Source organism: Schistocerca cancellata, chromosome 1 (genome assembly GCF_023864275.1).
Source record: "Schistocerca cancellata isolate TAMUIC-IGC-003103 chromosome 1, iqSchCanc2.1, whole genome shotgun sequence".
NCBI lineage: Eukaryota > Metazoa > Arthropoda > Insecta > Orthoptera > Acrididae > Schistocerca > Schistocerca cancellata.
In genome coordinates this window covers 403,871,329-403,943,417 of record NC_064626.1, presented here as the reverse complement: position 1 = coordinate 403,943,417, position 72,089 = coordinate 403,871,329, and the positions used below count along the sequence as shown (strand labels likewise).

At 44.3% G+C, this 72,089-nt stretch overlaps 1 protein-coding gene across 1 annotated transcript; it reads right to left on the bottom strand.

Annotated features, from left to right (window-relative positions):
* Positions 1-13,108: 13,108 nt before the first annotated feature.
* On the bottom strand, positions 13,109-47,523 carry LOC126179364 (uncharacterized). Its single transcript, XM_049924606.1, has 2 exons — positions 47,267-47,523; positions 13,109-13,280 (listed from the first exon to the last, which is right to left on the bottom strand). Exons 1-2 carry the CDS (start codon positions 47,521-47,523, stop codon positions 13,109-13,111), a joined length of 429 nt encoding a protein of 142 aa, XP_049780563.1.
* Between the last annotated feature and the right edge of the window lie 24,566 nt (positions 47,524-72,089).

Here is a 72,089-nt window from a genome sequence, read left to right as displayed (position 1 = left end):
AGAAATGCGGATGATAAACGGGTATTCATTGGACAAGTATATTATACTAGAACTGACATGTGATTACATTTTCACGCAATTTGGGTGCACAGATAATGAGAAATCAGTACCCAGAACAACCACCTCTGGCCTGATACGTCTATGGATTGAGTCAAACACAGCTTGAATGGCGTGTACAGGTACAGCTGCCCATGGAGCTTCAACACAATACCACAGTTCATCAAGAGTAGTGACTGGCGTATTGTGACGAGCCAGTTCCTCGGCCACCATTGACCAGACGTTTTCAGTTGGTGAGAGATCTGGAGAATGTGCTGGCCAGGGCAGCAGTCGAACATTTTCTGTATCCAGAAAGGCCCGTACAGGACCTGCAACATGCGGTTGTGCATTATCCTGCTGAAATGTAGGGTTTCGCAGGGATCGAATGAAAGGTAGACTCACGGATCATAACACAACTGAAATGTAACGTCCACTGTTCAAAGTGTAGTCAATGCGAACAAGAGGTGACCGAGACATGTAACCAATGGCACCCCATACCATCACGCCGGGTGATACAAGAGTATGGCGATGACGAATACAGGCTTCCAATGTGCGTTCACCGTGATGTCGCCAAACACGGATGCGACCATCATGATGCTGTAAACAGAACCTGGATTCATCCGAAAAAATGACGTTTTGCCATTCGTGCACCCAGGTTCGTCGTTGAGGCGCTCCTGTCTGTGATGCAGCGTCATGGGTAGCCGCAACCATAGGCTCCGAGCTCATAGTCCATGCTGCTGCAAACGTCGTCGATCTGTTCGTGCAGATGGTTGTTGTCTTGCAAACGTCCCTATTTGTTGACTCAGGGATCAAGACGTGGCTGCACGATCGGTTACCGCCATGCGGATGAGATGCCTGTCATCTCGACTGCTAGTGATACGAGGCCGTTGGGATCCAGCACGGCGTTCCGTATTACCCGCCTGAACCCTCCGATTCTATATTCTGCTAAGTCATTTGATCTCGACCAACGCGAGCAGCAATGTCGCGATACGATAAACCGCAATCGCGATAGGCTACAAACCGACATCAAAGTCGGAAACGTGAAGTTACGTATTTCTCCTCCTTACACGAGGCATCAGAACAACGTTTCACCAGACAACGCCGGTCAACTGCTGTTTGTGTATGAGAAATCGGTTAGAAAGTTTCCTCATGTCAGGACGTTGTAGGTGTCGCCACCGGTGCCGACCTTGTGTGAATGCTCTGAAAAGCTAATCATTTGCATATCACAGCATCTTCTTCCTGTTGGTTAAATTTCGCGTCTGTAGCACTTCATCGTCGTGTCGTAGCAATTTTAATGGCGAGTAGTGTATATGGGAACAGCGTAACCTGTGGGTAGATATCTAAAGCCCCACTCATCCGGAAACCTACCGAGGATTTTTTTCTCGAATCCAGCTACGGAAAATCACTGTTGATTGGCTCACCAAATGTGAAACAACACGCTATTAAGCAGATGGTTAAAACGTTTTGGCCCATCAGCGTGTATGTTCATTTTTCACTGCCAAGCTGCGGAGACATCCCCTGCCCCTTCCCCCATCCCCCCCCCCCCCCCCCACCCAGCCAGCGTCGGTGTTTGGCGTCCGCTGTGGCGGAAGGGAGGCGAGCCCAGCCCCCCGGCTGGCCGTGGCCAGCCGTCTCGTATGACGGCGCGTCGCGTGACCGGAGGCCACGTGCCCACTCGGCACCCGTGGCTCCCCCCGGCTGGGCTCAGCTCAGACACCGGCCTAAGTGATTGCCCTGTCCGGCCAAGTGCTTCCGGGAAACGCGCGCTCCGTGGCAAAGGCGATCAAGAAAATTTCCACGACGTACGTATTACGACGGTGCTCACAGGTGACAACAATCCTTCCAAAAGTTACCTCTGTTATCACCTTCCACGTTGAAAACCGGACTCACAGTGAGATTCATTGACTTGCTGTATCGCACGGCATCACAGTGCATAAGTGTGGAAATAGAAATCCAGCATATAATGCCCGTCCGATTACTAGTTTCTTTCTAACATCTGCTTCGAAATCGTCATTTTCAGTCCTCCCAGATTACATAGGAAAATGTAAGATTTCCACTTGGTTCTAATCAGTAAGCTCCCCTAAATATTGCTTACGAGACGGTTGAGGGGCAGTCGTTCTTCCCGCGATCCATACCCGACTGGAACAGGAAATGGAGGTAATGACAGTGGCAAGTAAAGTGCCCTCCTCCACACACCGCTGGGTGGCTTGCGGAGTATAAATGTAGATGTAGATGTAGAATGTGACCACCGACTATGTTCGAGGCCATAGTGCAATCATCACAAGCAGATGGCAAGTGGCACCACTAACTATGGAGGGTACATACAGCGTGTATGGGAGTCTTGGAAAACAGTGCAGTCGTTGTTGAAATGCAGAAACAGAGAAATTTATCTGATGTCCATAAGGGCACTATCATAAGCTCTCAGGCCACGCGAGGAAGCATTTTCGAAGCAAAAAGTTTTGTAAACTGTTCACTTGTCGCCATGGTTAGAGTATATCGTACACAGCAAAACGGTACTATCCAAAACCGGAGTCGAGGCAGTTTCTGGTACACCGGGGCCATAGATGACAGGGGTGAACGACGGCTGCGGAGCTGTGTGCGGGCGAGTAGAAGTGCGACTGTTGAGCAACTGACCTCCCAGATGGAGCAAAAGGCTACCATCGTGTCTCCTTAACTACCGTTCAGCCTCCGTAGCTGGCACATCGTTCATCCACCCATACTGGCTCCTGTTGATCAACGACGAAGACTGCAGTCTGCACGACAACACCACAACTGGACATTTAGTGAGTGGCGATAGGTGGCCGTTTCACAAGAATAACGTTTGATGCTCCATCGGACAAATGGCCGTTGGCGTGTAAAGCGTCAAACGTCTGAAAGCAGAAACGATACAACTATTTCGCATGGGTTCAGGCCGGAGGGAAGAGCATTTTGGTCTGGGGAATGTTGCCGTAGCATTGCCTGGTTTGTCTCGTCATTCTGGAAGCTACAATGGATCAACACTAGTATGTACCTACCTTTGGGAACCATATACACCCGTAAATGCAATTTATTTTTCCTCGGTACGATACCTTCTACAAGCTGGACAATGTAATGTGTCATATAGCTAGCACTGTACTTGTATGGTTCGAAGTGCACCAAGATGGGCTTACCGTACTCCTCTGGCCACCAAACTCCTAGGATTTAAACCTAATCGAGGACTTTGGTATCGCTTCGAGCGCGTTGCTTGCGCCATGGATGCTCAACCGAGAAACCTGGAGTTGCCATGGCTGTACATCCCAGTCGGTACCTTCCAGAACACTGACTCTCTTCCTGTACGTCTCACAGCAGTCCGCGCTGCAAAATGTGGTTATTCAGGCTTTTGGAATGTGATCACATTAATGAGACTGGACGGTATACAATACGAGGCGCAGAATCGATTTCTCAGTCTGCGTCATCTTCTGGCAATGTTGACATTTTCAATACTAGGATGAAAATCTCTCGGTTATCCATTGTCATCCACTTGACAATAGCAGCGGAGATCTCTGCCAAAAGCTCGTGGGCAGTGAACCACTTGACGCGGCTTGAAACCCGAGAATGTTTTATTAACGGATTTCCCCGCGAAAGCATGCATTCGTACAGCTCTCGGCTAACATGCAACGTCAAATTCCGGCACAATCACAAGATTTCTATGACAGCTTCAACCACCTATGTCAATGATTAATTTTGAATATACACTCCTGGAAATTGAAATAAGAACACCGTGAATTCATTGTCCCAGGAAGGGGAAACTTTATTGACACATTCCTGGGGTCAGATACATCACATGATCACACTGACAGAACCACAGGCACATAGACACAGGCAACAGAGCATGCACAATGTCGGCACTAGTACAGTGTATATCCACCTTTCGCAGCAATGCAGGCTGCTATTCTCCCATGGAGACGATCGTAGAGATGCTGCATGTAGTCCTGTGGAACGGCTTGCCATGCCATTTCCACCTGGCGCCTCAGTTGGACCAGCGTTCGTGCTGGACGTGCTAGACCGCGTGAGACGACGCTTCATCCAGTCCCAAACTTGCTCAATGGGGGACAGATCCGGAGATCTTGCTGGCCAGGGTAGTTGACTTACACCTTCTAGAGCACGTTGGGTGGCACGGGATACATGCGGACGTGCATTGTCCTGTTGGAACAGCAAGTTCCCTTGCCGGTCTAGGAATGGTAGAACGATGGGTTCGATGACGGTTTGGATGTACCGTGCACTATTCAGTGTCCCCTCGACGATCACCAGTGGTGTACGGCCAGTGTAGGAGATCGCTCCCCACACCATGATGCCGGGTGTTGGCCCTGTGTGCCTCGGTCGTATGCAGTCCTGATTGTGGCGCTCACCTGCACGGCGCCAAACACGCATACGACCATCATTGGCACCAAGGCAGAAGCGACTCTCATCGCTGAAGACGACACGTCTCCATTCGTCCCTCCATTCACGCCTGTCGCGACACCACTGGAGGCGGGCTGCACGATGTTGGGGCGTGAGCGGAAGACGGCCTAACGGTGTGCGGGACCGTAGCCCAGCTTCATGGAGACGGTTGCGAATGGTCCTCGCCGATACCCCAGGAGCAACAGTGTCCCTAATTTGCTGGGAAGTGGCGGTGCGGTCCCCTACGGCACTGCGTAGGATCCTACGGTCTTGGCGTGCATCCGTGCGTCACTGCGGTCCGGTCCCAGGTCGACGGGCACGTGCACCTTCCGCCGACCACTGGCGACAACATCGATGTACTGTGGAGACCTCACGCCCCACGTGTTGAGCAATTCGGCGGTACGTCCACCCGGCCTCCCGCATGCCCACTATACGCCCTCGCTCAAAGTCCGTCAACTGCACATACGGTTCACGTCCACGCTGTCGCGGCATGCTACCAGTGTTAAAGACTGCGATGGAGCTCCGTATGCCACGGCAAACTGGCTGACACTGACGGCGGCGGTGCACAAATGCTGCGCAGCTAGCGCCATTCGACGGCCAACACCGCGGTTCCTGGTCTGTCTCGAGAAACATGCCGCGACGCCGTTCAACCAAGCAAGGTGCGCCTTCTGTTCTAGAGAGTCACTAGCTTTGTTGACGCATCAGCAAGCATAAAGCGACAACCTAAAATAGAAAATGTGACGACAATTTAAAAGAGACATGTGCTCTGCACTTAGCAGCGAAAGGATACAGAAGGTCACAGAGGAAAACTGGACCTAGTCATATGAGTGGTGGCGCTGCGTGCGGTTCAAATGGTTCAAATGGCTCTGAGCACTATGGGACTTAACTACTGTGGTCATCAGTCCCCTAGAACTTAGAACTACTTAAACCTAACTAACCTAAGGACATCACACACATCCATGCCTGAGGCAGGATTCGAACCTGCGACCGTAGCAGTCCCGCGGTTCCGAACAGAGCGCCTTAACCGCGAGACCACCGCGGCCGGCGCTGCGTGCGGTGCTGAACTAGAGAGCGTATACAGATATACGAGGAACATTTTTTTTTCTCACCCGGTTTCGGTTGAAAAATTCCGCTATTTGTTGTAGGACGTCGCGGAATATTCCCAGTCAGACCCTAGAGTTACAAGAAGTTTCGGCAGGTGGCGGTGATTTTCGTAGCCTTCAAAATGGCGTCCGTAACAGAGGTGTTTTACAAGCAGATGGATGTCATTGAGTGCATTTTGGCGGAAAACCAGAGCGACGCAGATATCCATAGGCGCTTCCAGAATGTCTACGGAAATCTTGGAGCGAACAAAAGCATGGCGAGTTGTTGGGCGAAACATCTGTTATCACCGCAAGGAGGGAAGCAAACCTGTCCCATCTCCCATGTTCCAGCAGGCCGCACACAGTTCCGACTCCTGCAGTGCTGGAAGGTGCGGACTCTCTCATTGGAGTTGATCGACGGATAACGATAAAAACACCTTACTGCACAACTGAATGTCTCTGTTGGTAGTGCTGACACACTCGTCTACAAATTGGGATACTCAACTGTGTGTGTCCGGTAGATTCCTCGACGATGAACAGAAGACGATAAGGACCAACACAACCATCTTTGCAGAATTGATTGCGCGTTACGAGCTTGACCGTGTCAATTTTTTGTCGAACAGGCGATGAAGCATGGGTTCATCACTTCGAACCGGAAATAAAACGGCAACTTACGGAGTGGCACCACGTCACCTCTCTTCCAAAGAGACAATTCAAAACCACATCCTCTTCCGGTAAAGTCGTAGTGACAGTCTTCTGCGATCATGTGTGAGGCAGTTCGGGGTTGCGGGGGAGGTTATTGACACAGCAACACGTTTGCTCCAACGTCGACCAGTGATATTGTATTGTATTGTATTGTATGTTAATCAGGTACTTGGAAACGACGGAGAGGCTCCGCCCTGCCGCAGCCGCAGTGGTCCACAACCCCACGACGACTACTGCAGTCCACTTCACCCCTCCACCGCCCCACACCGAACCCAGGGTTATTGTGCGGTTCGGCCCCCGGTGGACCCCCTCAGGGAACTTCTCACACGAGACGAGTGTAACACCTATGTTTGCGTGGTAGAGTAATGGTGGTGTACACTTACGTGGAGAACTTGTTTGCGCAACAATCGCCGACATAGTGTAACTGAGGCGGAATAAAGGGAACCAGCCCGCATTCGCCGAGGCAGATGGAAAACGGCCTAAAAACCATCCACAGACTGGCCGGTTCACCGGACCTCGACACAAATCAGCCGGGCGGATTCGTGCCAGGGACCAGGCGCTCCTTCCCGTCCGGAAAGCCGTGCGTTAGACCGCACGGCCAACCGCGCGGGCTTCAACCAGTGATACTACGAGGACACACGAGCCCTCCTAGTAAGCTGGTGCAACGCCGTCGCATAGAACGGCGATTGCGTTGAAAAATACAGTTTCGTAGCCGAAAGAGTGAGGAATAATAGTGTGTATTGGAATCCTGAATAAAACCAATCTGTTTTCAGAAAAAAAATGTGTTGCTTTGTTTCGTCCGAACTGCGTTGCAACGCACGTACGGACGATAGCGGAGTGCGAAGTCCGTTGAAATACCTCTGTCACTGACATGAAACACACTAAAATTGTCAAAAATACGCTACTGAACGTTTTTTGAATTATTCGCTGCATACTAGAGTACATATTTCCACTGCTCTTTACGCTAGCAGTAGATGTATTTCATACACTGATAGTAAAAACTGTTTAGGAATTGGCATATTTCTGCTTTGAATGTTGTTAAATACTAACAATAACATATAGTACTACTTTAGGTTTGGCAAAACTTGTCTTACCTGAAGTGCAAAAAGTTAAAAATGAAACATATATTACCCTACAATAAATATTATCGTTCTTAATTCAAACAGTAAATCTGCGTGTATGGTACGTCATTATACGTTAAAGTATTTTCAAGGCGATTTGATCAGCAAAATATCTCCAAGTTGACACTTATGAACAGTGCAAAATCAACCAACTAAAATTACAAAAGCGAGAAAAAATTAGTCCAGTTTATCCGTACCAGCAGTCAGTGATAACTGAAACAATTCTTGGTGTTCCAGATCGTAAAAAAGTGAGAGTGAAAATTTTATGCTTTCTGTAATGATGGCAGGTAAATGCTTCACAAAGCCGCATGCACGAAATATCGTAGAAATCTAATACGTTAAAAAATCAGTACATTACAACACTTGGTGGAGCGAACCATGTTTAAAGGAACTAACTAAAATAAACCAGCAGTCAAAAGATCTGCTCTTCAACTGCAAATGCATTATTTTGCTGTATGTTGTACATCTCCTCTATGTATCGCAAATACACTCTAATTTCTTCTTTCCTTGTTCCGTTCATTTAACAACAAGTCACTTTGCCTATATGCATCATTTTTAAATTACTTCCAGTGATCAGTAATTAAAAATTTAAAAAACATAATTTTTACCAGAAAACTATGATTCAGTGATTACTTGTTATCATTTACAGTTGACAATTATTACAGAATTTAAATAAAAATAGAAAATTAGAGTACTAGTAACAAGATTCAAGCAAGAAACTTCTATCACCAGGTTGATGCTATGCACTCAGCTACCGTCGTCCAAATGAACCGGCAAGAAATGTTTTGTGGTTGACAGAGCTCTGAAATCTTTTATACTTCAAAGGCAATTTTTTATTTAGAGCTGCATTGTGCTGTTAAGGGAATCGATTTCAGAATACTGACTTTCAGATGCTGCAAATATAAAGAAAATCGAAGAAGTTTAGTCAGCAAGGTCATCTCGTCGAATGAAAGCTCACATTTACCCTCACGGGCGTAAAATTTATACAAACCACTGTCTGACCAAAGTGCAAACACATACAGAGTTCACTGTAAGTCCGAAAATACCTAAGATTCGTTTTACTGATTTTCAAAACTGTTGAAAACAATGTTCCAATACTAGGAAGCAGTGCAAACATATGATTCGGATGAAACCCGGGGACGAAAGATGGCATCGCAATTGATCAACCAGTCACATACCACTTTACCAAAGGCCACACGCACTCTCTCTTTGTATATACACTCTCTATCCAATCAACGAGCGCAAACATGATCTCTGGACACAATCACACCATGGACTATCTCCATGAAGTCATCACGAGGTTACGCAGCCGCCAATCAGATACTGCCGTCTGGGCACTGAAGTAGGGGCCACGTGATTTTAATGGCAGACTTAGCCCCTGCAGACGATGATACGAGAAATTATTAGATGCTTGAGATTTTGTTTGAATTTGACACGGAAACGGAAGATCTTCTACCAAAAGGCTACACCGTGATAGACTTCATAGCCTTATTTCCCAACGGTAACCCAACCGGATACTTGCCTTTCATGAAAAGCATTAAAAATGGTTCAATTTTACTGGTTCCACGACTCGATTCAAAGTTTGTCCCCAGCATCACGTTTGTTGCTCTACAGGACTTCATATATGTATATTTATGAAAGTTAAAACTGATCCAAATTTCGCGAATACAGCTTTGTTTCTTTCGGTAAAATTCTGTGAGTGTATGACCGCATAGCAACGAAAATGAAAACACTCTTCCCCTAGTGTTACAGGCAACCTCCATTAGGTAGACGCCCCCATTACAATGACGCGGACCGAAACGGTGGCCACAACGTTGCTTGTTTCTATAAAACGTGACGTGCTCACACACCCATAATATTTTCACAACGAGAGAGGTAAGGCTTTGAGGACTGCGACGACTTATTTTTTCATTATAATCAGTTCCGTCACAATCATCAGTGTTCTTTAGTTGATTACCAGTTTCAGTGTGACACGAAGAACATTTCTCAAATTTTTCAGATGCTGTATGTCAAAAGTTCTACGGAATGATATGCATCTAATGTACTGGTTCTGCAGTATTTGGCCGGCCGGGGTGGCCGAGCGGTTCTAGGCGCTACAGTCTGGAACCGCGGGACCGCTACGGTCGCAGGTTCGAATCCTACCTAGGGCATGGATGTGTGTGATGTCCTTAGGTTAGTTAGGTTTAAGTAGTTCTAAGTTCTAGGGGACTGATGACCTCAGAAGTTAAGGGCCATAGTCCTCAGAGCCATTTGAACCATTTTTTGCAGTATTTGACCAGAAGAAGACACGTGTGGGGTAAACATGACTGAGTTAATTAGAATAAAAGGATTTTTATTGAAATAGCTTTTGGTGAGAAGCGCCTATTATTGTATACAATCTGTCGCATTTCTGGAAGAGTTTTCCATGCACGATTCCTGTACACCTCCGTAACAGGAACATAGTGAGTAATCTGGTCGGAACGAGCGATGTCGCTCAGTGGTTTATATACTGCAATTTGGAAATTTGTGGTACAATCCTGTGGGACCGAACAGCAAAGGCCACCGGTCCCCAAAACTTACACACTATTTAATCTAAGTAAACTAACTTACGCTAAGGACAACACATACATCCATGCCCGAGGGGGAGGACTCTAACCTTCGACGGGGTTCGGGGGAGGGGGAGGGGGAGGGGGAGCCGCGCGAACCGTGACAAGGCGCCTAGTCAGCGCGGCTTCATATACTGTCTGACAAAAAAAGTGAGTTACTAAGAAGATGAGGAGGTATGTGTCGTTATTTAAGTGATAACAAAATGTAGTCCAATTTAAAGAAATTGGCAGTAGCCGCCTACTTATCAGTATGGCGTTGCACCCTCTCTGGTCTGGATTGATGCAACGATTCGGAGTAGAAGGTTGTCATAAATCCGATCCATTCCCTCCTGAAGCAAAGTGGCCCACAACCATTTTAACTGAACCTTGATGCACTGGCTGCTGAAACTGGTTGGTTGGTTGATTTGAGGGCGGCGCTCAAACAGCGAGGTCGTCGATCGCATCGGATTAGGGGAGGATGGGGAAGGAAATCGGCTGTGCCCTTTCAAAAGGAACCATCCCGGTAATTGCCTGAAGCGATTTAGGGAAATCACGGGAAACCTAAATCAGGATGGCTGGACTCGGGTTTGAACCGTCGTCCTCCAGAATGTGAGTCCAGTGTGCTAACAACTGCACCACTTCGCTCGGTACTGGCACTGCGATGGAGTTGACATCAGAGCTGGTTCCACGTATATTCTACTGGGAGTCTTGGTGACAGTGGATGTATCTGAACATGGCTCAGACAGTTCCTAGAGGGGGAAACCATAAGGCACCCAGCATTGTCCTGCTCAGAAACACATCCACGTTACTGTTGCACGAGAGGTAACAGGCGAGGACGCAGGATGTCCGTCACGTACCAATGTGCCGTTAGGATTCCCTCAATCATTACTGGCCTGAATTCATACCCGATGACTCCCACAACATGCGCTAGAAGTAACACCACAATGGCCTCTCCGAAACAGAGGAATAATGGGATTTCTCCCACTGTCATACTCGCCGACGATCGTCATATTCATCAGGAGTCTACGCTTCCCAGGTACGGCGCTACTCCAAACGCAGTCGTTTGTGTCAGTGACAGCGTACACCTGCGACGGTAATCCCGCATTCCGGATGCTGCTAATCGACAGCCAAAGGTCTAAGATGACAGAGAATGTTGCAGGGAATCAATTAGTCCGTCTCGGATGGCAGGTGCTGATAAGGGTCTACAATGCATTTGGTACACAATTCGATTCTCCCTTTTGGTGATCTGACGTGGTCATCTGGAATTTTCACGACCAGTAAACCTACCGTCAAGCTCCCACGCAGTTCAACATTCAGATACTGTCACATCCGAATGCCCCAAGAATCTGGTTATTGCTCGGTTTAGCTAGATAGCGAAATGGAGACACGCAAAGAGGCCTCTCTCAATCTCTGTCACGTGCTGATAACGCTGTCTCAGGAGAGTACGCGTGTTCTTCGCGTCCTTCACAGTGTTCACTCAACGTCTGACGAGTCGCAAGCCGCATTTTCTCTAGAGATTCGGTAGATGTTTGCAGTTTAGGTTTTGCTCTGCGTAGCTTCAGTCATCCCTAGCATCCCAGCCCGTCACGTCTTTCATGCGACGCCCATCGTCATCAGAAATAATCCGTGAGTATCCCATAAGAGACTAAACTGTTTTTAAATCGGAATTATACGTTCCCATTCGACAGAGTACTCCCATATTAGTCCTATGCGACATTCGTTATATCGATATGTATTAACAGAGGCAGTAAGACAGGAAGAATAAACAGCAAACAAGCAGCGACTTAGTAACGCTCCACTTTGGCGGTAACTGTCAGCTCGGGCTAGGGCAGTGCTTTCGCTGCTGGAATACTGGTTATCCTCGAGTTTTACTCTCCGAATTAAAACATATCGATTAAACATATATCGCACTAGACTAATCCGGCACGATTCTACCGAAAAATTCTGCTTTAAAAATCGTTTTGTTTGTAAAGAGAAAGAAACCGACGCTTTCCATCGACAATGTGCTTCGGATGAAAAAGTGATGAGCACTATTTCTTTAGGCTGACGGCAGCTACCTAGTGTTAAAATGAAATTGTAACTATCTGCTGAAAAAAAATCAGAGAAAATGCACTTGACTAGTCTTAAGGGAGACCTCCTGTATACGCAACGAGCGTTGGTAACAACTCTAACCACGAAGAACGATATGCACTGTGGTGACCGATCTACCTTTCATATAATACCGCAAATCACTCACACGCCCGCCGACGATGTTTACATGCACGGCATTCGACCAGGACTTCTAGATGCATAATTTTTTTTTGTTTTTTTTTTTTTTGTTTTTTTGAGCCAGTGTATCAGCAAACCGGAAGTTGTGTAGACTGGAACATAAATTTCTCTCTGGGAAATCGGATTTCGGTTGCCACTGGTTTCCCTAAATCATCTAACTGCTTCCTTGAACAGCACAATAGTCGATTTCTTACCCTTCCTTCCTAAAACAGGATACCCTTCACGATCTTGATGTTGCCGAGAATTTTAAAAATGGTTCAAATGGTTCTGAGCACTATGGGACTTAACATCTGTGGTCATCAGTCCCCTAGATCTTAGAACTACTTAAACCTAACTAACCTAAGGACATCACACACAACCATGCCCGAGGCAGGATTCGAACCTGCGACCGTAGCGGCCCAGCGGTTCCAGTCTGAAGCGCGTAGAACCTCACGGCCATACCGGCCGGCGAGAATTTAAAAGGTAATATTCCTTGAACAGGCAGGTTCGTATTCTAGCAACACACCTCTTTATGTCTTCGATATCTTTGTTCTATACGAACTAGCGAAGAACAGTATTGAAAGATCTTGTACGTCCGTCTTGCTCACAGGTTCACTGTAGCTTCTCAGAATTTTCACTATCAACACGAAAAACCCCTAATTGAGAAATTATCTGCTTCTGCTAATAAAAACTTAAAGTATATTTTTCTAAGGTAAACTGTTGCCCAGTCACTTACATTTGGATCCAAATGTCGACTAGTTACGGCAAGGCTGCAAGCACTGTTCGGGTTGCTTAGTGAACCAAACTGACTCTCCAAACTGGATATTCTGAAAAATTCGCGGTGTTGCGGTAACATCGCACGTTATTAAACCAGTGGCCGACGAACACACGACGAAGTGGCGAGTGTGCCGAGCCGTGAGGAGCACTGGAGGAGACGCGCAGGCCGCCGCCTACCTTACTTGCTGGCCGTGTGCGGGGGCGAAGGGCGGGGGCGGAGGGCCACTACTGACCCAGTTCTTAAGGCGGCCGCCGGGGCAGGGGAGCAGATGCGCTCCCACGGTCGCCGGACACGTGTTGCCTTCCAGAGCCGGCGCGGAGGTGGCGAGTCTGGACCTGTACTCAGAGGGCTATTACAGAGAGCAAAAAGCACAAGTGTGCTTTGCTGGATAGTAGCGCCCTGTGGAACCGGGCGCAATTCAAGAACATGATGCGGTTCGCTAGTTCCCACAAAGTAAACACCTGGTCGGCGTTTGATTACAAGCGATCTTTGCATGCATGCTGCGAGGGCAGATTTTTAGTATTAAATATAAATCTCGTCACAGGCTTCTTGACTTTCAACTTTCCAGTGAGATTCAGGAAGGCGACGCCAGGTGTCACATGAAATAGGAATATACATAGGGACGACCATCGTGAAAATCCAACAGGTTAGTCATCCTCAAGAAGAGTGTTGCAAAGACTCTCGAAATGATGCTAGTGGGTTTAGCCTAAAAGGTATTAAAAAAATGACGCTTCATAAATTCCGCAAAAACTATACTTTGATTTTCCTGGATTTACAGTAACAAACTGTCTTTAAAAATTATTTCACTTCATGGTTTGCATCTCACTGGAGGAACTACCCAACTGGCCATTAAAACTTCTACACGAAGAAGAAATGCAGATGATAAACGGGTATTCATTGAACAAATATATTATACTAGAACTGACATGTGATTACATTTTCACGCAATTTGGGTGCATAGATACTGAGAAATCAGTACCCAGAACAACCACCTCTGGCCGTAATAACGGCCTTTATACTCCTGGGCATTGAGTCAAATACAGCTTGGATGGAGTGTACAGGTACAGCTGCCCATGCAGCTTCAACACGATACCCCAGTTCATCAAGAGTAGTGACTGGCGTATTGTGACGAGTCAGTTACTCGGCCACCATTGACCAGACGTTTTCAGTTGGTGAGAGATCTGGAGAATGTGCTATCCAGGGCAGCAGTCGAACATTTTCTGTATCCAGAGAGGCCCGTACAAGACCTGCAACTTGCGGTCGTGCATTACCCTGCTGAAATGTAGGGTTTCCCAGGGATCGAATGAAGCGTCGAACGAGAGGTGACCGAGGCGTGTAACCAATGGCACCTCATACCATCACGCCGGGTGATACGCCAATATTTCGATGACGAATACACGCTTCCAATGTGCGTTCACCCGATGTCGCCAAACACGGATGCGACCATCGTGTTCCTGTAAACAGAACCTGGATTCTTCCGAAAAAATGACATTTGCCATTCGTGCACACAGGTTCGTCGTTGAGTACACCATCGCAGGCGATCCTGTCTGTGGTGCAGCGTCAGGGGTAACCGCAGCCATGGTCTCCGAGCTGATAGTCCATGCTGCTGCAAACGTCGTCGAACTGTTCGTGCAAATGGTTCTTGTCTTGCAGACGTCCTCATCTGTTGACTCAGGGATCGAGACGTGGCTGCACGATCCGTTACAGCCATGCGGATAAGATGCCTGTCATCTCGGCTGCTAGTGATACGAGGCCGTCGGGTTCCGGCATGGCGTTCCGTATTACCCTCCTGAACCCACCGATTCCATATTCTGCTAACAGTCATTGTATCTCGACCAACGTGAGCAGCAATATCGCGATACGATAAACCGCAGTCGCGATAAGCTACAATCCGACCTTCATCAAATTCGCAAATGTTATCGTACGCATTTCTCCTCCTTACCCGAGGCATCACAACAACGTTTCGCCAGCCAACGCCGGTCAACTGCTGTTTGTGTATGAGAAATCGATTGGAAACTTCCCTCATGTCAGCACGTTGTAGGTGTCACCACCGGCGCCAACCTTGTGTGAATGCCCTGAAAAGCTAATCATTTGCACATCACAGCATTTTCTTCCTGTCGTTTAAATTTCGCGTCTGTTGCACGTCATCTTCGTGGGGTAGCAGCGTTAATTGCCAGTAGTGTATCTTTCGTTCAATAGTAAAGATTTCGGCTCACATCGGCAGTCGTAATCGTAGCATTCGCTTTCTGCTGCATGTTCGGCTTTCCACTTGGCGTTGATCTTGGTTTTCACACGCTACGTGGATTGTGAAAGTGACCTGCCTAGTTAAGGGATAGACTGCAACGGTAATGATCTTGCTGTTGATGATAAATTCAAGCCTAACCTTTAATCGTTCCTTTCTACCACTTATCCATCATGTTCTTTCAGCATTCGCAAATTATTTTCGTTTTCCCGCCGTCTTACTTCTTGCGACATTTCTTCGATTGGAGCAGAAGTGAGAATAGCGAGAAACTTAACGTCAGAATTTATGGACACGAAGTTTATGAAGTTAAAGAATTCTGCTCCCTAGGGAGCAAAATAACCTATGATAATTAATTGAAACCCTCAGCTGCCGACAGGTGTTGTTGATATAACTCGATTTATTCTAAAGAAGTTGCACGGTCATCAATACTATCTGTTCTTTCGACAACAGTTACTATCTTCATATACAAAATAACCTACGACGGACGGAGCAAGAACGGCATCAAAAGCAGACTAGCACCGGCAAAAAGGGCGTTCCTGGCCAACAGAAGGCTACTGGTATCAAACATAGGCCTTAATTTGAGGAATTAATTTCTGAGGATGTACGTCTGGAGTACAGCATTGTATGGTAGTGAAACATGGACTGTGGGAAAACTGGAACAGAAGAGAATGGAAGCATTTGAGATGTGGTGCCACAGAGGAATGTTGAAAATTAGGTGGACTGATTAGGTAAGGAATGAGGGGGAGAAGTTCTGCACAGATTAGGAGGGGAAAGGAATATGTGGAAAACCCTGACAAGGAGAAGGGACAGGATGATAGGACATCTCTAAAGACATCAGGAACTGGCTTCCATGGTAATAGAGGGAGCTGTAGAGGTAAAAACTATAGAGGATGACAGAGGTTGGAAAACATCCAACAAACTATTGAGGACGTAGGTTGCAAGTGCTGCTCTGAGATGAAGAGGTTGGCACAGGAGAGGAATTCGTGGTGGGCCGCATCAAACCAGTCAGAAGACTCATGACTCAATAAAAGAAAAAATTTGACGTTCTCTTTTTCTTGCAATAAACCTTCATCCATTTTTTACATTATTGCTTCAAAAGACATATGAAACTGCAGAGGTGAAAATTTCATATTTATCACACAATTTTGTCATAAGCAATCCATCTTCTCGACTTCTTCATTTTAATTACTGTCATTTGTTCTTCATTCATTTACACTACTGGCCATTAACATTGCTTGCTACACCACGAAGATGACGTGCTACATACGCTAAATTTAACCGACAGAAAGAAGATGCTGTGATATGCAAATCATTAGCTCTTCAGAGCATTCGCATAAGGTTCGCGCCGGTGGCGACACCTACAACGTGCCGACATGAGTAAAGTCTCCAACCGATTTCTCATACTCAAACAGCAGTGGACCTTCGTTGCCTGATGAAACGTTGTTGTGATGCCCCATGTAAGGAGGAGCAATGCGTACCATCACGTTTCCGACTTTGATAAAGGTCGGATTGTAGCCTATCGCGACTGCGGTTTATCGTATCGCAACACTGCTGCACGCGTTGGTCGAGATCCAATGACTGTTAGCAGAATATGTAATCGGTGGGTTCAGGAGGGTAATACGGAACGCCGTGCTGGATCCCAACGGCCTCGTATCACTGGCAGTCGAAATGACAGGCATGTTATCCGCCTGGCTGTAACGGATCGTACAGCCACGTCTCGATCCCTGAGTCAACAAATGGGGACGTTTGCTAGTCAACAACCATCTGCAGGAACAGTTCGACGACGTATACAGCAGTATGGACTATCAGCTCGGAGACCATGGCTACGGTTACCCCTGACGCTGCACCACAGACAGGATCGCCTGCGATGGTGTACTCAACGACGAACCTGGGTGCACGAATGGCAAAACGTCATTTTTTCGGATGAATCCAGGTTCTGTTTACAGCATCATGATGGTCGCATCAGTGTTTGGTGACATCGCGGTGAACGCACATTGGAAGCGTGTATTCGTCATCGCCGTACGGGCGTATCACCGGGCGTGATGGTATTGTGTGTCATTGGTTACACGTGTCGGTCACCTCTTGTTCGCATTGACGGCACTTTGAACAGTGGACGTTACATTTCAGATGTGTTACGACCTGTGGCTCTACCCTTCATTCGATCCCTGCGAAACCGTACATTTCAGCAGGATAATGCACGACCGCATGTTGCAGGTCCTGTACGGGCCTTTCTGGATACAGGAAATGGTCGACTGCTGCCCTGGCCAGCTGATTCTCCAGATCTCTCACCAATTGAAAACGTCTGGTCAGTGGCGGCCGAGCAACTGGCTTGTCAGAATACGCCAGCCACTACTCTTGATGAACTGTGGTATCGTGTTGAAGCTGCATGGGCAGCTGTTCCTCTACACGCCATCCAAGCTCGGTTTGACTCAATGCCTAGGCGTATCAAGGCCGCTATTACGACCAGAGGTGGTTGTTCTGGGTACTGATTTCTAAGGATCTATGCACCCAAATTGCGTGACAATGTAATCACATGTCAGTTCTAGTATATGTTTGTCCAATGAATACCCGTTTACCATCAGCATTTCTTCTTGGTATAGTAATTTTAATGACCAGTAGTGTACTTTTCTAGCAGTAATATTAAAGGAATCGCTGTTCGAGTACCCTTATGGAAAAGACGTCCCTTTCGGCTTATTATCTCAATAGTTACGGTCTTTGAGGCTCCTTCTCTTCAGTTTACAGTTGAGAGGAAACATAGCGGACATAAGCAGCTGCTTCGCCTATTAGTGAACTTGATCGGCAACGTCGAGTGGTCATTCCCCGCCCGCCAGAGAAGGAGGGGCGCGGGCAGTCCTGTTTGCCGGCCTAAGCTGCGTTGCTCATTAAGCCAATTAGCTGGCCGCCTGCAGAAGAATGGCGCGCCGTCGTTAGCCCGCGCCCCTTCCCACCTGATCCTCTTTTTAAACAATCGCCACTTGCCCGGCGGCAACTTTATTGTGTCCTCCCTGCTTTTCCCGATCGGGGCGACTTACGCGACCGGACCGCAGTTATGTCTTCGTACTGCGTAATCCTCTTTCGCCGGACTTGCGAGGAGCTTGCGCGACATTTAAATACTTTTCTGACTAAGAGGCGTAACACTATAAATGGAGGTGAAGTTGGCGCTGCAAGTTGCTCTTTAACGACTCGAGCCGGCGTCCGAGAGAACTTCTACGAAATGGAAGGAGTTTGCCTGTATAATATTTTTCATTCTTTTTTTCCTCGTAGAATGCTACGTCAGATTTCTGGGCTTGTAGTTGACTTTTCTCTTTGTAATTTAATTCCGCTAAACTGCAGAATACCTCTCAGAGTGTCGTCAGGGAGACAAAAAGAATTCAACAGTTAGACACATTAGCGCTTTTAATGTACCTTTCCTCCACGATTTTGCGCTTTCGTCGTCGAAGGAAAAACACCAGATCCTTTGCAGTTAGTGTTAACGCTAGTCTTTTAGCGGAAGGATGTCTCCCACTGTCCATCTTGCTTTTTTGCTGAGTGCAGTTTCCAGATAAACGAGTATGGTGGACAAAATAATGGATTAAACAACGAGAGCTCCAACATAAAGTAATTCTGAAACTTGAAAATTCCGTAGAATTACACCTCAAAAAAATTGTTAACTGTTTCTAGACTTTATAAAACTATATTATATACTTTGGAGTGAGAGGGGGGGGGGGGAGGAGGAGGAGAATACTGTTTAACATTCGGCCTGAAGGCAGGAAAAGTATAAGTCAAGTAAACATTAAAAGCCTGGAGATGGAGTGAAAAATAAGCTGCTTCGTTCTCGCTTTCGAGATTGGTAGATTTGCAGAGCAGATAAACATAGTGAAGTTAGAAGTTAGAGTAACTATCCTGTAGGTTTTGTTACAAAACAAGGAAGAATTACATGTGCCACAACATTACACCATCTAAAGGTGTTTGAACTGATAGCTGTACAGATAATGTAGACAGGTATCACCTATAAAGAAATAATAAGCACGTTAACTCGAGTTCAGATGCACCAATTATGCTAACAAATGTTGTCTTTAGATACCCAAATATGCTTCATTACCATTGTGTCATTGTCAGTCGGTACTTTTATTCAGTTCCATAAATGTGAACATGCCTAAAGTAACAATTATTGTAACAAAATTGGGTCTAGTAACTGTTCACTTCTGTTGTAGTCAGTATCTCATTACTTTACATTATTGGGTTTTCTAGCACCTTCTTTAGGTTATGGTATACAGGTAGACTATGAGTTTGTTTGCCGATTTAGCAAAGCACTGTATCTATGAAATATAATTTCGGTCCTCGAATATACTTCGTGGCCATATTTTGTTATTACTTAACTAGCTTCGAAAACTCCATTCCCATTTGTTGTCAAAATGCAGGCACAAACAAGATACATGTTTTTGTGGAATTCCAATCATAATTCGGTGTTTCCTGTGTTCTGAGATTTTTCTGTGGTGTGTCGCCTGTTCCGTATGCAACATATCAGGCGTGTGCGAACTTACATGCATCTATTCTCAGCGCATATACGGCAAAGTTGCAAGAACATTAAAACAATGTGTTCACAACTCCTCAGCGCTCTAAAAATTAAAAACTGTCATAGCACGTTTCCTGACAACCTAACAGCCCATGTCCATCACCCAACTGAAATAGAAACAATTTTAAAAATTATAAAATCCAGCCACAGCTTACACTGTAAACCTACAATAGAAGAAAACTCCACCTGCAGAAGGAATTAACAGAAGAATCGAAATTACTATACTATGCGCTATGCAATGGAACACTGTTTAACATATCAGAAGGAGATGTACAGAAAACACACATACACACAGCCACACTCGCACGCATACATAGACACAGAGAGAAAGAGTGTATGTGTGTGTGTGTGTGTGTGTGTGAGAGAGAGAGAGAGAGAGAGAGAGAGAGAGAGAGAGGTAGAGATAGGGACAGACAAAGAGAGGCAGACAGAGATGGGGACAGACAGATAGAGAGAGAGAGAGAGAGAGAAAGAGAAAGCAAACGACGTTCAAATTTGGCACCAAACTGAAGTGAAATCAAGTTAACATCTTAAGGGACACAAACGCTGTCTTTAGTGAAGTAACAAAATATAACAATGGTTACTGCTAGAGCTTCAGAAACCGATAAACGTATACCGCTCACAGATTTCTTACAGGAAAGTAAAATGTACTCTGGAAAATACACTTCAGTACGTTCTATTCGATGCAGAAGGATTTCTTGAGGTGAAGGAACACCACACATTTACAGGGAAAGCTAAACTGAAAACAGGCCAGGAATTCAAGTAAAAAGTCCGTCTCTGTAGAAGGGTGGTCGCTGATCCAACGGAGCATAGAACAACCATGAGAATATTCGATTGACATATAAACTCATCTTAAACTGATCGAAGTACACGTCACTGATGAATAACTATGAAGGGTTGTAGTGATGGCCACAGCGTAGTAATGGTTGCACAGAGGAATTAGGAAAAGTCGTAGACTACAAACGTCCTTCCAGACATATCTGGTGATTATTTTACGTAAGGTTTCAGTGCCTTGACGAGGGCTAAATGATTTCTGTTGTCTCTCCTTGATGCGAAGTTAAACGATATTCGTTATGAGACAGAAATGTCATCTCTTAACAATTATACCCTAATGAGAAGGACTTTTGCTACAAATTATCTGGTATTGCTGAATTTAAGCAAGTGATATGATGTTTCCAGAATATTGTCCCGTTCATTTTTGCAAGAGTCACAGTATGCATTTCCCTGGAATTTTCACTATCAAATAGTTCGTTATTCAAAAAGTAGGCGGTATATGCGCGAGAAAAAAAACCTTCAGTACCAGTTTGAATATAAGGTAATTCTATATGCTGGACGCCTTCGTACGGAATCATGTACCTCTATACTCTCGTCTGTGTGGTAAAAGTGACAAGTATTCCACATGACATACAGTATGTGGTGAAAAGTATCCGGACGCCTGGCTGAAAATGACTTACAAGTTCGTGGCGCCCTCCATCGACAATGTTGGAATTCAATATGTTGTTGTCCCACCCTTAGCTTCCACTCTCACAGGCATACGTTCAATCAGGCTCTGGAAGGTTTTTTGGGGAATGGCAGCCCATTCTTCACGGGGTGCTGCACTGAGGAGAGGTATCGATGTCGGTTGGTAAGGCCTGGCATGAAGTCGGTGTTCCAAAACATCCCAGAGGTGTTCTATAGGATTCAGGTCAGGACTCTGTTCAGGCGAGTCCATTACAAGGATGTTATTGTCATGTAAACGCTCCGCCACAGGCCGTGCATTATGAACAGGTGCTCGATCGTGTTGGAAGATGCAATCGCCATCCCCGAATTCCTCCTCAACAGTGGGAAGCAAGAAGATTCTCAAAACATCAATGTAGGCCTGTGCTGTGGTAGTGCCACGCAAAACAACAAGGTTTGCAAGCCCCCTCCATGAAAAACACGACCACACCACAACAACACCCCATCCGAATTTTGCTTTTGGCACTACACATACTGGCAGATGACGTTCACCGGATATTCGCCTTACCCACACCCTGCCAACCGATCACCACATTGTGTGCCGTGATTCGTCACTCCACACAACGTTTTTCCTCTGCTCAATCGTCCAATGTTAACGATCCTTGCACCAACCTAGGCGTCGTTTGGCATTTACCGGCTTAATGTGTGGCTTATAAGCATGAAATCCAAGTTTTCTCACCTCCCACCTAACTGTCATAGTACCTGCAGTGGATCAAGATGCCGTTTGGAATTCCTGTGTGATGGTCTGGATAGATGTCTGCCTATTACAGATTACGATCTTCTTCAACTGTCGGAGGTCTTTTGTCAGTCAACAGTCGAGGTCAGCCTGTACAATTTTGTGCTGCACGTGTCTCTCCACGTTTCCACTTCACTATCAAATCGGAAACAGTGGATCTACGGATGTTTAGGAATATGAAAACCTTGCGTACAGACGTATGACCCAAGTGACACCCAATCACCTGACCACGGTCGAAGTCCGTGACTTGCGCGGAGCGTCTTATTCTGCTTCCTCACGATGTCTAATGACTGCTAAGGTCGCTGATATGGATTACCTGGCAGTAGGTGGCAGCACAATACACCTAAAATGAAAAACGTATGTTTTTGGGGGTGCCCGGATACTTTTCATCACATAGTGTAGATGAAAATGTATGCCTACCTCCGTTCTAGTGTTTAACGTTACGCTAGGAGCGAAAAGTTCATTCTTGAAATGATAGATAAGAAACGATGCTTGGTATTATTGTGAGACAGTAGTGAAAAGTATTATAATATACAAAACATACGACGTTGACAAACCCGTTTTAATAGTTGTGCGCCGCTCACTTCCATCAAGTGATCGTTTTTCAGGACCCAAACACTAGATGTCAACTTACTTTGTTATCCCATCGTCTGTGCCGCTGGCAGCTATAGCTTGAATTCGGCGCTTGTAACTCGATAATAATACGAGAAAAGAAATAGAACAGATTCATCAGAACCATTCAGTGCTGCCCGTGATGGCTCCTTTTCCTGTTTCTAAGGCGATACTTTTTTGTCTTTAACTGTAGCAGCGTTCATGCGTTTTAATTATAACAAATATCATTGAGTAGAGTCTGATCCAATATTATGTCTTGAAGAACTTACTCGTTTCTTTTCAACGCGCTCGCGTTGTATTAGAACGACGATGTATTAGAAAATTAAGTTTTCCCCATTTTTACCAGCCGTAGACGAAGACTGCTGATATGGTGAAAGAGGCAGGATCTATACACAATATCGTGTTTTTTTAATGAAGTCCAAAAAGTAGGTGAACATGAATTCAACAACTAATCTTATGCATTCTGGGTAAACATGGAGTCCAAAAATTTTAGTGTTATCTTATAGAGGTCTATTATTTGTTGGTACATGATGAGGACCTCTCCAAGTCGTCCCATAAGTGGATCACTGCGTTTCCACCGGACAGAAGCTTTGTCCTGACCATTGTGTAAAATTCTCTAAAATTCTTTTCACAGTTAATTTTGGCATTCCTATCCATATTATCTGATACTTACTTCTGCTCGAACAAATTGTCTTCTGACGTTCATCGATTACTTGTAGGGTCCTACTGGATCTCCAGACTTTGACAGCAATGAGTGATAAAAAGACGTGATTCACTACACAAAATTCGAATCATGAAAAATTATTACACCTAAGTTATAAATCATTTCTAGGCTAAAAATAACATACTTGAGAGCTAGGTTCCTAGTTCACGTGTTTTCTACCTACACCATCTCCGAATTTGACGTTATGCCATAAACGAAATTAAGGACGGAGGAAAAGAGAATTTATTCGTTTATTATTATTTTATCTCGAATCATATGTCTGTATTGTTTGCTGTAGCTATTTGCTGTCAGTTTCAAAGCACTATAACTTCATCTTCAAGCACATTTGGTGTGATAATCGTTGTCGTAAACACCCTCAAGTATATCGAGCAACAAGACTCACAGCACTGTGGAAGTAACAAGATAGTCAACTACGTCATAACTCTGGACAAGACCTGATTAACAAGCTTTGTGCTGTGACCTTAGAGGAACCATCCTACTGGATCATTTCTTACCATATTCCACGGAAGCAAAGAAATGCTTGTAATAGAAAATATATGTATTCGTTAAATTCTGATACCGCTTTGGAGCACTTCGTACAGCGTAATATGTGGATGTAAGGTTGTGAACCACGGAGGTAAGCCAGATTAAGCCGCGGACCGTGTAAACAATACTTGGCGGAGTGAATTAGCAAGCTTGCGTATGCTCTCAAGCAGGTTCCCACGCCTTTCCAAATGAATTTTAGGCACGCTCTCTTTCCAAACCTCAAATAAACGCCTCACACAGTCTGCTGGATTTCGATTCGAGAAGTCACCGAGTAGAAATTATATGATTTACGAATAAAGGGATGACGTAACATAATTTTTCTGTAGATAAGAGTAACATCGTGTTGGTAGGAACGGCCAGATCCACGGTAAGTGCTCACTTGGTGCCGACGGAGCAGTATCGGGAGAATTTCAGGAAAATCAAACACCAATAAAAACAAGAGATATTCTCCATTTTAGCTTGTCACTTGCCAGGTTTTGTTACTGCTGTTTATCGTTTGTCTTGATTGTGACGTTTCTGTGATGCATTGAGGTAAAAGCTGTGTTGTAATATTCATGCTGAATCGAGAAATTCCTACTCGGGTTGAACAGCTCTCTATAACTCCACTTTCAGGTGCCGTAAGCACACCACATTAAGCCCACCACGTCCTGCCAAAAGCAGCCGACTGCCTCACAACTGAATATAAACGAAAACCAGGAGCGTGCCGTTGGTGCCACCTTACCATAATATCCTGCGTAATATCCTGTGAATTGTTCCCCTCACGTTTGATAAAATGTCTGTCATTGACCATTATCGGAACTTTTTCCAAAATACAGGGTGTTTATAAATGAATATCGGGGATTTAACGCTTTATAATATTTATTACATTACACTTACAGTTATAAATGATATTTCAAATGAAAGAGTAGTTCAAATAGTTTTACGAAGAACCTTATAAATGTTCAGTGTGAACACTATTTGTCATAAGGCACACATTAAGTCTATAGCCGAGTTCTTCCCAAATGTTGTGTGTGTTCAGTGATTGTAGCAAAAGCGGCTTCAATCCGGTTTCAAAGTCTGGCAGATCTGCTGGTAACGGAGGCCCGTACACACGATCCTTGATGAAGCCACAAAGGAAAAAATCGCATGGAGTTAGGTCGGGTGAACGTGGAGGCCATGCAAAGCAAGCCCTGTCATTGGGCCCCTTCCGGCCTATGCAGCGCTTGGGCTATAGACTTGATATGTGTCGTGTGACAAATGGTGCTCACATTGAACATTTATAAGGTTCTTGGTAAAGCTGTTTGAATTGCTGTTTCATTTGACATATCACTTATAACTGTAAGTTTAATGTCGTAAATATTATAAAGCGTTAAAACCCCGATATTGATTTATAAACACACTGTATATACCCTCGTTGTTTTTCGGTATATTGCTGTAAAGTAAAAATAGCAGCAGTTGCTTCTCCTAAAACCCGTTAGTTCTTCAGAAAGCAAAAAATTAACCATAGCTTTGATATGGCATTTGTAATTCTGACGCACAGTTTGTAAGCTGTGTCAAGCAGGCTTACTCCTCTGCAGTTATCTCAAACTGTTTTGTCACATTTCTTGTGCAGGGATATCACTGCTTCCTTCTTTCAGTTTTGAGGGATTTTCTTTTGCTCCCAAGATGTATTAAAAAGATTTAATAGTCTACAATGGAACAGTATTCTACCGTACTTAATTAACTGTTTTATTAATTTCATCCATACCGATTGCTTTATTGCTTTCCTAGTTCCGTGACATTTATAGCTACCGTCAATCCTTCTGTACTGGTGTTAGGCAGGTCTATACTTCGTCTTGTAAATATTTGTTTCCTTCAAGTTACCTCATACTGCATTTTATCATACGATAAAGTTTTACCCTGCTTTTCCAATGTTTACTCTAATGCTTTAAGAAGTTTATACAATATCATCTGGTGTCCATTAACATCGTTTTCTATATTGATATTGTATTGCTCTGAAGCGTCTTTGTGAGATGCTCTAACTAATCGTTTAACAGTATTTCGTTTTTCTTTATTTACATCTGGATAATCATATGTGTTGCTTGAGAAGAATTTTTATAATAATTAAGTTTCTCTGAAATTCCGCTTAAACCAGTAGATAAAAGACAGGCTGTAACCAGCCACAACCTGAAACGGAATGTGAGTAAGAAAGAAAGTTAGCATCTCGCCAATAACGTTAGAAAATAATTTGTACTGATATAGTTTGTATTGTTTAAAGTAACAGCTGCATATTAAAAGTTTTGAATGACTGACTAAAGAAAAACAGACAGACTTTTAATTCTATCTTTCCACTGTTAAACGAAAGTAGCATTCCAGCAAAAGGAACATGAATAAAAAACGACACTGGTCTCTGTTCAGGACTTTTTTGTCCTTTCATCAATAGTTATCACTTTTGTTATGAATTCCAACTATTACTGTCGCGACATAAGTGGTTATTGCACGTGCTTATACTGAAAGAAACCTAGTGCTCCTGTGCGAGTGACGACATCTTACGAAACTATGATGCACTCATATGCAGAATATATATTTGCTTCAGAGAAAATGCATTAGACTCCGTCTCACTTTGTTTCCTTGGTTCAGAAATTATCCCTCGGGTATTAACGGTAATTTCATTTCGCCTGTTTTAAGTGAAGCAATTAAAACTCTGCAACTTTTTTTCGTGAATGTATTGTTTCGTTAAAAGTTAAATTGAATCGCGTTCCAATCAGCGGAAACATTGCTTTGAAATGGAAACACTGTTTAACTACAAGCCACAGAGTACCGAAGTAGAAACATGTAAATAAGTCGAAGAGTCCATCATGTGTTTTCAACATTGTACTCCTCTACCAGTTACGTTCTGAGTTACCAGAAATTTCATTCCGTTAAGATCGCAATCTGTTTTAAAAATCTGTACTCAAACAAACCCTGCTTGTTTAAACAACGGTCACTGCAGAGCAAAGAAAGTATCCTTCGTACAAAGCATTATCATCACGAAATGAAGGAGGTACCCGTAACAATGAAGATATGTTCTCGAAGCAGATAGAAGTAAAAGGCCTTCGAAGGTGAAGATGACATTAATTTTCATTCACTTTTGTCCTATCTTATTCTGACGATCGTCGATTCTCTCGTATGGAATTAAAAAAATCCGTTAACTTTCGCTCGGATAGTGATTTAGATAACCAAATTTGTGGACATGGCGCCAACGGTGATTGCATTAGAATGAGAGGAGACCTGCGTCTTGCAGCAGTGGTCAGTATCGAGTAGCTACATTATTTTATTCTCCGTGGTTTATATGATTTGGTATAATATGAGGTAAAACTGGTTTCTGAGACCCTCACCTGCCATAACGTGTATAGACGCCGGTAACAACCCGAAACAAAACTACATCAAGTCTTCTCGTTGTACCCTACAATTGTTCGTAAAGACGTACGGAAATGGAGTTTGGTGTCTGACTCGTTTCAAGAAAGCAGATTATTTTCACGGAGACTGCTGCAATCGTTATGTGTGGTGTCCATCAGTCCTGTCTCCTCCTAAATTTAAGATACATTCTGTACTGTGCCTTTGCTGTTGTAAGTTACTGACGTTATAGAACTTTCAATGACAATTAATTTGTGGTATGATAGGAGAAATAGGGAACGTGAATTTCGTAGTGATCCCACGCATGAGACTTGGTGGTTTATGAGAAATCGCATTTTTCACTACGTTTCTATTCAACCTCTCATAAAAGCGTCAACGCTGTCTGTCTCTCTTCCACCATAAGTTTAATGTCATTCTCATAGATTGTTTCATGTTTCCTGATCTGCACACTTCTCCATCGTACTTTTCCAAACTGCCAAACTACCCAAAATCAATCAATAACAATTTTTTCAGCAATTTGGAAAGAAATTTAAATTTTTTTCTGTTGCCTGAAGTGGGAAGGTGGGCAACGCTGTGCTCTGTAATTCTAGGCACTACAGTTTGGAACTGCGCGACCGCTACGGTGCAGGTTCGAATCCTGCCTCGGGCATGGATGTGTGTGATGCCCTTAGGTTAGTTAGGTTTAAGTAGTTCTAAGTTCTAGGGGACTGATGACTTCTGAAGTTAAGTCCCATAGCACTCAGAGCCATTTGAACCATTTTTTGCTCTGCAGTCGCGATTTCTCTAAAGACTTACTCTGTTATCTAGTTGACATGGTTTTTTGGTACCTTTGCTTACAATATATTTGGACTGGTTTAAACAGTTGATACAGGACGATTCCCTGATTATAAAAGCCCTCGGTGAAGTGAAACAAAGACTTAATAGTTGCGCAATTTGCCTCCTTTCATTTTGCTTTTCCTTCAAATTTATCAATATAATATGAATTATTTAAATAATTTACAGGTGCCGAGTTTTGAGGACAGGGTAAAATACTGCATTTCTTATTCCATCCAGTTAATTCATTTTTTCAGATATTTCAGGAGTGACTAAGAATGCTAAGAAAGGTAATAGCTCTTTCTCACTTTTTTTTTTTTTTTTTTGTATGCAGGGTGGCGATCCTTTGGTGGTGTTAAGGTGGTGCTACGTCCCTTTAGGGTAAGTACGTATTTCATAGTAGTATGTTTTTTCAGAGCTGCACCTGATGTTTAAATTAGTAGCTGATATAGCTTAGTATGTATCAGTACCATTATTAATTTAACAGTTGCTAATCAAACAGAAGTGTTGAGTTGTTTACGGTTAGTTTAGAACAGTTTTTCCCTCTCCCTGTAAAGCTCTTAACCTGAGTCTTTAAATGTTACAGATATGACATTTTATCTACCGCCTCTGGGTTCAAATGATTAAAAAATTAGGTCTATGTTTCCCATTTATGCTGATTGGTAGATAACAACAACGGGAACATTACTTTAGCCCCAACCTGCATGTCAAAAATCTTACTCTCTAAAATGGCAAACAGTATAACAAAAGCAAAAACAGCAGTAAAAGTAAATATCACGTCATTAAGTAAAACAGCTGAAACACTGCCGCCTCGACTTTTTTCTTTTTATTAGGCTCTTCTCCGATTCCATGATCTTAATCGGGTTTGCAGTGGAGTACATTTTCTTGGGGCACTCAGAGACACCAGGAATAGTGTTCTTAGGAATCGCGTGTTGCCGAATGTGGAACAGCTACTATCGAAGTGATCTTTCACTTCTAAATATTAAAGCTTGATATATCTTTGAGGGTTTAGATTAATCAATTGTTCTAAATGGAAAAACACAGCATTACGAATTTCTTCAGGGCACCAGTATCGCATTCCTGGGTGGTCCTTAATACTCTCTGACTGGCACAAAATTTATATTTTAGATGATTCGTGAACATCATATGTATGAGACTCACTCCCACGTCACCAATGAAATACTGAAGTGGTACAAGTATAATTCCCACTAGATATCTTGTAGTCGGCAACTCTTAACAAACAGAACAAGGAATTCAATATATAATTTAAGAAAAAATCAGTTAGAGGCCAATAAATCTATGTAAACTAAACGTAAACAGATGAACAACTCCATTTGTAGCATTTTTCTAAGATTTTTTTGCACAAAATCATGAAGAAGCGTTGTTTAATATGAGATACAGTGTGCAAAATAATACAGAAAATGTGCAGTGCGGCAATTTCTTCCGTGTTCCTGATCTAGACATTCCGCTTACAAGAACGTTAAACCTGAAGAATGAACCATTGCAGTAATACTTCCCACCTAACAGTCTCCGTACCGTGCAGCTCCAGGACTTGAGCTTCTTTAATTCATTGGTAGTCTGCGCCTTTAAAAATTCCGGTCGTTTCTCTTCGGTGCTCACAACACTTGGATACGGACTAAAGTAATAGGAACATGGCTTTACTGCTAAGATTAAAATGGCAGTGATACGTACTAAGCCATAAAAGCTTATGAAAAAAATTTAAATGAATGTTTATGAATTGGAACTAAACTCAACAAATATACCGTCAGATCTTGAATGGATCTGAGATTAATGGTTCAAATGGCTCTGAGCACTATGGGACTTAACTTCTGAGGTCATCAGCCCCCTAGAACTCAGAACTACTTAAACCTAACTAACCTAAGGACATCACACACATCCATGCCCGAGGCAGGATTCGAACCTGTGACCGCAGCGGTCGCACGGTTCCAGACTGACGCGCCTAGAACCGCTCGGCCACACCGGCCGGCCTGAAATTAATGCAAAGACTGACAACATGTTTGAAATGTTCATATGTAAAACTATGCACTTAACAAACCGAAAAAAATGTAATATCTTGTGACTAAAACATCAGCGGAACAGAACTGGAATAAGTCAAACCACGTAAAATTTAGAATGATATGCAATGGAATTATCGCTTTGACTGATTCGTACGTAAAGCAGGTGGCAACTTCGGTCCATCAGTAAGATATTAGGAAAATTACAGCTGCCTAGCAAGGTGAGTATTTACAAAATTCTCATGCAAACCCATGGTAGAAAGAAGGTCAGTAGCGGTCGTCATGTCATCTGTCATTTTACTGCATTGCAGATCTATATTTCCACCTTCAGTACAGCTATCATCAGTGCGTTATAATTAGTCATGTAGACTGAACGTAATTATAAAGAGACATATCCAATACAATCTAGGCATGTAGAAGCGTTAGTTCAACTTGAATTTTCTGTCCTGGATTACATCAGGACAGAAGAAGCGCTCTCAATCACTGTAGACTGCGCTTTCAACTACGACTTCCTACCCGGAGACGAAGTCCAGAATCGAATAAGTTCGCAACAGCACAGTGCCTAACCGTTCTAACTATAAAATCTCCTGAGAGCAAAGACATCAAGTGCGTCTGTACCAGCAAAAGCGGATACTGAGCGACCATCAAACATGGGCACACAAAACGGAAGACCTCTTTCTCTCCACCACTGGCTTCCCAGCAAAGCTCGGCTCCCCTACCCCACAACTGCAGAAGGCGGATCGTATTCTCGAAGGCACGGAATTTTCTCCCTCTCTACAGATTCTTCCGAACGCTGACCAACCATATTTTAGTCTTTTGTCTTCTATCGCGGAAAGTTTGCGAGGAACTACCTATCCACGTCAATTAGGTATTCATATAATGGCACGCTTCTCAGGGTAAAAATCCTTGAAAATAACCCAGCCTGCATGATTTCCGAGTTAACGCTTCCTTGTTCCTCTCTGCTGCGTCCAAGATTTTCAGTTTCCGAAGCATTATCCGGTTATCCTTCCGGTCTCGCAACAATAATGGCCGGCCGCCTCTGTATTGTGCTTCAGCGCTCAGGAGCCCCGACCGTCCGTCTTGGGCTACTTCTTGTGAGCAGGACCAACACACCTGTATGGGTTTTTCCACCCAAGGCTTGAGCTACTCCTACCGTTTCATTTCCACTGGCGTTCCAACCTCTGCTAATATAGGCAATCATTCATTACGCCATTTTGATAATAAAGACAATCCATTGCCTTCCATGCAGTAAGCTTTAAGAACTATTTACAAGGTGTACGTGACAATGTCAGTCTTCTTTAAATATTCATATATGATTCACAAGCTATCAAATGATACCTAGTTCCGACTGTAAATCACAGCAAAGTGTGTAGATGAGTGCTTGTAGGGTGCGAAATTATGGCCACTTTGCAAAACGTGAAACTTGTCCTGGCATCAGCCTGCAGCGTCGACGTTTCGTCTGGGTTGTCCTTATGCAGTAAAAGAGAACTTTTCCTCACGTTGTGCCTTAATACCTGGGTCTCAATATAATCAGTCGCGACAAGTGGAAGTTGCTTATTTAGCCAATATCTTCCGCATACACGGCAGCATGTTAATTCCCGGATTTTTTCGCCAAGGGTCCCAGACAATATCTAGAACACTTGATTTAGAGACGTAGCTCCGTTATGGTTTGTAACTCAACAACGTTAACAGACTACGGTCGCACTCCTTTACTTAAAACTACCTACTCACAACTGACTGCTCGAATGGATGTAATTCACAACTTTTGTTTACAGTTGTTAGCTCAAGCTGCCACCGTAGTCTCTGCTCTGACGTCGCTTTTACACCAAGTATAGAATCTGTCTCAAAACTTTTTGGACGGACGGTAGAAGCCAGGTCGAATTCAGTGCAAGTGCACTGTATTTCTGCATCTCACTCTCTGTCTCACTCTCACTCTCTCTCTCTCTCTCTGTGTGTTTTTGTGTATGTATGTGTGGTGTGTGTCCACCTTGTAATAATGCTTTACCACATACAGATTTCAGCTGCCACCATTTTGAATTAATAAATTATTCAATACGGCGCCAGCCCTTAAAAAGATACAAGTTTAAACAGGGCCTCTTCATGGTCTTGAGGCGCGCACGATTACGGAAAAGCCCGCCTCCCCAACGGCCGAGACTCCACCACGTTCGGAAACTTCTGGTTCAATAAGGATGTGGCAAGTTTTGTGGTCGAACCGTTAGCAACTAGCCTCTTGACCACCCAGGAAGTTGGCACCAGAACTACTTTTTTCAGCCATATTCACACTAGTGTGTGGTACGGATCAGCTAACAAAATCCCTGAGCAATGCCGTCCGGCACATTCTGCAACGGCTTCCTTGAAGGTCCAGCAGCTGCCGGCTCGCCCACGAGCCTTATCCACTTAAGGCACTGTCTAATAATGATGTTCGTATTCGATCGCCAGTATTTCGCGACACTACAGGATAGCAGCAGTGCGAGCCATGCGGTATTGTACCGCTTTTGTTGCCGAAACCTAGCTCTCAATGGTTCAATATTCTTTTCCCGAAGTGTTCTCAGTTAAAGTTAAGTAGTTATAGGTGACTGCTATTTCTACATGTCGTAATTCAGTGGAGGTTGTCCTCGGTGAAGAGTACGTTGTTCTGTACTTATTTCGGAATATAACTCTTTATGTTACTTTCTAAGTATTTTATTTCTGTTGCGATTTCTATCACCTTTCCACCAGTATCTATCCAAATTGGCCCGCCAGGTTGGCCGTGCGGTCTAACTCACGGCTTTCCGGGCGGGAAGGAGCGCTTGGTCCCCGGCACGAATCCGCCCGGTGGATTTGTGTCGAGGTCCGGTGAACTGGCCAGTCTGCGGATTATTTTAGGCGGTTTTCCGTCTGCCTCGGCGAATGCGGGCTGGTTCCCCTTATTCCGCCTCAGTTACACTATATCGGCGATTGCTGTGCAAACAAGTTCTCCACATACGCGTACACTACCATTACTCTATCACGCAATCATAGGGGTTACACTCGTCTGGTGTGAGACGTTCTCTGGGGGTCCACCGGGGGCCGAACGCCGGCCGGTGTAGCCGTGCGGTTCTAGGCGCTTCAGTCTGGAACCACGTGACCGCTACGGTCGCAGGTTCGAATCCTGCCTCGGGCATGGATGTGTGTGACGTCCTTAGGTTAGTTAGGTTTAAGTAGTTCTAAGTTCTAGGGGACTGATGATCACTGATGTTAAGTCCCATGGTGCTCAGGGCAATTTTAACCGTTTTATTTTTGGGGGGGGGGGGGGCCGAACCACACAATAATCCTGGGTTCGGTATAGGATGGCGGAGGGGTGAAGTGGACTGCGCTAGTCGTCGTGGGGTTGTGGGCCACTGCGGCTGCAGCGGGGACGGATCCTCTCTGTCGTTTCTAGGTCCCCAGTTAACATACAATTCAGTACAATCTATCCAGATCAGTCGCTGCCTGCAAGCATGATCGTAGTCCATACCTTCCCACAGTGTGGTACTGGATGGAACAATAAAATGAGATCCCGATGGCCTATTAATATTTACCTAGCCCGCTCAATGGGACAAATTCTTTTTATTCAGGCCCGCTCTCTTGCCTAGCGAGCCACACGTAATGCAGATTTGTCCACGCCGCGAGCGTCGTAGCTGCAGCTTTAATACGGCGAAGCGCTTCTTCGCTCCTGCAGTGGAGTGGGGGGCTGCTTTGTTTCCGAGAGCAGGGTTCCGCGCCGCGCCGTAAAAATACGTGTTCCGGCAGGCGGGCGGCGGGCGGGCAGAGTGTGCGGTAATCCTGCGGCTCAGCGCCCCCCACCGCCTTCCAGAGCTCCGCCGTTCGCAAGGCGGCAACAATAACGAGCGGCTGCCTCGCCTAGCCTCGGGGAGGGCCTTAAGATGCGCGCCGGCCGCCCTCGACTCTCAGTTCTTAATTAGGCGAACTTGGCCGGCGCGGCCGCTGGTGTTATAATCACTTGCGAGTTGGCCGTGTGGCCATTCCGACTTAGCTGGGACGCCTCCACGGTTCCACCGGGCAAACCCAAGTTTACGCAAGCGGAGGCGTTCTGCACAGGGCGCGCCAAATCTTGATTTCCATAAATTACTGGTCTGGGACTTTGCCTAAGGATGCACAAGTTGACCCTTCAGTATTAGTGCCCCCGTCGCAGTCGCTTCTCCGTCACTGTTCTGCTGGCTGGTCCCCTCCAAGGCGTCTCTGCCCTCTGCTGCCGTGCGGTGCGTTAATCTGATAGCCGGCCGAAATACTTGCTCGTTGCTTTGCCTCGCCTTACTTCTGGAAGCACTACGACTAACTCTTCCACGGCTAAGGTTAATGCTGTTGTAGATGAACATCCCTCTCAAACATACGGCAGTTCCATCCAATGGAACACAGTGACCTCAACTGTCGTCATTATGAAAACAGCAATTGCTGTAATTTATTGATAAGGTAAACCATGTCCAAGACACAAGACGATAATGCCAAGTGTGGAATTAAGCAGCGGTAATCACAGCTTTTCGCTCAAGAGCCAATACTGACACTGTGGTGCAGCACCTTCGGGCCGCATATGTATCGATATTATGATTAATTGTTAACCTAAATAAATTAGTGTGTTATAAGCCCTTAATACACTAGCTATAGTAAGGACGTTTAAGTTGGCCATAGGCGCCCAAGTACGGATCGTTAAAAGTTGGCACCATTCGGAACACTTCTCGACTGTTCTCGGTTTCTGATTACCACCAACCTCAGCGATCCCGAAGTTATGACAATGCAGTTGCTTGACAAACTGTTGTTGTGTTGCCGCGCTGGATTAGCCGATCGGTCTAGGGCGCTTCAGTCATGGACTGTGCGGCTGGTCCCGGCGGAGGTTCGAGTTCTACCTCGGGTATAGGTGTGTGTGTTTGTCCTTAGGATAATTTAGGTTAAGTAGTGTGTAAACTTAGGGACTGATGACCTTAGCAGTTAAGTCCCATCAAATTTCACACACCTCTGAAAATCAGTTGTTGTGTTGGCTGTGCGAGCGGAAATTTAATTGATCAATAACAGCATTTGTACTTATATTTAAATGCAGTATGTACTATGACACACAAATACAAATGTTTAGTGGCCGTGCGGTTCTAGGCGCGACAGTCTGGAGCCGAGCGACCGCTACGGTCGCAGGTTCGAATCCTGCCTCGGGCATGGATGTGTGTGACGTCCTTAGGTTAGATAGGTTTAATTAGTTCTAAGTTCTTGGAGACTGATGGCCTCAGAAGTTATGTCGTATAGTGCTCAGATCCATTTGAACCACAAATGTTTGATAAATGTTTCGCATGACATTTTTCTACTACTCATTGAGATGTATTACATCAGCCTAAATTTTATTTCATGTTCCTCGCTACAAGTATGTACCGCATTTGAAGACGATCGTCTCTGCAATGCGCATTCACAAATCCCATTTGCCTGGTACCAGGCTCATGAGTTGTCAGCACTGGAAGACAAACAAGAAGGCATACATCCTTTCGCAGCCTCCCACCCCGCAGTGACTGCAGTACCAACTCCTCTGCCGCTGAATTAAGCGGCGATCTTTATTTAACTCAGGGTGAAGTTCATCAATATTAATTCAAATTAACCACATCTTATAATATTACTGTCTCCGTAAGTATTTTGTTTTGTTACTTAGGAGGAAAACTGCAGTATTTGGATGCTAAGGTATCAGCGATGGTCACCCGGAAAGTTATACCTGTTAATTTATTTATCTTTCAACTGGCCCAACATAGTCTAATGTGTCAAAAAATTGGGCTCATGTTTGGAAGGACGACGGTTTTAATACCCGTCCATTCACCCATATGTAAATTTTTGATAATATCGCTTAATCTCTGAAAGGACACTGCCGATTTTCATTCCCAAGCTAGTGTTACATTTTAATAACTTAGTCGTCGAAGGGATTTTATACTCCGATCTTCTGTCGTCTGTTAATTCTTTTAATTCGTACGAAAACTAAATTATACACATAGAATGTGTTGTCTTCGACTGCGAATATGATTTATTTCTTAATATGATCTTCGTCTTTTTTAACTATTGTACTACCCTCCAGTTTACGTCATTTATGCTTACGCACTAAAAATTGCTACCTACGTGCTAAGTACATTAGTACACCTTCGAAAGTGTCGTTGAGCTTTATTAAGTGGTTCCAATAAACGTTACTTAATTTGATGGATGAGGCAATACATCCCATGGACGTGTTGAAATCTTAGCAGGAGTATGCACTCAGATTCTCATGCAAAATCACCAGTACGTTTGATGTACCAACCTCATGAAGAAATGCTTAAACATTTTAAGTATGGCGAAGTATTACACAGACCTCATATCTAACCCCTTCCCCAACTGTTCATCTATGATCACGTCCTCGTGATTGTTCATACAATCATCGCTACTTAAGTTTACTAGTAGATCAGGCAACAGCGTTTGCCAAAAATTTCTTACAGCAGCGCACGTGTCCCCTAATTGAGCTGATAACCTCTGCACCACACGCTAAACAACTTTCAGGGAACACATGAAAAATAATCCGTAATGACCTCCATATTTGACGGTCTGTAATCTGATATGTAAGTCACAGAACAAAATATGTGTGAATTCTTCTATTTGACGAATCACATTCATACGAAAGAACCAAGGTCATATCTATTACGTTACTGAAGTATTTTATTAGACGAAAAACAGGAGGTGTTACTTCCTGGACGTTCCAGTTGAAGCAGGATTATCTTACGTATGACTTCGAAGGCTTAAAGCCCTAGAGAAGCACCCCCAACGATAGTTTTAAGAAGAAAAATTCTAATTACCAGCAATGAACTTGTCTGTCAAAACCGCTCTAAGTTAGTGACTTACTATCGGGAAGGAAACTTTCAGAACACAGTGTTCTAGCAGTAGTGGACACCAAAAGATCCTGAGGAAGATCCCAGCAGAGGGGTCGAAACGTCGAACATTTTAGAAGAAACATGACCCGGCGTAATACCCAGAAGATTTTAACTTCAGAAACTTAATTACGATTACATAAAAAGCAGGACTGATACAGATCATAGCTCTACAAATCACTTTCGTCCAACGTAGTCATCAAGCATTTATACACATTTGCGCCATCATTGGTTCAAATGGCTCTGAGCACTATGGGACTTAACTTCTGAGGTCATCAGTCCCCTAGAACTTAGAACTACTTAAACCTAACTAACCTAAGGACATCACACACATCCAGGCCCGAGGCAGGATTCTAACCTGCGACCGTAGCGGTCGCGCGGTTCCAGACTGTAGCGCCTAGAACCGCTCGGCCACCCCGGCCGGCCTTTGCGCCTTCATTGAACCCAGGAGTCAAAATCAGTTTGGAAAAATTCAGGACTTGCTTCGTGATCCATTTTTCTCAGAGTGATTTTAAAGTTGTTGATTGTGAACTCTAATGCGGCTGTCTGCGTCAGCACCCCTCGACTGGCATCTATGCCATTTTGTCGACCGGTCAGTGCGTGGCTTCTCTTCGATTTCAGTTCTTCATTACTAAACTTCTTCAGCCAACGCCGCACATTGTTGATGTCCATTACAGCATCCCCATACACTTTCTTTATAGATGAGATTAAAAGCAACCTAGATTTCTTCCCAAATGATTTAGATCAGTGACGAAAATTTGAACAAATGCATGATGACTCTGCTGAATGGTGCTTCTGTGTAGAGGACGGTACTAATTCCGCTGCTACATGTTCATTGTTATTTTTTTGTGACACAAGAGGCATTAATTGTCCATCCATCCTCGAACACTGCCATTTATATATAGATTCTTCCAAGGTAATTTTAGGTATACTTTGCACTGCAAAAATTATCTTTCCTGACCCTCGAATATTTACACACCCTCATGGCTTACGATAGTGACGAAAACACTGATATATACTTTTACAACATTTATGGAAAAAAATCTTTCCCGTGACCGTATCGTTAGAAATGATGATGTTAACATTGTCTTTTCTATTCCCAATTCCCCTGGTACTTACCTTGCCACCGGCAATGATGGCCGAGCGGTTCTAGGCGCTACAGTCTGGAACCGCGCGACCGCTACGGTCGCAGATTCGAATCCTGCCTCGGGCATGGATGTGTGTGCTGTCCTTAGGTTAGTTAGGTTTAAGTAGTTCTAAGTTCTAGTGGACTGATGACCTTAGAAGTTAAGTCCCATAGTGCTCAGAGCCATTTGAACCATTTTGAAGTTACCTTGCCAATCTTGTGCCAGTATTTGTTCTTTCGGTGGCTCCATGTTGTCTCTCGTTGATTGTTGGTCGCCGACCTTATCTTGATGAATCGTCAACAGTTTCCTTTGCGTCCTAAAAGCTACGAATCAAACGAGAACATATTGTCTGCTCTTCGCTACTGTTTCGTGAATCTCAAGTGGCATTCGTATGCGTCCCTGATTGCGTATATGTGTTGCTTTGTTACACCGACACGCGACTTTGCTTTGATTACATTCGACTAGCAGTAACAGACAAATCTGCTTACTGAATTTGTATTCTTTCACGGTATAGTGCAAGTGATCATTCAGGACGAGCGTTATTGAATTGGAATCTTTCCTAAGTCGGAATAAGGGAAGATAGAGTGAAAGGGTGTAAACTAATTCGTTCCACATCATTTCGATAGAAGAATCGTTCAAAAGACCTATGGAAGATATAACTACCGAACTAAGAAACTAACTAGCTAACCATGAATACTTTCATAAAACCTTGAAGGAAAATATTACAAGAAGAGCGTAGAACGATATTCTGTCAACTTCAAGTAATAGTGGTGTACATGATAACGATGCTCCTCGGTACATACGTACCACCAATAATAATTCTTAGAATACTAATGGTTCAAATAATTGTTCTTAGTTGAGTACAATATGATAGAACTACTGTTGGAGCAATTTTTTGTTATGTTATTAACGTTAAGTAGTTATTTCAACTTGATTAAAGACAGAGATATTAGGCTTCATCCGAAAACATACTATCAGGTATACCTTCCTTCGATGTTGACGAGAGAAACTAGAGACGAATAATTATCTTAGTAACAAGCAAAGTTCTGCGCTACTTTCTGGAGCATAAACAGACGACATATGTGGTTCTCACCTTAATTCAGCGACACAAAATATTTAAACAACGCTTTAAAGTATCAACGAAATATTTCGGTAAGAGACTTTACTCTACTCCTGAAGTATTTTCGAATGCAGTTGACCACTTGCAACTTTTTATTTGTCAGAATGTTGAAGCACGTATGAACTTATTTATTGGCTATTGTACCTTTCTACTAGACTTACAGAGAAGGAAAATGTAATGATATAAACTCCGCAAGGTTAGTAGTGAAACTTCCGAGAAAATATCCAGAACGGTTTTAGCATTTGAAGACAAAGACACTGTTCCATTTTCACTACCCCATGAATAATGGTGTCAGTAGAGCCCAGACAGTAGCCTTTTGTCTCCTATTTTAGAACACTCATGGCTTATGTTCACGAAAAGGTCCACTGCAAGTTAGTATTATTGCATCGAATACCGTAATAGTTGCTCCGGTGCCCCTCTGGATGAAGACGTTACGAGTATTACTCGAAAAAAAAAAATCTGCCTTTTACTAGCCTAGGAACATTATGTAAACCGACATTATATTGTGTACCGGTAAACTCTTATACAGGGTGAATTAGTTACAAACTACGGAGTGCACACACTTTATTCAACATGCAAACGTTACTACAGATATTCGGATTCAGATTATAACATGTTCAATATGCCTGCCATCATTGGCAATGATGTCCCGAAGAAGAACAGCGAAGTTCTGGATGACCAGCTGAAATGTCGGAACATCGAGGTTGTCGATGAACTCCTGAATGGTTGTTTTCAGCTCAGAACTGGTTTTGGGGCTATTGCTGCACACATTTTCTTTAATATAGATCCACAAAAAGGAGTCGTATATGTTCAGATCAGGAGTATATGAGGCCAATCGAGGCCCATACCAGAGGTTTCTGTGTACCCCAGAGACAGAATGGAGTCCCCAAAATGCTCCTCCAAGACATAAAACATTCTCCTGCTTCGATGGGGTCGAGTTCCGTCTTGCACGGATCACATCCTGTCAAAATCAGAGTCACTTTCGATAATGGGGATAAAATCATCTTCCAAAACCTTCACCTACTGTACGATGGTCATCGTCCCATCAAGGAATATCGGACTGATTATTCCATGACTGGACACTGCACACCACACTGTCACCCGTGAAGGGTGAAGAGACTTCTCGATCAGTCTGGTCCCTTCAATCTCACAAACCAACCAGACTTCTCGATCTCAATTGCTTATTGACTAACCCATACAAATGAAAGTGGGCTTCGTCGCTAAACCAAACCATATTCACATACTAATTCCCATCGTGCCCTGCGGCCAACCGTGCAGTTTGAATATCCTAATTCAAACTGTTCAGAAGTTCAAATGGTTCAAATGGCTCTGAGCACTGTGGGACTTAACTTCTGAGGTCATCAGTCCACTATAACTTACTATTTAAACCTAACTAACCTAAGGACATCACACACATGCATGCCCGAGGCAGGATTCGAACCTGCGACCGTAGCAGTCGCGCGGTTCCAGACTGTAGCGCCTAGAACCGCACGGCCACTTCGGCTGGCCGTTCAGAAGTTATGGCGGTTTTATTGCATATACTTCAATAATTGTCATCCTACTCAACAGACGAATTATTACTTCTTCTCCATATAGGAGTACAGTGGTTTATTTTATAAGGCTCTGACGAGTTTCCACTATCAAATATGCTAAAAGAAAAGACTCCCGGTGCAACTGGAAAACTGCCTGTTGTACTCATCATTTGTTTGACATAAAAAGCTAACAAATGTTCTGACGGACGAACTGAGATTAACGGAGAGACGTCAGTAGAGGCCGCCGAAGACAACCCTTCTCGGTATCGACCTAGGCGCAGTAAGTGGTCGTTGCACTGTCTGGTAATATCGGTAGAAGGCCCGCTCTCCTTAATCCTTACCTCCGGCACTACACTCAGAACGCGCACACAGTTGAGCCCGCACTCGTCTGAAATCAAAGCGTGCGCCGCACTCACCTGCGTAATTGCCAAAGAGCTAATCTGCAATAAATAAGGGCCTCTACTTGCTTTCCCTGCACGGCCAGCGCTTCGTTTCGCCAAAGCCCGCGCTACCTGTTCGCGAATCAGAGCAATTACTCCCATTATAGAGCGCAGTGCGCTTCAGACGCGATAGGTTTAGGTAATTGCCCGCGGCGCAGCGCGTAAACCTGTTGTAGTCACGTGCGTGTGAGCTCGTACGTGCGTACGTTGGCAGCCTGTATCTCCTCCGACGGCTACTAGGCATCACAGCTTTACGAAAGCTGGAGAGTGTTTAGTAACATACCCTTCGATTTGGTAAGATCCGCGCTGTGATACAAAACATTCGCCACCTTGTGCAAAATGTCTGAGACCACGTATCTGACCACGAGCTTTTTCTTGCTTCACTCTTTATCTGACGCCGTCTCTTCTTGTCTCTTCCTCCTCTACTCTTTCTCTCTCTCTCTCCCTCTCTCTCTCTCTCTCTCTCTCTTTCTCTCTCTCTGACTCACTGTCTCACGCACACACACACACACACACACACACACACACACACACGTGTATAAGGTGATTCAACTGCCCCTAATGCTTGCTGTGTTTTATACGATCTGCAACACCTTCAAAAACCACACGCGAGGTTTTGATATTTGATATTCTCCACTCGCTACGTGCAAGCTATTAGTCCTAGAGAAAAATGAAAGGACCTTTTGTAGGAACTTTAATGTCGTTTAATTCTGTACTGGGATACATTTTCGCCAGAGGCCACGGTTTCAGATTTACTGAAGAAAAACACGTTTGCAGTCACTTTTGTACATTTCTCTAGAATAATCCTCAAACTCTAGGAAAATGTGTCCCAGTGTAAAATTGAATTACAATAAATTTCCTACAAAACGGACCTGCTCATTTTTTTTTTTTTTTGGTGTGACTAATGCTTTGCTCATAGCGAGCAATATAATTAAAAATCTTGTGGGTGGTACACTACTGGCCATTAAAATTGCTACACCACGAATATGACGTGCTACAGACGCGACATTTAACCGACAGGAAGAAGATGCTGTGATATGTAAATGATTAGCTTTTCAGAGCATTCACACAAGGCTGGCGCCAATGGCAACACCTACAACGTGCTGACATGAGGAAAGTTTTCAACCGATTTCTTATACACAAACACAAGTTGACCGGCGTTGCTTGGTGAAACGTTGTTGTGATGCCTCGTGTAAGGAGGAGAAATGCGTACCATCACGTTTCCGACTTTGATAAAGGTCGGATTGTAGCCTATCGCTATTGCGGTTTATCGTATCGCGACATTGCTGCTCGCGTTGGTCGTGATCCAATGACTGTTACCAGAATATGGAATCGGTGGATTCGGGAGGGTAATACGGAACGCCGTGCTGGATGCCAACGGCCTCGTACCACTAGCAGTCGAGATGACAGGCATCTTATCCGCATGACTGTAACGGATAGTGCAGCCACGTCTCGATCCCGGAGTAACAGATGGGGACCTTTGCAAGACAACAACCATCTGCACGAACAGTTCGACGACGTTTGCAGCAGCATGAACTATCAGCTCGGAGACCATGGCCGCGGTTACCCTTGACGCTGTATGACAGACAGGAGCGCCTGCGATGGTGTACTCAACGACGAACCTGGGTGCACGAATTTCAAAACGTCATTTTTTCGGATGAATCCAGGTTCTGTTAACAGCATCATGATGGTTGCATCCGTGTTTGGCGACATCGCGGTGAACGCACATTGGAAGCGTGTACTCGTCATCACCATACTGGCGTATCACCTGGCGTGACAGTATGAGGTGCCATTGGTTACACGTGACGGTCACCTCTTGTTCGCATTGACGGCGCTTTGAACAGTGGATGTTACATTTCACATATGTTACGACCCATGGCTCTACCCTTCATTCGATCTCTGCGGAACCCTACATTTTAGCAGGATAATGCACGACCGCAAGTTGCAGGTCCTGTACGGGCCTTTCTGGATACAGAAAATGTTCGACTGCTGCCCTGGCCAGCACATTCTCCAGATATCTCACCAACTGAAAACGTCTGGTCAATGGTGACCGAACAACTGGCTCTTCACAACACGCCAGTCACTACTCTCGATGAACTGTGGTACCGTGTTGAAGCTGCAGGGGCAACTGTACCTGTACACGCCATCCAAGTTCTGTTTGACTCAATGCCCAGACGTATCAAGGCCGTTATTACGACCAGAGGTGGTTGTTCTGGGTACTGATTTTTCTGGATCTACGCACCCAAATTTCTTGAAATTGTAATCACATGTCAGATCTAGTATAATATATTTGTCCAATGAAGACCCGTTTATCATCTGCATTTCTTCTTGGTGTAGCATTTTTAATGGCCAGTAGTGTATTTGAAAGCATTGCGGGTTGGACAAAACCCATCGGTACGTGTCGTTGAATCACCCTCTAGATCCAGGTGTGTGCGTATGTTGTACACATACATGCATAGAGCAGTTCAAATGGTTCAAATGGCTCTCAGTACTACGGGACTGATACAGATCATAGCTCTACAAATCACTTTCGTCCAACGTAGTCATCAAGCATTTATACACATTTGCGCCATCATTGGTTCAAATGGCTCTGAGCACTATGGGACTTAACTTCTGAGGTCTTCAGTCCCCTAGAACTTTGAACTGCTTAAACCTAACTAACCTAAAGACATCACACACATCCGTCCCCGAGGCAGGATTCGAACCTGCGACCGTTGCGGTCGCGCGGTTCCAGACTGTAGCGCCTAGAACCGCTCGGCCACCCCGGCCGGCCATAGAGCAGTAATGACTCGGTTATTAGAACCCTATAAACATTCTCAGTCGCATAAATTTTCTCAGACTGAAATCTCTAGAACCTGCCGACGGGATTGTAGTTCAGTGAATCCGAGAGGACAGCATTCACATGGCTTGTCATAATAGCCATACATGTCGCGACTTGGGCTGGATACGGGAGCGGGGTTGGACAGCAGAGACAAACGCTCCGATACTGCAGCTGTATCCGGGCGACGCGCGTCCAGTCGTAATCTGGGTGGGCCTGGGGTGCGCGGCGCCGGCTGTGGTCACGCGATCTCCTGATCCCGGCAGCGGATTACTTGCGGCCTTCTGCGAGTGCCGTGCCGGACTGCGGTGATGGCCGCTCTCCAGTGTCCACCCGCTCCTTAGCTTCTGCCTCGGCGGCCGCCGTCCACGCCCAAGTTGGGATGCCGTTGCCGCCCGTAGCAAATCCCACCCCTAAGCAACGCGCTCCAGCGTGCAAACATAGCCACGTCTGTCTCTCTCTCTCTCTCTGTCTTTCTCACTCTCTCTCCATTTACTCCCACTCTAACATATCACACAAAGTCTGCGTACCTCCATCCCCAGCACACAACCTCCCCCCCCTCCCTCCCCCCATACACACACAGAGATAGAGAGAGAGACAGCATCCTGTGCTACACTACATTCATTTTTGATTTATTTATGCAGTTATTTGACGTGGCAAGATTAGGTCCTATAAGCCCTCTCTTGCTTCTAATCATACATCGTTAGCAAGTATAGCACGTGAAGAACGTAATAGTAGTAATGACATTTCATCACTGCGAAAACAGGTTGAACTCTCGGACAAAACAGCAGAAAAAGTCGATGAACCGTGATTTATTTTCAAAGAATATTCTTAAGAATTTATTTTATTTACTAGCGATCCATCAAGAACATTAACATATTTAATCACACTATGTAAACATGGAAGTAGTCGCCAGGGAATAACTGATGAAATCTTAACCAAATTCCTTTTAACAAATCGGAATTTTAGTCACTTTAATAGCGCCTAAAAGCATTTTTTTAAAAGAAACAGATTTAAAATTATAATCAGAAAGCACCCTCTAAATACCAAAGTTACAATTTATTCAGAGGCAGAAAGAAACAAGTTTTGACTGTATGAGCTTTCGGGCAGAGAACCTGGCCGCTCCCTTTTGACACGGCCGTAGTTACGACCACTCACAACAGCCTCTGAAAGACTACACTGGTGCAAATCTGCAACATACCAGATAACTTTAAACTATGAGTTTTAACAATTTACATAAGCACACAAACTATGCAACCCCCCATAGGAGGGATAGAAATGGTACAAAACACTAACAATTAAAATATTAACCTTGCCACCGAGGGTGCAACTTGATTTTAACTTCTAAGAAAAGTGTTATGGTGAAAGGGTGGCAACTTTACATACTAAAATCACCATTTAAATTAGAGCCCATGAAATGCAATCTTATATAAAATTCTACAAGGTTGGCCAAACAACAGTTAAGATGCTCTACAGTACACAGATACCGCCTCTCAAGATCGTAGGCAGTAATATCAAAGTTTCCAAAGATCAAAACATATTTCAGGTACTAGGCCGTTACACTCCAAAGCAATAAATTTGTTAACACACCAAATCCGATAAACTAACGTACGGTAGATTGATAGGGAGATTACCGAAAAACCCGAACTCGCGGTTCCAGAATGTAGCGCCTAGAACCGCTAAGCCACCCCGGCCGGCAAACCCGTTGTTTTAACCGAATCTCCTTATAAGAGTGAACTATCTGAAGAAATTAAACGAAAAGGAGTCCCCAAACGTGCTGTATGTAAACGAAAACTCTCCTCAAAGACGTTTAATAAACCTGGGATACCACCAAAAGGACATAATGACAACGAAAAAGTGACGAACGTTACGGACATCTTAACCAACCCTTCATACTCAAGGGATAATAAACTGAGGTCGAATGAGTGAAGAATGTTTATACTGCTATGACTTCTCTGAAGGAGGCTGGATACGGTGTATTAGCTGCGGACGCTGGGCCCACGACACTTGTGCAGGGATAGAAAGTGATGGAGACGAGGCTGTCCACACTTCTGTACAATGTGAAAGTAAGAAGCCTAAATAAAACGTAATACCTGATTCTACAATTCGCAAAACCATGTTTCGAAACCTTATCGTCACATGATTTCGTTATTCCTGTCCTTATTTAAGCTTTAGAGATGAATTCATGCCAGTTCTCCATCTTACCCCGCATATGGGGCAAGACGGGGAATTTGTAGTTTATGTTTCAAATCGAGATATTTCTAACTAAATGTAACAAGTTTGCAGGTTTCTTTGCATACTATTGTAATTCAATGGTTAAGTAAACAAATGATAATCAAACCTACAAGAATTTGTTCATTTTTGTCCATTTTCTAAGGGTTTAAAGTAAGCTTCCACATCTTGCCCCGCCTTCCCCTAGATATTGGAAAATGTTCGTGCAGTACTTGGACAAATAAATGAAAAACTAGAATAAAAATAGTAATCGGTCAACGAAGACGGCGTGCAAAAGGCTGAAGCCGAGACACAGGTCACTGTGCCACCAACAACAATTCAACAACGTAGTCGCTAAAGGGCACATAAAGAACCTCTACAGCTCTGACGGCCATTTTCACTGAAACGGTCGAGTACCTACGGATAATCGGAGACAGGTGTTCGCTTATTTTGACTCCTCCGCAAATTGTTCAAATGGCTCTGAGCACTATGGGACTTAACATCTGAGGTCATCAGTCCCCGAGAACTTAGAACTACTTAAACCTAACTAACTTAAGGACATCACACACATCCATGCCCGAGGCAGGATTCGAACCTGCGACCGTAGTAGTCGCGTGGTTACGGGCTGAAGCGCCTAGAACCGCTCGGCCACCTCGGCCGGTGACTCCTCCTCCACTGAGCCAAGTCTGTGGGAAATAGGGCTGTGGCACTCGCTGCGTTCTCCTCGTGAGCAAATGTTGCTGCTCTGCTGCGTCCATGTTATTAAACACATATGCCATGGAGAAGAGCGTGTAGGGTTGGAATTTCGAGACGCTTGAACAAATGTCAACACAACACTATCGAACTGACGCCAGAGATCGTTCTAAGCGTTCCTGACGTATCACTTAAAGCAATTCAGAAGCCCCTGAAACAGCACTACAGTTTGCGCCCTACTTTTCAACTCATTCAGCTGTAGCGAGGGCGTAAACATGCAAGCATGAAGCGGCGGTGGCGGTGGTGGGGATGAGCTGGAAGGAGGGGCGGCAGCGGCAGCGGAGGGGAAGCGAGGCGGTCGCGTAGCAACGAGTGGGCTGCCGATGCACATGCTTGCTCTCTTTTAATTATTTGCCGATCGCTGATTCGGAATATTGATTAATTACGTGGCCGGCCCGAAAGAGTGGAAGAGGAGCAGCGGCGGCGGTGGCGGCGGCGGCGGCTGCGTCCGCGCGGTCAGTGTCACGCGAGCCGCCGCGTCGCATCGCGACGCACCCGCGCCGCGCCACAGAACAGGACAGAGCAGGGCTCCGCGCGTCGCCCCCGGCAACCTGCGACTCCCACAGGTAAGACACGCGCCCCTACCACCCTCCTGCGTGGCGTCACGGGCGGCGGCGCTAACAGCTGACACCTTCTCCGCCATGTGGAGCTGACTTCACGCAGCACACGCGCGACTGGTTACATACTTGCTAAAATATTGTTGACTACGGTTATGTCACACATCTCTGTGTGATATCTAAAACAGAAGAAAACGATAATGTTACGAAATTCTTTTATTGTAGTTCTTAGTCCCGGATCACACCCGCCTCTAACGACCTCGATGTCGAGAGGGTGTGCTCCCTTCCTTCGGATTAAACAAACGTGAACTTCTCTTGGCTTTTTGAACTGACGAGTTACTACGTTGTTGTTGTTGTGGTTTGATGCAGCTCTTCATGCTACTCTATCCTGTGCAAGCTCCTTCATCTCCCAGTACCTACTGCAACCTACATCCTTCTGAATCTGCTTAGTGTATTCATCTCTTGGTCTCCCTCTACGATTTTTAACCTCCACGCTGCCCCCATTACTAAACTGGTGATCCTTTGATGCCTCATAACATGCCCTACCAACCGATCCCTTCTTCTAGCCAAGGTGTGCCACAAACTCCTCCCCAGTTCTATTCAATACCTCCTCATTAGTTATGTGATTTACCCATCTAATCTTCAGCATTCTTCTGTAGCACCACATTTCGAAAGCTTCTATTCTCTTCTTGTCCAAACCATTTCTCGTCCATGTTTCACTTCCATACATGGCTACACTATACAAATACTTTCAGAAACGACTTCCTGACATTTCTTATTCAGAAATGCTTTCCTTGCCATTGCCAGTCTGCATTGTATATCCTCTCTACTTCGACCCTCATCAGTTATTTTGCTCCCCAAATAGCAAAACTCCTTTACTACTGGAACTGTCTCGTTTCTTAATCTAATTCCCTCAGCATCACCCGATTTAATTCGACCACATTCCATTATCCTCGTTTTGCTTTTGTTGATGTTCATCTTATATCGTCCTTTCAAGACTCTGTCCATTCCGTTCAACTGCTCTTCCAAGTCCTTTGCTGTCTCTGACAGAATTACAAAGTCATCGGCGAACCTCAAAGTTTTTGTTTCTTCTCCATGGATTTTCGTAAAACACTTGTTGTGTCATGTCGTACTTGCGCTTACATATATTGCAGTTTAATTATGTATATTATTTACAACACTATAAGCGAATCAGGGTGATTTGCTTCTATGGAAAGTGATGTGACTCAGTGGTTGAGGGCTACACTACAAACTGTAAGATCCTTGTTTCGGTCCCCTGTCAGTCAAATGCTATTTATTTGTCATCACTTGTCTCATCTCTGGCAAAGTATGTTAGTGTGGTAAATGCTGAGTTCATGTTAAATTTTAAGCATCCCCACCCCACCCGCTGCTCTGGCCCATAACTGGTTGCGTGAGTCAGTTCAAAGATCGGAGGAGGATGAGGACCAATAGGTCTTTGTCTATTAAAGCACTGTGGTGTTGAAATCTGCTTCTTGGTTGGTGACAGCTTTACCCTTTTGCGTGAAGATCAATTCTACATTCACTTATATATAGCACATATGTGTTCCACACTTGGAACATGTAACTTATCTGCTAGACGCGATCACGGGGATCACAATTGGTACATGGTGTTGCTGTAAATCTGCTTTGAAGCTGACTTTCCTATATCTCTCTCGTGTCATCAAATCAACCGTGTCGGTCAATGGGTTATGGAATATGTCATTGCTCAGAGCTGACGGATTGTACCGCATACATAATTTTTCCCCAAACTTCTGATGGAGTGACAGCGTCAAATTTGAAACCATCGACACTAGGATAATAGATACAAGAAATCCGTCAACAGAATAGTATTGAGAGTGAAAATACCTATTTTGTGTAGGTGTAGAGATGAGAAACTTGGAATTGGTAGAGACTATAGCGTGTAAACCAAAAACCACAACTCCGACTTCTTTTCGGAAAGACTACCACCACGAAACAATCAAGGCCTGTTAACACCATCAGGTACAGACAGTGGTACAGTGTTTACTTAGGAAGCCACAAACATCAGTCATAATTATTCCTAACCACTGCGGTCGCAGGTTCGAATCCTGCCTCGGGCATGGATGTGTGTGATGTCCCTAGGTTAGTTAGATTTAAGGAGTTCTAAGTCCTAGGGGACTGATGACCTCAGAAGTTAAGTCCCATAATGCTCAGAACCATTTGAAACATTTTTAATTATTCCCAAGGAATAAGCTGAAAGTAATACACGAAATGTGTAGTTTTCAGTTCAGATTTGACGTACTTCGAATACCATCGGTACTCTACTCTTTAAGTCATCTTGTTTCTTCTTCTAAGTACAAAGCTTGAACGTTATGTTATTGTACTACATAACTGGCGTTGACCTTACTTAATAATTTCAAGGAACATCTCTTAAGGAACATTAGAAGTAAACTAACGACTACAGTGAAAAGTGAAGAAATTTAATAATGTTTTACGCTAGTGCAGCATATACAATGAATTAGACGTATTTGCCTGTTATTTGTAAGATTGCTTTTGTTATTCCACTTTATAACAGTTCGTGACAAGCTTAATACACAGAAAATAAAGTTATGAAACAAAGTCTTCGAGGTAATAGCTGAATATGTAGGTTTCTACTGTCAATTTATTTGGTAACTACAGGCTTAGAAGGTACATGGAATATGTGAATGGTACGTCCCTTCGTCTGATATCCTGGCAAATGTCGCAATAATTTTCTTATTTTTAGCACGACAAGAGGTTATCGCGTAATCGTTTCGGTAATGGTAATCTGATGAACGTGTCTGATCGAAGTACATTCTGGTTGTTGCCACTGTCAGCTTCGCTCGTCACGTCGCACGTCATCCGCCGCAGCCTTGCTCACGCCGCTGGCGCGTCGCCGACTTCCTCAGCTGTTCCACGTGACCCGCTGTAGGGTGGGCCGCGGCGCGGAAAGCGCACGCGGAAAATATCGCGACTGCGCCGCCGCCGGCCTGCGCTCCGCCTATCGATCTGCGGTGGGCGTTGCTCAGCGCCACGCGACGACCACGTGTGTCCGCACGTGTGTGTGGGTGCGGGTGTGTGCATTTGCCGTCACTGTCACCAGGTCTAGTCAAGTGCACAACCAAGGAGTGCACCATCGGAGCAGATTGCCACACTCACTGCGCACCTTTCTCTTTTCTCATCCAGTTCTCCCAGACTTTTTAAAACGTTTCGGGAAGCATTTCGCTTTGGTACTCGATTTTAGGCTGGTGTTGTCGAATCCACGAATGGCCTGTTTACTCTGTCAAATGTCGATTGTCGTCTGTGGTCTGACAAGTTCATTGTTACCTAACTGAAATTTGCGGTAATTTCATGATTCAGTATCGAATGTTAGTTCATCTACATCTACATCTACATGGATTCTCTGCAAATCACATTTAAATGCCTGGCAGAGGGTTCAACGAACCACCTTCACAATTCTCTGTTATTCCAATCTTGTATAGCGCGCGATTTTATCTTTGTGATCGTTCCTCTCTATGTACGCCGGTGTCAAAAAAATATTTTCACATTCGGAGGAGAAAGTTGGTGATTGGAATTTCGTGAGAAGATTCCGTCGCAACCAAAAACGCCTTTCCTTAATGATGTCCAGCCCAAATGCTGTATCATTTCTGTGACATTCACTCCCATATTTCGTGATAATACAGAACGTGCTGTCTTTCTTTGAACTTTTTCGATGTACTCCGTCAGTCCTGTCTGGTAAGGATCCAACACCGCGCAGCAGTATTCTAAAAGAGGACGGACAAGCGTAGTGTAGGAAGTTTCCTTAGTAGGTCTGTTACATTTCTAAGTGTCCTGCCAATTAAACGCAGTCTTTCGTTAACCTGCCCCACAACATTTTCTATGTGTTCCTTCCAATTTAAGTTGTTCATTACTGTAATACCTGGGTATTTAGTTGAATTTACGGCTTTTAGATTAGACTGATTTATCGTCTAACCGAAGTTTAACGAGTTCCTTTTAGCACTAATGTGGATGACCTCACACTTTTCGTTATTTAGGGTCAACCGCCACTTTTCGCACGTTTGTTTTGGTCTTCTGATGACTTTATTAGTAGATAAACGACAGCGTCATCTGCAAACAACCGATGACGGCTGCTCAGATTGTCTCCATAATCGTTTATATAGATAAAGAACAGCAAAGGGCCTATAACACTACCTATGGGAACGCCAGAAATCACTTTCGTTTTACTTGATGACTTTCCGTCAATTACTACGAACTGTGACGTCTCTGACAGGAAACCACAAATCCAGTCACTTAACTGAGACGATATTCCATAAGCACGCAATTTCACTGTGAGTCGCTTGTGTGGTACAGTGTCAAAAACCTTCCTGAAATCCAGAAATACGGAATCGATCTGAAATCCCTTGTCAATAGCTCTCAACACTTCATGTGGATAAAGAGATAGTTGTGTTTCACAGGAACGATCTTTTCTAAAGCCATGTTGACTGTGTGTCAATAGACCGTTTTCTTCGAGGTAATTCATAATGTTCGAACACAATATATGTTATAAAATCCTGCTACATATCGACGTTAACGATATGGGCCCGTAATTTAGTGGATTACTCCTACTACCTTTCTTGAATATTGGTGTGGCCTGTGCAACTTTCCAGTCTTTGGGTACGGATCTTGCGTTGAGCGAACGGTTGTATATGATTGTTATGTATGGAGATAATGTTAGTTGAATGTCGTTCGCAATCGTAATGATATTTTCAGTTCCTTCCTTGTTATTCAGATGACTGAACTGCACAAACAGTAGCTAGTTCGATTCCTGGCGATGAATAATATTTCAATCCAGACGAGACAAACGGTGAATCACTCGTCATCACTGGTTCTTGCTCTTAAATCCTTATCCAAGTTCTACGCTCTTCCACTACGTCTCGCCGGCCGGTGTGGCCGAGCGCTTCTAGGCGCTTCAGTATGGAACCAGCGACCGCTACGGTCGCAGGTTGGAATCCTGCCTCGGGCATGAATGAGTGTGATGTCCTTAGGTTACTTAGGTTTAAGGAGTTCTAAGTTCTAGGGGACTGATGACCTCAGATGTTTAGTCCCATAGTGCTCAGAGCCACTACGTCTTAAGGTCTGATGAGGACGAGGCAGGTGTTAATTCGCTCGAGTCGTATTCTGAAAGAACGGAGTTCAAACCCTCGTTCTTCCACTGACATGTAGGTTCACCGTGGTCTTCCTAAACATTTTAAAGCCAAAACCCAGATGACTTCTTCAAAAATCACACGGCCGATTTCGGTTACAATCCTTCTTTAGTCCGAGATCGTGTTAAACCTCGAATCATATCGTCCTTGACTGAAAGCTGGATCCTGATGTTCCTTCTGCACTTAAAGAGATCCGTCGTTAGAAGAACATTTATTGTTGTTGCTGTAGTGGTCTTCTTTTGGAAGAAGATTGACGCAGATCTCCACGGTTTAACATCGTGTACAAGCCTCTTAATCTCGACATAAATATTGCAAGCAACATCTATTCGAATCTGCTTACCGCAGTCAGGCTTTCGTCTGCCTCTTTATGCTTGTGTCCATAACTATACTGAGGTTTCCTTGATGTCTCCGAATGGGTCTGTTCACCTTATCTCTTCTCATAGACAAGCTGTGCCATAACACTTCCCTTATTTCGATGTTGTTGATGTTCATCGTAGAACATTTCTTCTGGACACTATTCATTCCTCACAACGGTTCTTCAAGTTATTAGCCATCCCTGACAGAACACCAATTTAAAACTTAAAATTTTTGTAGTCTTAGAGCTTTAGTTTCCTGTTCAACGCATAGATTGAATATCCCACACTCTTTTCAATCATTTTTTAACTTTCATATCCTTTTATATTTATAACTTCAATCTGGATTCTGTACAAATGATAAATAATATTTTCCTCTCTGTATTTTAACTCACCTTCCTTCAGAATTTCAAAGGCGGCGTACCAGTCACTATAGTCAAAAGCCTCCTCTATAACTGCAGATACTACAAACGTAGATGTACCGTTCTTTAGACAATTTTTTAAGATAAGCCGTAGGGTCACTATTGTCTCCGCGTTCCTATATTTTTTGGGACCCAAATTCCCCGAGACCGACCTATCCAGTTACTTTCAGTCTTCTATAAATAATTCATTTCAGTATTTTGGAACCACGGGTTATTAAACTGATGACTCGGTAATATTCACAGCTTTTAGCACCTGAAATTATTACAGATGCCTTGCAGACTCAACGTATTTCACCTGTCTTAGATGTCCTGCACACCAGGTGGAATAATTTAGTCATGGCTGGCTCTTCAGGATATCTCAATGTTTCTGAGTGAATGTCGCCTGCATCAGGTACCTTTTTTGACTCTGTTATTTCAGTGCTCTGTGAAACTAGGTTTACTATATCATATCTCCCACCTCCACCCCATCTACTTCCTCTTCTCTTTCTATAACATCAAGTTCGTGTCCCTTGCATAGCGTTGTAGACATTCATTGCTTCTTTCGAGCTTCCCCTCCTTGATGAGTTCTTAATATACTTGTATGTACTTCTATTTTCTCCAGACGAAAAACACAAATACGGACAAACGAAATGAATGGGTAGGAGCAACTGTTCTGCAGAAATGGAATAGGTCGTTAACTTGTCGGGAAGAATATTCGTACATACATTTGCATGGCACACAAAGTTCACAAGATATGAAGTGCAGACAAAGATATTTCACAGTTCATTTATTACAAGACAGTCGTAAAAATAAATAAAAAATGCCTGCCGTGTAATGAAAGAGCGACAGATCATGATGCAGAGTTTCTCATACCACATTACATGGTTACATATACAGAGCAGAAACTCTTGAAGAGAGCAATGATAATTATTAATCATAGAACAATGAATAGCTATTTAGAGAAAACCTAAACAATATTGATTCAGAATGAAATTTTCACTCTACAGCGGAGTGCGCGCTGATATGAAACTTCCTGGCAGATCAAAACTGTGTGTCTCCGCAATATCCTTTCTTCCAGGAGTGCTAGTTCTGCAAGGTTTGCAGGAGAGGTTCTGTGAAGTTTGGAAGGTAGGACGTGAGGTACTGGCGGAAGTAAAGCTGTGAGGACGGGGTGTGAGTCGTGCTTGGATAGCTCAGTTGGTAGAGCATTTGCCCACGAAAGGCAAAGGTCCCGAGTTCGAGTCTTGGTCCGGCACACAGTTTTGATCTGCCAGGAAGTTTCATATCAGCGCACACTCCGCCTTTAGAGTGAAAATTTCTTTCTAGAAACCACCCCCAGGCTGTGGCTAAGCCATGTCTCCGCAATATCCTTTCTTCCAGGAGTGCTAGTTCTCCAAGGTTCACAGGAGAGCTCTTGTGAAGTTTGGAAGGTAGGAGGCGAGGTACTGGTAGAAGTGAAGCTGTGAGGACGGGGCGTGAGTCGTGCTTGGGTAGCTGAGTTGGTAGAGCATTTTCCCGCGAAAGGCAAAGGTCCCGAGTTCGAGTCTCGGTCCGGCACACAGTTTTGATCTGCCTGGAAGTTTCAATATTGATTCAATGAGCTTCACATTGACCTCAGTTCCAGTTGTTATTTCTACATTCTTTTGTTAATAACCTTGTATCTATTTCTGAAAACCAATTTTTTCTTAAATGATAAGATAAATAAAAAGTATTAAATGAAATATAGAGGTCATCAAAGAATGAGTTTTTACATGTCTGCAAAATGATGGAAGTAACGTATAATAAAAGTCGTAAGAAATTCTTGTAGGATGTAGATTTTATTTCCTTAGGCAATAATTTCAAATCAATACTGAATATTCTTAAAAGAGGGCCAGCAAAAAAATTCATAAACATGACATTATTTGATTTAAGAAGATTAGAATCTTTTTAGAAGAAACTCGTATACATAAAGTAACAAAATTTGTCCATTCAGTTCATTATGAGACAGCAAATTATCAGAGAGAGAGCATAGAGAATAAAATCATTCTCAAGTCTATATGTGTTTGTGTGGCGTCCGAAAGAACAGGCACCACACGGAATCCGCAACTGTGACACACACTACGTAAATTGAATGATATGACCTGCATCGGGATTTCATGCAGAATCAGCGGTGACAAGTGATGGTGGTGTTGCAATTGGTTCTGCAGAGCGTTGTCCACGTTGTTGCGGCCTCCCGCTTTCCTGCTATCGTTAAGTCAGCGGAGCTACTGCTCGGCTTCTTCTTTATCAAACGGCTGAGCTGACGTCGTCTTGTGCCCAGACTACAAGAGATCTAGACAGGCGCTGTTCCTCAAGGTGAATGTGTTCATCGTCCTCAGGGTAGACAACTGGGATGAAACTACTGGCGGCTAAGGCCTTACATGCTCATCTTCGACTGCTTGGTCTCAAAGGAACTGACTAAGTAGCCTCCTGGTATTAGGATCTGTCGTGAGTAGGCGTTCACGAATCACCCGGTCCTTGTCGGTGATCGCGATCAGTTTAACGTGGCTTCAGAAGTATCCTAGCTTCAGCGTCGTCCTTGAGCTGAATACATCGATTGTTTCAAGCACACATTGCGTTAACTGGCTTATTGCACAGAAAAATACCAGCTCAAATTTTCAGATAGTATGCTACTTGAAAAACATACAGCAGTCTGTTGCCTCTGCGAAGGAAAAGCCGCATGCTCTCAGTCCTGTATATAGATGACACTTTGTCGAGTCTGTCCTGTAAACATAATTTCTACGCCGACGGCCTCCAGATTTGCTTAATGGCGAGAGTTTTCGGTATCAAATGTGACACCATCGATAAGACGATCGTTCTACAGCGGTCAGACGAGTGCAGAACCTGGAATTTTAGTATCCCACCAGACTGTCGACAGTATACCAAGTAACATATCAGAAAAACATGAAGAACTTTGGAGTAACTTTGGATGCCCACCTCATCTGGACATAAAATACTATCGCTACATGCAGAAAGACTTCCACTTGCCTCTATGGCATTGGGAAGTTTCGGAAGACATTTCCACAGGATGTAAAACGTGAAATTGTGGAATTATTCGTTCTGCCGAACCTTCACTATCGCGACGTAATCCAACACCATACGAACAGTGGAACTATAGTTGGTTAGAAACAACCATGAGTGCTTGCGTGTGTCGCATCCTTCTGTTTGACCACGAAAGTGCTCATGTGCCCAGCCATGTTCATTGCAATCAGACATGTTACATGAGTACTATATGCAATGTATGCTTAATCGTCTCCTCGGTGATATAGTGGCCCAGGGCGGACGACCAGTACAGTAGCAAAGTTGACCTGAGGGGTGGGTTTAGTCAGGAGATGACCAATGGTCGCTGAAAGAAACATCAGTATCGGTCTTAAATGTTACTGAAGAGCAAACTACAAAACCTTTACCGACGCTCAGTGGTAGCAAATCCATCCTGTGCGTGTCCTTCTGCTGTATCGAGTTATTGCGTTGCGGACCCCTATGTCGGCCCGCCATGTGTAAACTGGAAGGGGAAATTGCTGCAATTGACGTAACGATATTTTGGTGCACTCGTCATTCGCCTGCTCCCATGGTCTTTTGCATCAGTCGTCAGTCGTGACAGCGTCGCTGGTTTACTCAGTAGTGCCAAAACATAGTGGAGATGCTACAGTGAGTATGCGCCATAGCGCATTGCATCAGAGGAGCAAGAACCTCTCATCCTATTATAACTGCCTAGCAAGATCTAACTCTTGTAGCATTTTAATTGTCGCAGTCCATTAAACAGAAACATTGGCAAACTCGTTCTTCGTTGGTACTCTTCGCTTCTGAAGAAAGTTTTTCTCCCATCTTCATGAACGAAAGAAACAGTCTTTTTCTGAAATGGTTACCACTATTTCCTCTATTTAGGACATATTTATTTCTAAATGTTGTATTCTGTATTAGAAATAAGACCTCATATTATCCGCTTGTCATAATGAATGTAACGTACAATATGTAGAACGCCACGTTAGGTTAGACCAAGAGACAGCCAGGCGGCCATGATCATCCAGTGATAAGTAACCAGCTAATTAAGGAAGCAGAACGCAAATTTTTATTTTTTGTTTTTTTGAGTTATCAGACTGGTTTGATGCGGACCGCCACGAATTGCTCTCCTGTGCAAAACTTTTAATCGAGAAGCACTAGCGACATACGTACTAAACAAGCATTTATTGAATATATTCCAGTCTCTACCTTCCTCTACAGTTTTTACCCTCTAAAGCTCCCTATAGTAACGTGTAAGCCACTCCCTGATGTCTTAGCGCATGTCCTGTCATCCCGTTCCTTCTTCTTGTGAGTGTTTTCCATTTGTTTCTTTCTTCGCCGGTTCGATACTTACTTAAATTCGTCCACTTAATTTTCAACATTTTTTTTCTATAGCAGCACATCTCCAACGCTACGATTCAGTTCTGTTCCGATTCTACAGACCAACATTCATTACCGTACAATGCTGTGCTTGAAATATACAACCACAGATCTTTCTTCTTCAAGTAAGGCTAATGTCTGATAATAGTAGACTTCTTTTGGCTGGGAATGCCATCCTTGCCTGCTCTACACTGCTTTTTATGTCCTCCTTGCTGTGTCTATCATGGATGACTTCGCTTCGGACGTAGAAGAATTTGTTTACTTCGTCTACTTTGTGGTCACAAATTTTGATGTAAAGCTTCTAGCTCTTCTTATTTCTATTACTTATTACTTACGCCTTTCTTCAGATTATTTTGAATCCTTTTTCTGTACTCAGACTGTTTATTCCATTCAACAGATCTTGTAATTCTCCATCACCCTCACAGACGATAGCAATGTCATCAGAGATTCTGATCATTTAAGTCATTCCACCCTCAATTTTTATCCAGTTCTTTTATTTCCCTCATTGCTCATTCGATGTATAGATCGAACAGTAGGACCGGAAGTCTGCATCCCTGTCTTACCTCCTTTTTAATACGAGCAATTCGTTTTTGATTTTCCAGTCTTAATGCTCGCCATTGGTTCGTGCACATATTGTGTGTTGCCCGTCCCTCCGTCCAGCTCACACAACTTTTCTCGAGAATTTCGAACATCTTGCATCAATTTACACTGTCGAATACTTTTATCATGTTACAGATCCTTTGAACGAGTCTCCATTTTTCTTCAGCTTGCTTCCATTATCAAGCGCAACGTTAACACTGCCACTCTGGTGCCTTAACCTTTCATAAAGCAAAACTGATCGTCTTCTGATCTGTCTTCCTATGCATCCGCTACGTGTGAATCGGACACAATGCGAGTGTACCGTCCAAGACAGAGCGATCCTGCCTCCAGGTAGTACCTAACAGGAAGAAACGGGGGGCTGGGGAGGGGGGGGGAGACTACCAATTCATCATCTGACTTTTTTTACACAGACAGCTGAATGAAATGTAGTAGCTTCCAATGCTTTAACCCGTGAGCATGGAAAACACTGTCGGAAGGGATTGGCCTTTACCCCTTTCTGACGCCGTCGTTGACATGCTTCCAGCGGTTTCTGTGACATATCGTCGGTTATGCCATATCGTCAGTTATGCTTGTTCTGTATGCTCAATAGCCCTGCTGTATAGCCCACAGAGTCTCACCAAAAACGTAGTTTACCACATCGAGTGGAAATACCGTAACTGAGTGGGTGCGCAGTTAAGTTTTACAAAATTATGCCTGTGCCATCAGTACACACTGATGGAAGCGAAAGATTGTCGTGTCCCGAGAGGCAGTCAGATTGACACGAATAGGATCAGGGGTCTTACCTCAATCGATTTTCTCGAAGAGTAGAAGTAGGTGCGGGTAGCTTCTGCAACTCCTGCAGCTAGAAGGAGCAAGCTAACGCTAAGGTGCAGGATACGGAACTCGGTGAGGAGTGATTACTGCTGCAGGGTAGAATTCATAACAGTCCTTATAGTTTGATAACTGAGAATCCCTACTGGCACTATCTTGCACTTCTTTCTGTGAGTGGAATCTCTTATTCTGGAATCTATCTTCCTGGTTGTTGCGGAGACGAGGCTAGCGAATCGTACTAAGTTCCCACTTCTGCCGTAGAGTGACACGGAGCTTGCGTCGTTATACTCAGCAGATCTCGACTGCCTATAGGGTCCACCTGACCCCCTATTTGTACTACCTTCGTGCGTCACGGAAAGCTTCTAAAATGTCCTATACCTCCTCCCTGGAGGCTGATCACATACTTGGTATATCTCCATTATCATGTGATGTGAGAGAGCTACATTGATCCCTGTTATGCATTCGGCTATAGCGTCCAGCTAGTCACGTAACGCTATTTGCCTCCTGGCGCCGCTTCGTCGACGCTGGCCCGTATCATCGACAAATACTGTCGCAATGCTTCCTTACCGGAGTGTACGCCTAGCTGCCTCTCCTGCTGAATAAGTCCTAATACATTTAATTTGTACTCGTCGCTGATTGAGATTCGCAACAAGATCAATACTGGTCAAAAATGACAATTTCTGTATAGATGCGCCAGAGATGAAATCCATTAGATCCATCGGAGTGTTTAATTTAAGGGACAAGAATAGTCAAGAGAACTCGAGAATAGCTTAAAATTTCATCCTCATTGACAAATAAATGATGCAAGAAGAACGTTGGAAGCAGCGTGTAAATAGTGGAATAAGGAGAGTGTCCCATATTTTCCCATCGCTTTCAGATCAGACACATCTGGTGGACAAGACATCTCAGTTCACTGCAGTGCTGCTCAAATCACGATAGTGCCTATGTCCCTTATGACACGAACAGCAATCATGCTGGAAGATGCCATCGTCACCGGGGAAGATGTCGTGTAGTTAGGGCTACAAGTAATCCAACATAATAGTCACGTAAACCACACTACTGGGCTTTAAAACTGCTACATCAAGAAGAAATGCAGATGATAAACAGGTATACATTGGACAAATATATTATAATACAACTAACATGTGATTACATTTCCACGCAGTTTGGGTGCATAGATCCTGAGAAAGCAGTACCCAGAACAACCACCTCTGGTCGTAATAACGGCCTTGATACGCCTGGGCATTGAGTCCAACAGAGCTTGGATGGCGTATACAGTTACAGCTACCCACGCAGCTTCAACACGATACCACAGTGCACTAAGAGTAGCGACTGGCGTATTGTGACGAGCCACTTGCTCCGCCACCATTGACCAGACGTTTTCAATTGGTGAGATATCTGGAGAACGTGCTGGCCAGGGCAGCAATCGAACATTTTCTGCATCCAGAAAGGCCCTTTACAGGATCTGCAACATGCGGACGTGCATTATCCTGCTTAAATGCAGGGTTTTGCAGGGATCGAATGAAGGGTAGAGCCACGGATCATAACACATTTGAAATATAACGTCCACTGTTCAAAGTGCCGTCAATGCGAACAAGAGGTGACCGAGACGTGTAACCAATGGCACCCCATACCATCACGCCGGGTGATACCCCATTATGGCGATGACGAATACACTCTTCCAATGTGAGTTCACCGCAATGTCGCCAAACACGGATGCGACCATCATGATGCTGTAAACAGAACCTGGATTCAGGAACTCCTGTCTGTGATGCAGCGTCAAGGGTAACCGCAGCCACGGTCTCCGAGCTGATAGTCCATGCTGCTGCAAACGTCGTCGAACTGTTCGTCCAGATGGTTGTTGTCTTGCAAACGTCCCCATCTGTTGACTCAGGGATCGAGACGTGGCTGCACGATCCGTTACAGCCATGCGGATAAGATGCCTGTCATCTCGACTGCTAGTGATACGAGGCCGTTGGGATCCAGCACGGCATTCGTATTACCCTCCTGAACCCACCGATTCCATATTCTGCTAACAGTCATTGGATCTCGACCTATGCGAGCGGCAATGTCGCGATACGATAAACCGCAATCGCGATAGGCTACAATCCGACCTCTATCAAAGTCGGAAACGTGATGGTACGCATTTCTCCTCATTACATGTGGCATCACAACAACGTTTCACCAGGCAACGTTGGTCTTCTGCTGTTTGTGTATGAGAAATCGGTTGGAAACTTTCCTCATGTCAGCACGTTGTAGGTGTCGCCACCGGAGCCAACCTAGTGGTAATGCTCTGAGAAGCTAATCATTTGCATATCACAGCATCTTCTTCCTGTCGGTTAAATTTCGCGTCTGTAGCACGTCATCTTCGTGGCGTACTAATATTAATGGCCAGTAGTGTAGAAATGTCAATGTGCCTCCGATTACTAATACAGAGCCCATGAAGCATGAAATGATGGTACATTACTAACCGAAGTAACCGCCAGCATGTTGAATTTGCCTGCGTAGGGCATGCATTGTGTTGTACACGTGCCGGATGTCACTTTGTGGGAGAGAGTTCCATGCCTGTTGCATTTAATCGGTCAATACAAAGAAAGTTAATGCTGTTTATTTATGACGTTGGAGCTATCGTCCAATAAGATCCAAGGCAACACGTCGACACCCTGTAGATCATTTTGGATTTGAACAACGGTATGCGGGGGAGCGTTATTCTTTTGGAATTCTGTTCTGAATTGCAGCAGAACGTGTCGAATCACCAGTCTGATGTAAAGATTTGCTGTCAGGGTGTGAGCTATATCCAACAGGTTGGTTGAAGCCCTGAACTGACCTCCTTCTATCCAACACGCTGTCATCACTGACACCTAGGCAGAACCATCTTCCGTCATAAAACACAACAGACCTCCACCCTGCCCTCCAGTGATCTCTCGCTTGACGCCACTGAACTGCCAAATGGCTTTGGTTTGGGTCAATGGAATGCACGCGACAGGGCGTCTGGCTCGGAGCTCTTTTTGAAGTAATAGATTTGTAACAGTTCGTTGGGTCATTGTGGTGCCAAGTCGCATATCATTACGTGCACTTCCAGTGAAAATTTTAGCGATTTACCTCTCTATAGTATACTGCCTTACTTCTCATCTCTTGGTCTTGCTTTCTTATTGCTCCATCTTGGTTCTTGTACATGTATGTTTCTACTTCTTTTCCTGTAGATTATATGTATTTCTCTGAGAATTTCGAAGATTTTCCACCATTTTTATGTTGTCCAATGCGTTCGCTACAGCTGCAAATCCTATGAAATGGTTACCATTTTTCTCATGCTACTAATTCTCTGGTTTGATGTTGACGACCGACCAGCACCCGGGTGTCTGTGACTCAGCCGTTGCGGCGGCAGCGGCGGCGGCGGTGCCGGCGTTCGGTGTCGCTGCCCCGACGCCGTAAGTCAGCGGGCATCGCCGGGCCGCGCCGCGTGGCTGGTCAATATATGGGCCGGTCCGAGCGTATCACTCGAATTACTCCCAGCTAACTGCACCGCGTTCATCTGTTCATTCGGAATTCTGCAGTGCAGTTTGCTATGAAATAGTGAGAGGCCATTTATAGGCCTACCAATGCCAATATTGCAACGGCGAACCTCCGAGTTTCATGACTTCGAAACACGTTTTCCCTCATGATTATGCACGACAACAATCGAACGTATCTATTAAGTAGCTCTGTTACTCGCTACTTCACTATACTACCGTATTCTGAGAAGGGAGAAAAGGTAAAATTTTTCATAGTTAAGACCAGAATCAAAACGCAGAACAAACGCAAGTTATTGAATGAATTCAAAAATTAACATTTTTACCAGCAGTTTCCGGAGGCGTATTCCGGCACTTGTCAGTGCTCCGCTCTCGTCTCTGTCCACCGCCTAACGAGACATGGTCTGATGATGATTTAGATATGATTGAAACCGGTCACCATTCGCATGTGAATCTATTTTTGTAATAACAGTCAGCCCTCAAGACTGATTTCTGTTTCAAATTAACCCCATTTGTAATAGAACGGTCATCCAGATGTGAGTCCCAGTCTCTCTTAATTGTGTTATATGTATCTGTTCTCTGCCGCCAATTATTGACGCCGTATGTACTCTTCTTCCTTATCAATGAATTTTGTGTATGTGACCCATATGTTTAAAGGTCTTCCAAAACTCCTTCGACCTACTATCCTGTAGTATAAACTACACTCAGGCTCATAAATTAAGGATAATGCTGATACATGGTGTAACAACCCACTGGTGGGTGGTTTGAGGGTTTAAATCACCTCGGGGTATGACCACGCGGTGCATGTGATCTGCGGTCGTCGCACGGTGGCGCTGGCAGCGGTCCACTTACGCAGAGGTGTGTTGGTGCATGTCAGAGTACGGTGCAGTGAGTAAGTGTGCAGACGTTTTCAGACGTGCCAATGGTGACTGTGTGTTGAAAATGGCTCAAAGAACACAAATTGATGACATTATGAGGGGTAGAATACTAGGGCGACTGCAGGCTGGTCAAACACAGCAGGTCGTAGCACGGGCCCTCCGTGTACCACAAAGTGTGATCGCAAGATTATGGCAACGATTCCAGCAGACAGGAATCGTGTCCAGGCGCTACAGTACGGGACGTCCACAGTGTGCAACACCACTAGAAGATCCGATATCTCACCATCAGTGCCAGCAGACGGCCACGGTTTACTGTTGGCAGCCTTGCTCGGGACCTTACCGCAGCCGGCCGGAGTGGCCGAGCGGTTCTAGGTGCTTCAGTCTGGAACCGCGCTGCTGCTACGGTCGCAGGTTCGAATCCTGCCTCGGGCATGGATGTGTGTGATGTCCTTAGGTTCTTTAGTTTTAAGTAGTTCTAGGGGACTGATGACCACAGATGTTGAGTCCCATAGTGCTCAGAGCCATTTGAACCCTTTTTTGACCTTACCGCAGCCACAGGAACAGTTGTCTCCAGACACACAGCCTACAGACGACTGAACAGACGTGGTTTATTCGCCCGGAGACCTGCGAGGTGCATTGCACTGACCTCTGGTCACAGGAGAACCCGTAAAGCCTCGTGCCAAGAACACAGTACATGGTCATTGGAACAGTGGTCCCAGGTTATGTTCACGGACGAGTCCCGGTATAGTCTGAACAGTGATTCTCACCGGATTTTCGTCTGCCGTGAAGTAGGAACCAGTTACCAACCCCTTAATGTCCTTGAAAGGGAACTGTATGGAGGTCGTGGTTTGATGGTGTGGGGTGGATTATGCTTGATGCACGTACACCCCTGCATGTCTTTGACAGAGGAACTGTAACGGATCAGGTGTGTTGGGACATCATTTTGTACGAGTATGTCCGCCTTTTCAGTGGTGCAGTGGGTCATACCTTCCCCCTGATGGATGATAACGCACGGCCCCACCGAGCTGCCATCGTGGAGGAGTACCTTTGAAACAGAAGATATCAGGCGAATGGAGATACCTGCCTGTTCTCCAGACCTAAACCCCATCGACCACGTCAGGGACGCTCTCGGTCGACATATCGCTGCAGGTTTTCAAACCCCTACAGGAGCTCTGACAGGCACTGGTGCAAGAATGGGAGGCTATACCCCAGCAGCTGCTCGACCACCTGATACATAGTATGCCAACCCGTTTTGCAGCCTGTGTACGTGCGCATGGTGATCATATTCCACATTGATGTCGGGATACATGTGCAGGAAACAGTGGTGTTTTGTAGCACATATGTGTCGGGACGGTTTTGTCAACTAATCACCAATACCACCGACTTATAGACCGGTGTCGCGTGTGTTCCCTATATGCCTATGCTATTAGCGCCAGTTCTGTGTAGTGCCACGTTGTGTGGCACCACATTCGGCAATTATCCTTAATTTATGAGAATGAGTGTACACTGATGAACCAAAACATTTTGACCACTGCACACTGGGACAATGAATGCCGCCTCGTGGCACTGCGGGCACGAGACGCAATAAAGAAGGTGTATAAGCGGAGCAGAGACGAATATTCTAGCAGCCACATGGACTGAAAATGCAGAAAGCCACTGGCATACGCTGCTTTGACGAAGAACTGACTGTCATAACTCAGCGCCTGAAACGACCACCATTGTAATGGCGCAGATGGTCGACTGTTCCCATGCTACTGTGGTGTTCATCTACTAAAACTGGTCGAAGGACGGTGAAATCAAGAGTAGGAACAAGGTTATGAAAGCCCATGCATCATCACAGAGCGTGGAAGTCGGTGGCTTTCCCCCACTGTAGAGCGAGATAATTGCCAGTCTGTGGCAGATTTGATGACAGATTACAATGACGGAGAAGGGACAAGTATTTCATAGCATACTGTTCAGCGCGCATTGCTGAACACGGAGACTCAGCAGCAGACGTACCCTACGAGTTTCGCCCGATCTATTGCAACGCATGTTGGACGCTATAAGGGGCCAGCACTGCGACCAAACATCTCCAGCCCGTTATTTACTGGAATTGCAGGACTTGTACCTAGAGACATGTTCTGCAACATACACCGCCCCCCCCCCAAAAAAAAAAACTACCACGGACTCAGCGGATCTGCAGCAAGTAGGGCCTCTACTGCATTGGGTTCCGAATGTCACCAACTTGCTATTAGGCACGTCGTCATAATGTTTTGGTTCATCACTGTGTTTCCAGTCTGAGTTTCATGACAAGTACGGCGCTTACCAAGAATTGACCCCTTCTGTCGACAGGAATTGCAGCGCAACAAATAAACTAAACCCTACTGAAAAATATGACCTTTCGAACCTTAGACATAAACTTTTAAGAGTATTTACTTTCATATGAACTCATAAGCATCGTACATAATAAATACGTAATATAATGTATACTTTAGAATTTTGAATAAAGCAATAACCGGCAAAAAATGCAAATAACAATAAAACATTTCCTTCTAACACACTAGTAAATAATACGGGAATATACATTTATTTCGGTGTACCGTTGTTTTATAGCGTATTGTAATTATAATCTGTTTCCTTTGGTTTGATCTAGTTATTCGTCAGATACCAAATATTTTGAAGGTGAATCCGATATCAGAACGGTCGAATCTAGTAGAGATTCTTACGTAGCCTTGAAGGACATATTTACGTGACTGTTTAATAAGTACAAATACTTCTGGTGGTTACAAGAGGCACATTTGCCGATATCGGTTTGGCAGCCATTTGCGTGGGGTCTTCTTTCTTTTTTCAGAGATCAGTATGCATAGTTCAGTGCGCAGGATTAACGAGTATTGGTTTTGCACGCCAGACGGAGCCAGTGCGCTTGCTGGGCGGCTCTCCAAACAAGTCTAGACACGTGTCGGGTAGAATATTCTTGATGGATGAAAGCTATGTGCCTAACCGCGTCCTCAATCAGGAACGATGCTTTTCGCGATCAACATTCTTATCGGCTGAGCTATCCAAGCACAACTCTCGACCTGCTAACATAGTAACACACCTGGCAGTACGTCTAAACTACTTTTACAACTTTTCCTCCATACCTAACACCTATACCGAAGGAGGTGGATTCTTATCTCCATTCCATAAATACAAAGTGAAGAAAAGTATAGGCACATAAAAAAGTTAAACTACTTAGTTTGATTTTATTATTTCCTGTGTAATCATACTGTGGGATAACTCTGAGTGCTTATGAAGAATATTCTTAGCCCAGAAAATGGCGATCAGCCAAATATGCGCTGTCATACATACCAAAGATCATGTAATGGAAATCTGTATAAATTACCATATAGTGTTACGTCACTGTTTCATTAGGTAAAATAAAAAATAATATGTAATAAGCAGACAGCAAACATACACTGCCATACACTTAAAACTGCTCGTTATAGATCTCATGGTACAAATTTCTCGATTACCGGTGGCACGTGACACTTTCACAGAGTCCTGTTAACTAAGGAAATGCAGCTGCCCATCACCTATCAAAGATTGCAGTGTCTTGTGGCATTATACATCAGAGCCATCAGCGATTCTGCTGCCGGTGACTTTTGCGTATCATGTTACAGCAAACCCTAAACACAATCTTACATCTGTGTTAAAACATTTTCATCTGTTGAGAACAGAGGGAACATGATATTCACTGATATATCTTTTCACATGTGCTGCTTTTGGGAACCAGTCGAAACTCATGGTCCACATTTCAAAATATGCTCTCTAGGTATATTATAAATTAGAAACAGGAAACATTAAAACGTAGGGCTACTAAGGTGATTAGCTCAGTGACTGTTTTTCAGCAGAACACCGCTAAAGTTGGCCCACAAATGCATAACATTTTGAGACGTGCCTGAAGCTTGTATTGAGTTGTTCCATGCGCAAATAGCCGTGGCTCGCATTTTCACAAGGATCGTAATACAAAAATATAATATAATAACATAGAGGGAGGCTGCACAGAACTATTTTAGACCTACATTTATACTGGACAAGCTACTTTTCGGCGTGTGGGGGAGGGTACTTCTAATATCATTACCTTCTTCATAGCCTCTTCTTTCCCTTTTCCTTTCGCAAATGGTGAGTCGGAAGAACAATTGTCGGTGAATCATCGTATCAGACAAAACGTTCTTGGGTTTCTAGAAGCGTAAAGAGATTAAAATTACATGAGCTTTCTGTCAAGCGCTCCTTGCCCATTGTCATGCCACTTGACAACGGCCAAGCAGTACTTGGCCGAAAGCTCGTGTAATTTTAATCATTTGATTTGGATGGGAACCTCAGTACTGTTTATTCCATTTTACCGCCGCGAAGCTCTGCATTCTTGCAAAACCATGGTTTTAGTTCCAGTTTCTCTGATTTTCTCACTGTGATCATCTCTCGTAATTTAATCACGTGGGACGAAGGAATAAGCCGTGAAGAACTCTCTCTGAATTTCAGCAGCAAACCTCTCCGTCATGCACAACTTCTTTCGTGAACGATTTACATTTCCTTAAGATTCTTCCCATAAATCTCCGTGGGTAAGCTGTTCCTAGGTATTTTATGATCTATATGTTACTACTCAACAATAGACTTCTAGAATTCCATGCTAATATATCCTCTGCAAACCTCTTCATCTCTGTGTAATTACTGGAATCTACTCCTATTTGAACTTTCTTGTACTCTATCTACAATTTTTACTCTCACCCCTATCACCACCAACCCACTCACACACATGCACATTTATTTCCACTATCAAACTGACAAAACCTTGATGTCTCAGGATACATACATCCAATCAACTAACCCGTTCTTTAAGTCAAGTTGTAATGTGGCAGAATAAATGAAGGTCAATTTCGCAGCTTAAATAAGAATTTTATACATCGTAACGTGAAGGCGAATATGACTCCTAACTTACTTTGGTGGTAATGAGCAGATTTGCCTATAAGTATGTAATGCAGAAGGGATGGCAATCGTTTTGTGTGGAAGCAGGCGCAGGCAGAAGCACAGGCCGCATCATGGGAGGCACCAAGAAAACGTCTTAGGGGGCGTCCCTAGGCGGGAGTCAGCGATAGGACAGGTGACGTATACTGGAGTGCAAGTAACAGGCCACCAGAAGTAGGTCAGAAAGAAGCATTAGACAAGTGTGTTTCGGAATTCCAAAGGGATACGAGCAAAACCAGTGACGCAGTTGATCACGTGAACAGCGAGTGGTACATATGTAATGTAAGCATGTAACTTTTAGGCGTCTGGAGCGGGCACAAAACGTCCGATTGGCGGAAACGAACTAAAAAGGAGTAAAGTGACGAGATCGCGACGCAGTTTAATGGTAGGGCCCTTGCGGCTGGCAGAGATAGTTTCCACAAAATAAGAGGAATGCTCCTATTGGTCAAAAAAAGCTGTGACGTGGAGAACGAAAGAACCCAGGTGGGGATACGATTTGGCTACGTGAAAGACAACACCAAAATTTTTGGCGACTCTTCTCCGAACTGGCGTCAAGTGCAGAGTGGGGCGTATAACGCTCTGTACGACGCACAGGAGAAATTTGTGTGAACACTGCGTTCACTCTCACTAACATTCAGCAAGATATTAGCTGTAGCGTCGTTGAGCTGCAACTGCAGAGAAACGAACCAGCCAGTCAGTTAATTGTTCTTGTGAGGACTGTGAAAGCATTTGAATGTGCACGCTGCTCCTGCCATGCGCGTGCAAATCGCCATATTCCAAGACTAGGAATGAGTACACGTTTTCTAGCATAATGAATAACATAGGGAGAGTTTCTGCTGGAAAAATCAGCAAAGCCTTAATTAGTTTGTATAGGAATTTCAGAGGACAAGAGCAGCCATGCAGATGACAAATTGCTCTGAGCACTATGGGACTCAACTTCTGAGGTCATTAGTCCCCTAGAACTTAGAACTAGTTAAACCTAACTAACCTAAGGACATCACACACATCCATGCCCGAGGCAGGATTCGAACCTGCGACCGTAGAGGTCTCGCGGTTCCAGACTGCAGCGCCTAGAACCGCACGGCCACTTCGGCCGGCATGCAGATGACAGTTCATCACAGATAAGGCAAATACCACGAGCAGAGGCGTAAACTTGTTGGTTCACCAACTTGCGTCCACTGTAAACTCAAGCGACCTCGAGTAATCTTTTGCTCAACTTGTCAAAAAACAAACCATCTTCCGTAGACTTGATTGTCATCCTAAATAGTACCGAACTTTGAACCGGAATCGGATGATTTATCATAGTACAGGCCAACATCATGACGTAGTTGTAAGAATAATTTTGCAAAGAAACTTCTAGTTAAGATTTACTATTGTTGTGTTGAGGATTATTTCATTTTCTGAGGACGAGATACGTTCGTCTGACAACTGTCGTAACATTGTCACATTGTAAACTGTGTAAATGCACGTAAATCTGTGATAAGATTGCATCATTAAACCAAAATATTTACAGCTTACACAGTTGTTGTTCTGTCCTCAAAACCTTACAAAGTTGCACCATGAATTTCTTTTTTCACCAATTCGGTACGTCTTCATCAGTTAACTGATCTAACCATCTAATATTCATATCCTTCCGTAGCATTTAATTTCAAAAGCTTCTATTCTGTTCTTGCCTGAACTGCTTATCCCCATGTTTCAGTTTCATAATAGGCTACAATCCTGACAAATACCTTCAGAAAAGTTTCCTTAAACTTAAAATGATGTCAGACGTTAACAACCACCTCTTTAACAAAAAGGCAATTCTTGCTATTGCGTCTGTATTTTAGATCATCCGTTTAACTGTCCTTCCAAACTATTTCCCGTCTATAAAATAAATATAATATCATAGACAAACCTTAAAGCTTTTATTTCTTCTCCCGGCGCTGTTACTCCGATATTGCAGAGTTATAGGCATAATGCCTTGGTCGAAGACATAATTCTGTGCCTAGTGTTTCGTCGTACACTACTGGAGACTTCATCAGAGGCTTAAACAACTCAGAAAGCAGTCACAGCCTCTAAACAAGCTCAGCAAGCCGAACTGTTAATAGGCGACGGTCGGTTCGTGACGTCATCAGACCACTACCTAAGGTCGCAGAGTCGCACCGACGAATGTTGTGGAGCTTGTAGAGAGGATGGATTGGCGGTGCTTGCTTTATTTAGAGACTGGGACCGACAAATTGTCTAATTTCAAACCTTCTTCTTTTCTGTTGAAATCGATTTTGTGCTTTTGAATTTCTACGGACTCTCTGTACACCCTAGCGCAGTAATTATAGATTATGCTAAATTCATGGTGCCAGACAAACGAATTTGGTGGTTTTCCGGTCCTAGTGCGTGATCTGCTACTGTTTTAACTCGTTTTCCTAATTTCCCCTTGTGTTCCTTTATTGCATGTTCGATGTACAAATTTAATTACTTCGTGGATAGGCTACAATCCCGTCTCCCTCCCTTCTATACTACTGCTTCCCTTTCATGCACTTTGATCTTTATAACGGCAATCTTGTTTCTGTACAAGTTGTACATACTCTTTCGTTTCCTGCCTTTATGCTTGCTACTTTCGGAAATTCAAAGAGTGCAGTGCAGTCAAGATTGTCAAAAGCTTTCTCGAAATCGACCAATGCTGATAAACCTAGGTTTGCCGCCATTCTTCGTGTCTTATGGGGTAAGCTGTGGCACCAGTATTGACCCGGGTGTTTATACATTTCTCCGCAACCCAAACTGATAATCCCCGAGACTTCTATTTGTGTTTCCATTCTTCTATAAACAGTTGATGTGAATATTTTACAACAATCGTTTTAAACTTGATCATTCTGTAATATTCACACCTAACAGAAACCGCTTTCTTTCAAAATGCAATTCCTACATTCCTCTTTAAATCTGAGGGCGTATCGTGCACACTAGGTGGAATAGCTGTCATGGCTGGCTTTCCCAAGGATCTCTAGAATATCGACTATTCCAATTCTTCCAGTGACTCGTTAGTTTATTCTGTGCGCAATAGACTGCATGACGCGCAACTTCACTCCAGGTGTCCATGGCGACGACCACCTTTGCAACAACAACACCATGCAGCGCGGTACAGATGAGCCCAACAACATGTCGAATGGACCGCTCAGGATTGGCATGACGTTCTCTTCACCGATGAGTGTCGCACATCAAAAAAGGTTTTGCATCACCCATGATCCCAGAACTCCTGAAGATAGATGTTGACTGTGGATATTGTATCACAGACACAGTAACTTTGACTGTTCAGAGATGTCACCAACCCCGCCCAAAGATGTAAGCAACCAAGCAAGACCAGCGACTATTAGACGGAGGGGGTCCGACAGCCGATCAGTTCCAGTCATTCCACCAGGAAGGAGGTACACGGCTCGTGTGGAGGTACACGGCTACTACTGCAGTGGATGTCCGCTATCTACGGATTATGGCTCGGAGGAACCCTGACAGCAATCCCACAATATAGAATAATGCTTTCAGTGGAGCCACAGGACGTCGTGTTACGATTCAAAC

Coding starts and splice junctions, on each gene's coding strand:
- LOC126179364 (XM_049924606.1), bottom strand. CDS start 47,523: ATGGCGGAGAAGGTGTCAGCTGTTAGCGCCGCCGCCCGTGACGCCACG. Junction 13,281..47,266: donor CACTCTTTCGGGCCGGCCAC/GTAATTAATCAA, acceptor TCTCTGTAATAG/CCCTCTGAGTACAGGTCCAG.